We start from the raw sequence: 52,654 nt of genomic DNA, 5'->3' as shown, positions 1-52,654 counted from the left end.
TTTTTTGTGAGGTGAATCCTCATTTTGTTATTTACACAAGATTAAAACCTGTTTCTGGTTTTAATGTTGTGGCCGATCAGTGTAAGCAGACTATTTCTGTACAGCTTGTAAGTTCTGTTCACACTTGGAGGCTTTTCTGTTAAAAGTGACTACACATTATCTTGACTTTCAGTCATTTAAGCGTGATGAAGCTTGTAATCACTTCACAAGTAATATTCATTAGTCTATATTTCCATTTCCACATGTCAGTGAGGCACATCATTGCCATTACTGGTTACTGATTCTATTTGGCCATGAGAAATGTATAGCTGCATTGGAGGATTGAAAACAAAGGAAAACTAGTAATCTGATGCTCTCTTTGCCAATAAAACAGAGAATATTATGTTTTGTGCACTTCTACATTTAGCTTTGATGACATTATAAGCTCTTCTCTCTTTGCTGCAACACGGAGTTGTGCTCCATGTAATGGCTCCTCATGCATAATGTGACTTGTCTCTATTTTCTACATAAAGAATCCACATGTCAAAGAGAGTACAGAAATGGATCTTTGACTGTGTGGTGATGGCGTCTGACAAGGATGCAAATATGACCCAGTCAGTTTATTTTTCAGTTCTTTTTTTCACATCTCAACATGCCAGATTGTGGAAACTCAACAACAGCATGAAAACTAGTGTGACAGCTTCATGTATGCGCTGCACCCATGCCGCCATCCAATTGTTGCATTCACTGTTTGGTATTTGTAGGCATCTTATAAGCAGTGTGTGTTTTTCTGTGTTTATAAAGGTCAGATTTGCATCCCCGCGTGAATCATGAATGACAAAATCACATATAGTACCTGGGAAAATGCCTTAATGCATTAAACATATCACACCTAATCTTTTATGAAGGGGATGATTTCAGTAACTTGTCACACCTGTCACACGGCATTAGATCCTTTGGATCTACTGATATGGATTCTGTGTAAACCTGCAGATATGATCTCGCATGCAGCACCGAGAAACCGCTGCTGTAAGAGCGCTGCATAGAATTCATATTACATTCTGAGTGCACAGCGGATGTGTAAATGTATTTATTGTAGGCTATATGACATTTTGACAGGTGTTCACTGTTAGAGAAATACAAATTTCATCACCACATGTCAAAGATGCTGTATAACTGTCACCTACTCCTGTGCTGTTGTTCCACTGAATGTCAGAATCACATATAGATGCATCTTACTCAGTGAGTGTACAGTATAACCATGAGCTACCAGAGTAAAATACTTTTCAGATCAAATTAAAGAACTGACTATTTACAGTACAATATGAAAGACCTATGTACTATGGGCAATAAACTGGATACCAAAGGCTAGGCTTATTTTAAAATCATTTTGGTGCTATGTCATTGCTTGATCAATATATATTGACCAGATCGTTACTGGAAACAGGTTTCTTCAGTAACCACAGTTATGGATAGTAAAGTAATAATCCTTAAGATTGTAATCAAATGATGATTGATGTAATCAAATCCCAATTTTGCTGCTACTCATCGTCGGCATTTTTGGTGCAATTGCCAATCAATCTATTTACATTCACTAACTACCTACTCATAGCAGTTGAAATTGTGAGTGGCAGGGTTTGCCATTTCCTGATTCATATTGCCTTTACCTGTATGAGGCGACGATGCATGCATGTAAGTCAGTGTCACTGTTTGTAATTTTATCTCAGTTATATCATCCTCACTGTTTGCTCTTCACTCTCTTAACACTGTTACTGCAAACAGAACATTTCCTACAGCTGCTGCTTCAACTTAAAAGTGTAAATGCAATGTTTTTGTCTCTGAGCTTTGCACTAACTACAAGCTACAAACTTCAATCGTCAGAAATTCAACTGCAGAACAAGACAATGGTTATTTTCTGTTTTTTGGAGTTTTTTTTTGTGAAATGAACATGAATAGTTGCAGGCACCAGACTGTTAAATTCCAACTCCTCCAGTTACTGTACCCTGCTGTTGGTGCAGCATGAAAACACACTGTGGTGGCTCAGGACATGATGGGATGGGAACAATTATGGAATGGCTTCTTTATTAATGGCTTTTTTATTGTTTGGCTGCACTTTAAACAGATACACCACTTGCTCTCATGTTTTATTTCTTACTGTTTGAGGAGTGATTGCTGCCCCCAGAATCCTGGGACCTGTCATATTAATTCAACTGGGACTGAAATCCTAAGGATTAAAACTTTAAGTCCTCTGAAATATTACTGTTACTAAGTCATTGTTTGCATCCTAGATCATGTGTTCTTTGATATATGCAGTAGATTTCAACCATTGCAGGGGTTTCCAAAGGAAACCAAACACTTAACAGGAAAGAACAGCTCACTCAATTGGAGAGGTAGGTAGAGACAGCTTTCTGGAAGTCTGCATTATAATACGAAATCTATAGCAGTAGTGTTTTTTTTTCCAACAACACATACTAATTGAATAGTTCAGATTATCAAGAAAATATATAAATTCATTAGATTTCACAAATTACAGTAACAGGTCAAAATGGATAAACAAAGTACAATCAGTTACAACAAAATAATCTCCATCATTAAAGTCATGCATCAGTGGAGTATTTGTATATACATTCTTCAGAAGGTATAGATGACCTATGTGCCATCTGACCAGTGTTGGTAGTTGAAGAAAAGACCCCAAGGCAGTGTAAACATACAGCTTACATACTGTGAGTCTTGTTTTCTGGAAAGCACCCTTTTCTGCCAGTTGAGCTTCCTGTTCCTGTTTTACTGAAATAAGAAAGGACGAATGGGGACACAATGTGTATATTCAAAGACTTGGAGAAGTGTAGCACCCAGTACTGACAGTCTGTCTTTATGCTGAGTTACAATTTGATGGAGCTGACAAATGAAAATAGGACCTGCTTTCTTCCTCTTGCTGTTAACACAACATTAAACAGGATGTGCCCAGAGAATCACAGTATCCCAGCCTGACCCACTGAGGCAGTGGAGAGGAAGAAAAAAAAAAAGAAAAAAAAAAAGAAAAAAGCCTAACACGTTATAGTTCTTCTGAGTCACTGGGCATCTCTGTCTGTCCCCACACGGCATGGATGAATGCACTTGGGAAGACTCTGTTCCCTAATTTTATTTGCTGGATTTCTGCTGAACCCTTACTTGTCTGGAGCCACTCATTTCAGAACCAGCACCACTTCACGCTTTATTTATAATTCAAACAAAGCCACTCTGCCAGGGGGGTGCATAGATATTTGTATATTTGCGCAGATACACAGTAAACACCTCTTTTGAAAGTCTGTGATGTGTCCTAGCATGTAACCAAACCAGACTGATAGAGTTGCAATATGAGAAATAGAGTTGGTTGGACAGTATTACACTGTAGATTGCAGAGAACTGAACTGTTGGTTCATTATTGGGATATCAGTGTGAAATATGCTTTGCGCAACAGTGTGTATGAGTCTTCTTTAAACCCCCACATTCTCATCAGTGCTGGTGGAGCCCTTGTTTGCCATGGGTCCAGGATACCAAAACAGCATAAAATAGTACAGACAAACTCCATCAACAATGAACCAACAACAAATGGATTCCATTCACATTTCAATGGAATAGCAATCAGGGTCACTCTAGTGTGGCAGCTTTCCAGTGCCTGATCAAGACCTGTAAAATAAACAGACAACAAATCACAATTCTGTTAGAATAACTGTAATGCTTCAGACTAACAAACTCCATTTCCCATAAGTCCTAGATGTTTGGAGGCAAAAGCATCATGGTAACCTTAACACAACCTTTTAATCAACAACCTTAACACATGGTTAAGGTTGCTATTTAAAAGATGTCACCTGACTTCCACCTTTGCTTTCATCTTAATTACTGTGGCCACTAGAGGTCGCCTGACAATAAAATGTAACTGTGGGTATAATATAAACACACCAAAGCAGCACCACAACCCCATGCAGGCTTTGTAATGTGGAGAAACTCAAAGCTTAACAGGCCCTGTTGGGGCAGTTTCTGCTGTATTGAGACCTTTAATCAAACCAGTTTTTCATACTTGTGTTGTCATTTTAACAGTAACAGAAAATTACAGCACCTCTTTTTTGTAATCAGCAATAGTACACAAATCTAAGACAAGCTGTTACAAGCAAGACGTACCATCATATGCTATTTTGTTCAAATGAAACCCAGTTAGTGTGGATTTTAACTGGTGTCAATACTTCTAACCATTATAGCCAGCTTTCTGAAACTGCATGATTATGTGTGTTTCTCCAGTGAAACTAAGACAGAACCATACAGCACTCGAACCTATTGATGCTCTGCTTGTGTGTATCAGCTCTCTATGTGAAGTCATTTTAACAGGATATAATAGTAATTCTGAGTGCAATGATACACTTCCTAATAGCACTACTGGAAAGTTCAACACCCCTACATCTCCCTTTGAGGGAAAATATGAAAGTTTCAGAGGCAGTTAATTTTAACTGGAGAACATAATTCATTAAATCATCAGATATTTCAGCCAGGAATCCATTAAGTCCACTGAGTAATTCAGAACACTGTGAGGCTCTTCATAAAACTGCATTTAGCTGCCACCTTGTCATGTGGTTCACTGTAACTCATAGACGGGAAAATGGCACAAACCCTGATTTATGGTTTGCCTTTCAGTTCCCATTCTACAAAAAGAATTCTGAAAATTGCCCAGGGATTAATTATACATACAAGTGGCAGATTTTGAGAACATTACAAATACAATGAACAACCTCCCAGTAAAATCAATTACCGACTATGTCATAAAAAAAAGTACGTTCTGTCTTACTTACTGTGATATCTTGCAGTTGGTTGTGGTAACAAACCGTCCTGTATAGTGTATGTTACACCTGACCACATTGTTGGTAAAGTCTGATTCAAGCACCAAGAATTTGGGATTAACCTGGAGCTGGAGACAAAAGACAACACACAAGTTGCAATTCACCATAATCACTAAATCTCAGCAAACAGCTAATGGCCCCAATAATGATTCAATAAAGAATGTATTTGGGATAAATAACACTGAACACGATCATCAATAGATCATTTGTGTGTACTGTACATCTTGCAGCCATATTGACCAAATAAAATATGCATGAAAAACAGACAATGTGATGGATGGGAAACCAGTGCCACTGAGCCATGAAGTGCTACAACTTTAAGTGGTAACCTAAAAACTTGCCATGTCCTGCACACCAGGTCCTCACTTGACTCTTACCTTTAGTATGTAGTTTCCAGGTTTGATGTCCGTGATATCGATCCACTGGCAGTCAATATCAGCATTGTATGTATCGTAGCAGCCAGGGCTCAGACCCTGAAGAAACAGAGAGACACTAGTGAGGAATACTGATCTGAGTCAAAAACTGTTGGGAAGTCAGTGGTCATAGCAAATATGTAATATGTTCTAGTAAACAGATGCAGGCCAATGAATAAAATCAAGCCCTAGCAACAACTTAGTTATTATTCCTGTGTACCAATAATTATATGCACTAAATTTTTGTAATGTTTTTGGCATTACTGTAGACCATAATGGCATAACTACAGTGGACACTGGCTTTGTGGTTGATAAAGCATGCGGTATAAAGTGTACCAAAAGTATTGTGGGTGACCACCAAATGAACATCTATTGCCACAATGTCCTCTCATGTTTCTGTTTGTTGCATTACCTGCGTGTGAGCGGTGCAAGCATAGCGCTTCAGGTGACCAAAGTCACAGGTGGTGTCCTCAAGACAGAAGCTAGCCTTGTGACCCTCTGCCACTTTACGTCCTGTGCTGACCTCCAGCAAATCATAATGGCTGAACTCGTCCATGCTGTGGTAGTGCCTGTCGCAACGAGCAAAACACTGTGCATGTAGTTAAAAATGAAACAATCAAAGAGTTTAAGCTTACTCTAGTGCTAATCTGTTATTTTGTGTGTAGCTAAGTAACAATATTCAAGCAGAAGTTTATCAAGATTATTAAACTTATATTGTAATGATGCAGCCATTTTGTTTAAGCCATTAAATGCGTTCACTTCCTATATATTCAACCTGCTGACCTCATCTATTAACATTTTTGTAAGTGCTGTTGCACCTTGACTGAACACATCATTAAATATGAAAGGACAATGGATACTAATTAATGGCAACAATAAAGTATTGCTGAAGCACGACATTAACACCCTAATGATGTATGAATGTTGTTAATTAGCTTCTATCAGTCGGCAAGATCAGAGGTGTTTGTGCATGCGATGGTGTGTATGCATTTATGTGTGTGTCCGAGTTCGTGGTTATTTATAAGCGTGCGGGCACATTTGTGTGAGCATGTGTAAATTTGTGTGTGTATCATTGAAAAAGTGTATTTGTGCACCGGTTTCAGCGTGTTGTGTGTGTGTTTGCACAGCTTTAGCAGCTTAGGAAAGCCTGGATGCACATGGCCACTGATCATCTCAACTGAGCCGGAATATGAACCAAGTGACTCTCAGTGAGTGACTCTGTCAATGAGCTGGTCCATTTGACATTATCTGCAATATTAACTGCTATATGGCTTGGACTTGTCCCAGATGTCAAAGTGACCTGGGATGCTATACACTTTTTACAGGCCCACTGTGCGCACAATTGTAGTGCATGCTAACAAGTGCGTACTTGCACTGAGTGCCTTGACAACATAATTTCATGTTGCTGGAAAAAGCTATACTATACCTTTGGTCATTAGTGTCATGGATTAATGCGTGTTTTATGCACATTTATTGAAATACACATACAATGATAATTAGAACACCCTATCCACTTCCACTATCCACATGACTGAAGGGAATGTTGTGTCTATCTATCTATCTATCTATCTAATGCAGCAGCTTCACAATAAAGCCTACTGAAGCTCAGAGAGGTGTTTATCTAACTCTGTGGTCATTTTGGAGAATGTTTTTGTTGTGATATTGTATTGCATTAAGCTGCTGAATTGCACCGGATGTATCATAAAGCTGTTTATAATATTTTGTTCAACCCATATTGACAGAATCTAATTATCTGGTAGTCATTGTAGATAGCAACTAGGAACACACAGTATGTCAGTGATATGAGCAAGGCAAGTTACCAATTGCCAGATTTGAGATATGTGAAAACACTATTACAGCATATTTTTTAAATAAAATTAAGAAAGTAAAGCAGCTGCTAATTAGGAAGCACTAGAGGTCTGTACATGTAAGTTTACTTAGTTGCCTATTTTCAAATAATGTACAGAGGCTGTACCTTCTCTATTTGGAAAAAATCTAGCCATCATGTGCTATAAATAAGTTTCCTATCATGGTACCAAAGTTACTTAAAAAAACACATATTAAGATAATTATTATTCCCAAAGTTATGATGATTCTTAAGAGCTGACGAGGTATGAATGTTATCAATTCACCACATTAATAACTAGATTAGAAATAAAAACCTCTCTAAACTGTTGACCCCAATGGTCTTTTAGATATAAAAACAGCAATCAACAACATGACAATGTTCCTATAGGGGGACATGCAATTGAAATCATAGATCACAGGATTTAAATACAACTACTAGCAGTTATTGAAATTACTTATTTCCATTATTCACTGACTCTTAAATTGCTCCATACAATATACTTAAGTGGTGTTGACTTTAGTTGTTGTAGCAGGTGAGGTAAGCACTCTGGAGCTCTTACAGTCAGACAAACTCAGACTATATAAATATTGCCCTTTCGTCTTACTTCATAGCCCATGTTTCAACATAGCAACAGCTTTTACTGGAACAGTCATTAAAGATTGAAGGATGACTTGGAAGGAAAAGTGGGTACTTTCCACCGATGGAGCAAGTGACCATTCAAGAACTCATTCTTTCCATGGGAGAGGCAACCAATTAGGAGTTACTCTCAGGTAGAAACCTGTGTGTTGTTATCTGCGGCTGTACACGATCTTTAATGTGACTGGAGGGATAAATTACTCTCCTGTTTCTGTTGACATGCAAATGTATGTGTCTGTGTCTGTTTATAGGCTTTTAAATGCCATTATATGCATAGGGGTAAACACGCAATTTGTGCACTGCATATGTGAGTGTATACATTCACATATGTGAATAAACCAGGGCAGGAACTGGAGGGGCCTGGAATTTTGAAGAACAATCTTTGTTTGTCTTCCAGAACCTGGTATTCATTTTGGTGGCAATCTTGAGATGATTATCTACAGTATATGTGCGTATGTGTGTCTGTGAAATAGAAAGGAATAATACGGGAAGCCGGGAAAAAGAATGAGAGTGGGAGGAGCTGCACTACGAGGTGCCTGGAAAGGTCCCCAGCCTCCTTGGATTCCTGGATCCCCGTACTCACTATGTCAGCTAAAGAGAATCTAGTGTTGGAAGGAAACATAAAGGATTTAACAAGAATAGCTTGTAATCATAATGTACAAAACATTCCACGTCTTCTTCATAGTCATGAGTCATTTTCCACTTGTGTTGCAACAAACAAGACTTTGAAGGTTTCTCGGATCACAGCTTGGATTGTAATACACAGAAGCCTGCAGTAGGGTCTTTGACAACTATCCAGCAGTGGCCTGACATTTGCCCTCCTGCAACCAGGATATGAAGACAAATGTCCAAGCACCTGCACAAATAGCAGCCGCGATCTTTGACCACAGAGGTCACGTAGCTTAATAAAGCTGACTGAGACAAATAAAGCATAAGCCGAAGAACTCTTCTGTTAACTTCTGTAATTTCAAAAATAAAAGTTAAACCAAACAAATCAAACACTTGTAATGGGTTCCCATGCCTCTCTCACTGATTGGCATAACAAAATAAGCTCTATGTGGAATTCTGTGTCCTCACTTGGGTCCAAAAGTAAAAAAAACAAAACAAAACACAGAATTCCAACATTTTTCCAGCCCATGATACTCTCGAGGATGCTGTTCCCTTCCCTTCTTCTAATATACAAGTGGGAAAGATAGGAGTGAATGTAATGAAGAGCAAAACTGTCAACTACACAGCTTATTCAACAAAAAGGAAAAGTAGGCAGGAAAGTTTATTGTGAGAATCTGGGTTAGAGATTTTCTTCCCCTAAAGAGATTTCTTTATAACCAAACACTCTGTCCCAGTAACCCACATCCATGCCATCATACTTTAGCAGCCCTGTGATCTGGTGTCACAGATTGACAGAAAAAAAATGGATTGATTCATTCTGATCACACAGTCAGTGGAATGATTGCCTTGGCTTTCTGCCCCTTGGGAACCACTGTGTAAATTCAGACTGATGTCAGACAGCAACAACACTGCCAATCTCCTAACGGCCAGTCAACATTCCTCTAAGATGAGGATAGTAAAAGCAGAGCCTGGCACTCGCGTCAGAGGGCGGACTTGCTGAAGCTGAGATAAGAGCTGGTCTACATGGAATATAATGTCATAAAACAATGACGATACCCTCAGAATCACCTCACCAGCAGTCCCCCAGAGATACTCAATCAAAGCTGCTGCAGCCTTGCTAAACCAAGGAAAATCTGTCCACTGAGGAACATACCATGAGAAAACTGCTTTCTGAATTGATCAAATCCACATAGGCAAATACTATCATTCTTCATGTAATGTGGATTTTAGAGTGAAATGTCCTGTTCTTCTAATGCGGAACAATGCAAATGCAATTGTGCGTCAGTGCATTGTCACTGATGGCCATCAAATCTGAGCTTGTCAGGGACTTGGACTTTGACGAAGCTGTGGCTGCATTTGCCAAGAGGAAAGTGCATTCCACTCTGGAACAGTGTATTAAAGGTTTCGCTTTGTATAGCCTGAGATTGGCTGGTGTGTTCAAATAATAATAATAATTAACAACTTTATTTATACAGCAAAGTTACAAAGTGCTCTATGTGGTTGAGCCAGGATTAAAACATTTCAGGGCTGAGGCGAATACAATCAGGCAATTAAAATAATGCAGAAATAACATGGTGTGCTTGAATTAATATAAGGCTTTTTTGAAAAGATATGTTTTGAGAAGTGATTTAAAAGATGACACTGATGAAATAATTGGTTAAAACGTATATTGAAAATATCTAATCATCACATCACAAAATGTGAGATTGAGCTAGATTTGCCGCTTGCATCTTTATTTTATAACCAGAAAGGGGAGAGAGGAGGAGATCATCAGGCAGACAGACAGACTCAGAGAGAGACAGCCCCTGGAGAGCAAAGGAGAGGAACAGGAGAGAGACAGTCAGACAGGTATTACCATTATGAAAAAAAAAAAAAAAAAAGAAAAAAGCTATGGCTGCTTTATTTTCCATTTAATATCAGATACTTCAAGGCTTTTAGTCAAGTTCTATTGTTAAGGTTACTTTCAGTGTTTACTTTTCATTTTCAAATGAGGCACAGTGCTCTCCATGATGAATTAGAACTATTCTGTATACGTGCTGTATGCTATGTCGGATTTATTAAAGAAGGAAAAGCCTGACCACCAAACCAAGCTGGCTGGGGGCCCGTCAAACATTTGCGCCCAGGGGTTTGTAACTTGATGATTTAGGCCTGGCAAGGGTTTTCTAGTATGGACCAACAACCACACAATGTTCTTCTTCAACAGAGAACTTTCACCACCTCAAAACCCACCATGAACCTAGGCATTTAAAATATTAATGCTAAGGTTGGGGTGGGCCATCACCAGCGAAATGACAACTGCACCCTAATTTTTATAAACATTCAAACTCATTTACTACTTAAGGGCTCTCTTCTTCTGGGTACATTGGGTTTACGTTGGGTTACATCCAGCTCCCAGCGATGAGAGGGTGAGTGCTGCTGCTGCTGTTTTGTACAAGCTAATTTAGGTTTGAACTAGAGGTGTGTCCCAGATACAGACATCTACATATCAATGCTGCCCTTTTGCCTATAAAGATGGTGAGATGGCAATAGTTGTGTAAAAGAACACAGTAGTTATAAACTGTAACCCTCATGCTATGACCAAATCTGAAGCTGTCTTGCTTTGTCATATACATTACTGAAATAATCAATTTCACCATTAACCTATATCAGGAATTTTACAACTCTTAGAACATACATTACAATCAACCAGATCTATTTGTTTTATAATATTTAAAGGTGATTAACACATACCAGCCCATGTGTACATACATTATAAATACACTGTAAGAGTAAAATCAGACTGACATAAAAATGCTTGCTAACCAGCTCCCTGGTTACCACAACAGTTGATACTGTAGTCACTAAAGCCTGACTGGCTGATTCGGTAAAATCTGTTTTGTATTAAGCACTTACTGATGACAGCTATGCCACTCCCAGGTATGACGTGGCCTGTTAGGCATGAAGTCGGCAGTGCCCTTGTTCTTCACCCTCTGTGGGAATCGCAGCAGGACCCTTACATCATAGTCGGTGGTCTCAGGGCTATAGGCAGAGCTGAATGGCAGACACATACAACAAGACAAAAAAAAAAAACTATGAGGGAAACTGCAGAGGAATGTCGGCATGTCTGTTTCTCATAACAAGACAAGGAAAGGAAAAAAAGGAGCAGGACTGTAAAGGCTTGGAGGCAGAAGCATATCTACTAAATAATTCATTCTACAGATTACAACCATCTCTTCAAGTACACAGTTTCAGAACGGGGGAGAGGGAGCAGTCTGTTGCATGATTCACTTTTTTTTGTGTGTGTGAAAAAGGAGGCACAACCTCGAATTCACAGTACCACTGAAGATCTAAGCCATTCGTCTTGTGGCTGTTGTTGACATTGGAGTGTATGGCAAATTACAACAGCCCATCTGTCGGTGATTGCTGCAAACTCAGACAGGATATGAAAGGGCTTTGAGGGATGGCTGTGCTTGTGATGGGAAAAGGGCAAATAGAGCAGCCATGGGGACAGCACACTTCCATCATTTCAGTAGTGTCCCTAGTGCAGAGACGGTCAAAGGGCCCAGGCCTGGGGCTCAGGGGATGCTATCTGCCAACACAAAGAAATGAAACTAACGGCAAACGTGTATCCCCAAAGGTGACCAGGATTTAGTTCACGTATGTTGTGCTGTTGGTCAATGATATTATTTCCTCCAGATATTATTGCACAAAATGGGTATAATTCTGAAGGCTATGTTAAAATTGTGGATGGTGTGCTCACTGGTTACTGCTACCCAAAAGCCGAAAAACAAAAGCAGGATATAAACCAGACATAAAATCAGTCTATCAGAAGGCACACAGGAACACAGTTCATTGTTTCCAATTTACCTAATATGAATGTCTTTGGACTGAGCTTAACACTGAGCCGCGACGCTGCGCTTAAGACACTGCAGAAAGCGTAAAAATGAGAACATTCGTCACTAACATTAAGACAGAAGCCACAGAGGCAAGAACATTTCTGATGCTGCGACATCAGAATGAACCCACTGAAAAAGTAAAGAAATGTATGAATAAATAAATGCAAGCCAGTAAGGGACATCAAGAATTGGGTTTACCTTGACAGACATTTTTCCTCTGCAGCGCAGCGGAGAGAATACATATGGGCTCTCTGGATATATGTGGAAGCCTGGACATAGTTGGGGTCAGGAACCAAGTCAGGCAAACCTGAAATGATAGACAGACTGTTCACCCTGTACTGTCACTGTATGTTGTCTCAACTTTAAAAACAATAACAGTAGGTTGTTCACAAATCACAAACATCTGCTCTGCTCAAAAATTACTTTACAATTACTTTTACATCTTATTAGAAGAATGTTATTCATTGTAGTTCAATCAAACAAAATATATTTATAGGACTATTTTTTAAGATTTCATTAATAACCAAAGTAACTCAAATGTCAATGATTGATCATTTCGTGATAGGTCATCTTTTGATTTCTGAATTCCAAGCCAAAACTGCCAGTGAGCTCCTTCTCATATTTGTCATCAATGTTTTATTACCTGGTTAAATATGGTAGTGCTGATGGAGGATATGATGGGCAACGATCCAGTGACAGGGCCCACAGTTCAAGACTGGGTCACTCTAGAGACAGCCATTGGCCACTAATTACTGTGCATTCCAGATTACTATCATGGTTTTCTAATGAGACGCTTCTGCTCATATTCCTCTCAGACAGGGGTGAGTTTGAGGTGAGGGAGCATGGGGGTTACATTCTGATCTCCCTAAAAATCTAAGAAACATATAACCGTTTTCAGTGTTGAACACATTAGGTTTCCCAGCAAATATATCTTATTTTTAGAGCAAAACAAGTAGACCAAAACCTGCTTGCTTTCTTGGCTAATGTGATTTAATCAACCATGACACTAATCATAATGTGAGTGTGCCACTTCAGCTTAACTTTTAACATAGTAAACATAGGATGACTGGTCATGTCTGTTGGGGATAAAGCTAAACCTGGAAATATCTGAGCTACAATATCACAGGAATACTTGATGCAATGCAGCCTGTGTTTTTCCTTACTTTGGTTTCTGCAAACAAGTGACAGAGATGAAGAGATGTAGAAAGGCATAGGTGCACAGAGATACAACAAGAGAGCTAGACAGAGTCAGGGAGAGGGAGAACATGCGTGCTAGGGTAAAACAACAGTGATCTCACACCACTCCTGTTTTTAAAGCGGGCCACTGACCAAGTCTGTCAGAAAACCTGAGAAGCAAGTAAAACAGAAAAGCAGGCCTGACTTGTCAGAGTGAATGTGTTTCTGTCCCATTCCCAATAAAGGCCATGCCAGCAAGGGTCTCTGGTATAGCTTATCAGCCTCCTCTGTTGAGCTCACAAAGACCAGACATGCTTTAATGTGAGATTGTTCAAGCAACTGAAAGTCAAACCATGTGACCTCTAGGCCTGGAAACATTCATAAAATCCGAAAAATGATGTACAATCTTTAATTTCTGTGGTAGTATGTTTGGAAAAGATGGAAAATGGAAAACAAGATACATGATTAAATAATGTTATCTTTTGATTTTGGCCCATAGCATGAAGGGCTTTGGTTTCTCAGTAGTTATCGTCTGTTTATGTTCATATTTGCCTGCGTTTAACGACCAGGTGAGTCTTCCCTCCTCAGCTGCAAGTTTAAATAAGGCCTTTGCGGGCGTTGTGTAAACATCCCATCTGACAGCACCCTCTGAGGCACACGTATAGGACAGGGGGGAAGCTTCCTGGGGCAGACCATGTAAACACTAAGACCAGTGTGAAACGAAGAGGTTTTCCAACAGCACTCTCAACTCCGTTTTTTCTCCTCACCCTAGGAAGGCTTTGTTCTCTGCCCTCTAATCTCCTGAAATGTGAAATTGGGTCTCTTTCAGAGGGATAAAATGTATTGAGAAGCCAAAGCTGATCAGCTCTCGACAGCATGTGACAAAGCCACACATTACACTCTAAGTGGGGCACGGAGAGTCGAAACTGGATCTTGCCAGGCTTTTTATACCATCTAATAAAGCATAATAAAAGACATGACGGCTCCCTCAGCTATGGGCTGGTTAGCTGCAAAAGACTGACACAGGAATTTAACAGTGAAAAATCTAAAATCTCAATAGCATCAATATGGTAAACTCTACTCTCACAGCTTCCTTCGTCAGGCAGTTTATACTTTGTCTTGTAATAAAAGCTATTGCTTCTTATCAGTTTTTATGATTGTCTGCCACTTTACTTTTGGTGGTCAGTTGAAATATTACAGATTAATTTCAGCAAGGGTGAAGTACTAAAACATTCTCTCTTAATTTGAACATATCAAGGTAAAACTAATGAGAGAAATAACTGTGGTGCTGCCTTGATGAATTAATCTGTACCAATTATGGTCTAATTATTCTAACCTATAACTGCTGGCAGCTTTGTCAGGGAATATGAGAGTAAGGAAGAGTGAGATGAAATGACAGTGTGCTGCAAAGGGCATAGTAAGGATCATATGCAGACTTTATAAACCAATCTTTGCCATGACACTTCATCAAAGACAATTCACTACTCACAAAACCACTGCGACACCGCAGCTTTCAAAACTGGAGCATACTGTCACCAAGGCCGCACAATCTGATTCCTCTCAGCAACAACTTGGTCATAGTACAGGTAACACTGAGTTAAGTGCCCTTGAATTTGTGTGCACATCAGACTCACTGTTGATCACAGTCTGTTCTTTGTTAGTTTGCGTAGTACTAGAAAATAGGGATTTCTCAGGAAAAAAAAATATTGCACAGATGTGATTCAGGAGAACACCTTCGACTTCTTCACTCTTAGCATTAGAACTGATGTTTTGTGTTAATCTGCAACACAGATTAACACAAATATGTTTCGAAAGAAATGTAATGCCAACTGGATAACATTTTCTATTACACAATAAGGAAATATTGATTAAAATATTTGGCAAGTCGTGAAAATGTTGATATTTCACTTGTTTTCCGCCAAAATATCTGAACTAACAACACAACATCTGCTTGTAGAGACTGAATAAGAATTGGTGAACTGCTGAATTCATAGTCCAAACAAATAGGGTGTGGCATATTGCCAGTCCGCCCTATCACAGAGACAGGGAAGATGCAGTGATGGCAGGGGCAGAGGACGAGCCATGAGGGGTTGAGGAACATGAGAGAAAAGTGCATGAATGTCAGAGAGGAATAATGGCTGCAACATAGGTTCATAGCCTACTCACACTTTCTTATCTTCATCCTCTTATCTTGGACAGAGGACAGATTGTGATTCACTATGGCCTCTTGAGGTACAAAGTGGTATTATTAGATGGGCTAGCTCATTAGCATGCTAACTTCAATAGATATCTCTGCAATACAATACATAGACGTCTTTGACACATCAAAAATGTTTTGGATTCACATTCTGTTGATAATCTTAGTTCATTTTTGAAAAAATTCTCATACATTGCCCCTATAAGGTTAGGGAAAGGTCGACGTCCATTATCAGGTTTGATGTGTTTTAAATGTTGTATATGTGACTAGATATTTTGTCTGTAAATAGTTTCCAATAAAAAAGGGTTAGTAAAGTTAAATAAGTATGGAATTGTACAATTCATATCTTTAAAACCCATTTTCTCAAAATGAGTTTTTTCTCATACTGAGCCATAAATCTCAATTTCAGTAGCTTTTACATGCACCAAACTTTCCAGTTTTATTCCTATCTATATTCTGAAGGTTTCAGAGTAGTTTGTTCATATATTATATATTATATCATAGCCTGGTTTATATAACATTTTATTCCTAAAAACATGGTGAAAATGCATTTTTTTTATGGCTGCTGACAGTATTTTCTGATTTGTGGAGTGATAAGAAGAAATATCCAAAATCCCCTCTGTGAAAATCTTTGACTCTAATATGTCAACAAAATGAACCTTTTTTAAAATGAGAACTTTGAACCTGGCTTTATACAATATTCGAGTTTATGTTCTGGACATTTATGCAAATGAGCACATATTTGATTGGGTAATGCCTAAAATTTCAGACAACTATATAAATACAAAAAATAAGTGCTCAACCAGGGAAGTTTTATTGTGATTTCTTTTAGTTAAAACTTTTACCCTATTTGCCTATAGTGCCTTGCCTTAACAGGTTGTCTGTGGAAATATTTGACAACTTAAAGCAATGAATGTGCAGCGGCTGCATGCTGAAACTTGTTTCATGGCCTTAATCTTAATTATTGCAGTTATCTGGTTGGTTGCTAATGGAAATGTTTGCCAGCTTATCCAGCCATGCTAACCTTAAACCCTCACCCTATTTGTGCTCAGTTGTATTATTGTATTGTACGCTGACCTTAATCAGACACACATGATGATATAGACTGACTTCATTTGAATTATTTCATGAGCAGCCTGGACATTGAAATACATGTTTATTTTGATATTTTAAAGGTCTCCTGTGCTTAACTTCCTCCATAACCACACAACATTGTGTTTAAAAACAGCACTATAAAACTTGTTTTAGGTCAATTTTAAACTTGCAGATCACAGTAGTTATTACAGTACTGTGCCACGAAGCAATGCAATAAAAAAAAAATCAAGTTTTTAACAGCTCCCAATGGCTGAATCTTTATCACAATGATTACTGAGATCACTAAGGCATCTGCACATATGCTGGCTTTTTGTGCTGCAGAAATGGCTCCCAACTCTAGAGTGTCTAATGAAGGATGGTTGCAAGGCACACAGCACACTAGAGAGACTGCTGCACAGTGAGGCAGATCACTGAGTGAAACAGAAGGTAAATCTACATTATTAAGTGTCAGAGAATTTTGTTGGAGGTCCTCCTTTCCTCTTAGCTCAGACCAGACACAACCTCCGGCAGTCAGAACATAGAGAAACACCACATGTTGTTTGCATTTAGCATTAGTTGTTTTTTTTCCCTCGCCATAGACAAAACACGAGAAACTTACTTCCTTACTTCCAAATAAAGGTTATTAATTGATAATAGATTTAAAGAAAGTGTCTGCTATGTGACTTTTTTTTTTTTTTTTAAGTCAGGGTACTGCATGATTTGACTCTCCTCATACCCCCACCCCCACCCCCACCCCCCAATAACTGCCTAAATATTTCTTTGATTTCCTGTAGCTGAAGCAATGGACCCCATGTGTTACTGGGGACTTTCCACGTTCTCCCTCCCCCTCAAGGAGTGGTGAGGTACTGTATCCCCCTCCCTTGTTTCCCCTCTCCTGTCCTCAAACACAGCCGACAGCCACAGCTCACCACCACCCCCCTGTCACCAGCCCCCTCTATGAGGTCACCACCACCATTACCAAACTCCACACGCCTCACGAACCAGCTTTCAAGTCAACTTTCTTTCTTGCAGCACAGAACTCCCCTCAGAAAAACACAGTGGTTCTTGTGTGTGCTCTCTGTACATTGGCAGGGCTTGCTCAACACCTGGTTTCAATAACCGTACAAGTGGGAAAAGATGAACCTTGTGTCCACTTTACTTTGTTTGTAAACTGAAAAAGCGGCTGAATTTTAAGCAGCTGTTTCATTCTGATTACTTCAGATATCTGACAAACATGAAAGAAGGATATCGGAGGGGGTTGGTGAGCTCTCTACACCCCTGGGTTTTACATATTTCAAATTCATATGTCCAGCAGTAACAGAGATCACATGGCGAGCTTTTTATTTTCTGCCTCAAAGACAGAAATACCTTGGGTGAATGCCTGCAAGAGAACTCGCTCTATTTTTCCACTGGAAATGTGAAATATTTTAAGTGCCTCATAGCACATTGCTCAAAATCTGCATCTACAGTCACTCTACTCATGTATCACAGCCTCTCCTAATATTATCAAGATTTGCCCAAAACTTCCTGAACAAAATGGGAAATAAAGGATACATTGTGTTAGTTCACAAACACCCAAACAGATGGATTACTGTACCTCTCTGTTCTTGTCGGTACACACTCCCAGCATTCATACTGGGGTTCTCAAGGGCAGAGTTTGGAGAATTCCTGCCTGGAGGAATGGGCTGTAGGAAAGGAGGCCGGGGTCTTCCAAATGGAGGAAACTGCTCATACTGAGGGCTCCTGATTTGTGGTTGACTGGCTGGTCCTGTCCTGTCCACTAACACAGGTGTAGCCTGATTGGCATCAGGGGCAGGGACAGCAGGAGCAGTGTCTTCATTGTAGAGACTGTGGGTGTATCTGTGGTCCAGACCATCTGTAAATGGTGGTTGGGCAGCATGTGCAGGCACAGCAGGATTGGGACCGTAGCTGTAAGACTGGTAGTAATGGTAGCCATCGTCAGTAAAATCAGATGGAGAGCCTGGGAGCACTGGGCCTAGACCACCTCCATACCCTCCTCCAGTGTAAGCCCGGCCAGCACCGTATCCTCCACCGCCATATCCCCCACCGGCAACAGGCTGAAACGGAGGCTCATAGCTCCTAACTGGTCCCTCCAAAACACCAGGGTCATAAGGTATTGGTTGGAAGGGAGGCTGTTGAGGAAATGGATATTGTGGGTAGGACGGTACATTATAGGAGGATGAAGAAAAAGATGATGATGAAAATGACGACGATGAAGAGCCTGTAGATGGCCTAAAGCGGGTGCTAGAGGATCCCTGGAACTGGCTACCACCTGTGCTGCTTGTGGTTTGTCGCCAATTATCAGGCACTTGCCCAAAGCCAAAAGGATGCCTTGCCTGCCCACGAACAGTCTCAGAGGATCCTCTTGATGGAGCCTGTCGGCGTACATTGCCTCCCTGAGGTCTGCCTGAAGAGCGTGGACGAGAGTCTGCCACTACTACCCTAGGACCTCTGTCCTGGGCCCCTGCCCCAGCTGGGACATATTCAGCTCCACTGTTCAGCAGGCTAAACACCCGGCCATTGTTCTCCCACTGAATCACCTGCCTCCATGGAGTGGCAGAGCTGTCCTGTCCCTGGGCCCGTCTCTGGCTCTGCCCCTGAGTCTGTGTGGCAACTTGAGCCTGCCCGAAGCCCAGCAGGATGAATGACAAACATGCCACAACAATAAGCAACATACTGGCTCCAAAGACGCCACAGCTCACCTCACAGGAATAAACCTTCCCAGTCCACCAGAGACTCAAACTCAAACCACCTGTAGCTCTGTCAATAAAACATGTGTATCCTCTTCCCGCGGCTTTGGTGTGAGTGTTGAGACAGACGCAGGGTTGAGAAGTAAGTCTGTGGTTGAGTGCATCTGCAGGTCTTCACTGCCAACAGTAGACGAGGTTGAATGTGCATTCAGGAGCAATCACACCCAGGAGAGCGAAAGTGGGCTTCAGAAGACCCACTGGTGCTGTTACCGTCTGTTAGTGCTATGAGAATATGTCCTGACTTCTTGTCGGTCTGCTGGCTCGCCTGTCAGTAGACTGAGCATTGCTGTCTGCCTTCTGGAAAGAAGTGTGTGTGCACTGCACGACTGCAAGCTTCTATTTGCCTGATTGCTTACAATGGGCTGTGAAAAAAATCTCAAACTTTTTTTTCCTTTTTTTTTAAACAGAGGTCCCACATGGCCCTAGTGCTAGTGATGTTTCCTGGTCTGCAGCAGCCGGGGCTCCAGAGTCAACATTACCATCTGCAAAGGCATTCAGACATACTGTACAACACATCTCACTTTCAGTGGCTTCAACTCTTTTCTCATCTTGAACTGGCATAGATAGGGACACTGTGATCCGGATTTTTCCACAGGTGTTTCAAAGGCTTGTTATGTTGTTGCTTTGCCTTTAACCCTTTAATTACAGTAACCATGTGCAGATGAGAAATGACCTAATTGGTAACAGGTCATACTGTCGCAGAGAGCCACTGATGCGATACACACAATAAACAGCAGTTTCTTTTTAACTGTATTCTACTGTAAAATCTAACATAAAGCACTGTTGAGGCACAGAAAGTCGTGTGTTTGCACAAACAGTGAGCACATAGTCAGAATATACTGTCTGGTAATATGCAATATGACCTCATATGAATGAGATAATGTCACCTTTTAAACACAATTCTCTGTTTATGTGGTGGATATGTTGGGAAATGTGTGTCCTGTACACCCCACCCTGAGAAATATCAAACTGGGGTCAGTTGGGTAAGTGTTCAAAGCCCTCCTCCCACCAAACACACACACACACCACCTCTCTCCACCCCTCATTCCCCTTGCTGCTTGTAGTACACTGAATGCACAAAAGACATGCATACATGCCGAGCTCCCCAGCAAGACAACACTGTGTGTGTTGTTGTCTGTGAATACTATCAAAGCACTGTTGCACTCTGAGACCCTCATTTACACAAATGTTCGGAGAAGACAAGTCATTAGTAAACACAATTCAGGTGGGATTTGAAACAGCTTGGTTACTGTTCGCCTTGATAGAGTGCATGCAGAAAGAATCAGGTTTCACCCTGTTATCAAAGTCAGCAGTTTGAAAGGTGTTTTCCTTGGAGTGACTTGCACAGGCAATGGCCACGATGTGCCACAGACTAAAGAAAGAACAACAGTCCTACAGGGCTGCAGCAGTCAACATGCACTTTGTCACTCTGAAACAGTACCCTGAAAAACAACCTGATTTCAAAATGCACCGTACCTCACAAACAGGCAAATGAACTGCAAAGTGAAGCTTCCCTGAGATCATTTGGGGGGGAATGGTTCACCATGAGAATGCAGCAGAGTGCATCAATATGGATATGATATCACTATAATATATACAGATGGGAAAAAGCTGAAAAATGAGTGGAGAAAAAGGATGATAATGTCCCCATCTGTAGGGCCCGAGGGGTCATTGAGTGGTTTGATGAGTATGAAAATGATGTGAATCACATGTTATGGCCTTCGCAGTCACCAGATCTCAACCCAGATGAACACTTATGGGACTGGGATTTTGGACTAAAGTGTTAGACAGTGCTTTGCTGTCGGCCACCATCATCAAAACACCAGATGAGGGACTATCTTTTGGAAGAATCGTGTTCACCCGTCCAGTAGAGTCCAGACACTTGTGGAATTAATGCCAAGGTGCACTGAAGCTGCTCTGGTGGCACATGGTGGCCCAACACCTTACTAAGACTCTTTATGTTGGTTTTTCCTTTAATTCGTCAGTCATCTGTACATCACATCAGACATGAGCTATTTCTTCATATTTCCAAAAGCATCCTGCTCAATCAAAATGTTAGATAAAACTTTTGCTGTGCAGGATTATTAGATTCATTCATTCATTCATCTACTATACTGCTTGATCCGTCAGGGTCACAGGGGGGCTGGAGCCTATCCCAGCTGACTATGGGCAAGAGGCAGGGTACACCCTGGACTGGTCGCCAGTCAATCACAGGCCTGACACACAAACAACACTCTGACAACCACACACGCGCACACTCACACCTAGGGGCAATTCAGAGTAGCCAATTAACCTAATGTGCATGTTTTTGGGATTGTGGGAGGAAACTGGAGCACCCGGAGAACACCCACGCAGGCACAGGGAGAACATGCAAACTCCGCACAGTAGAGCCCAGACCGGGGTTCAAACCTGGAACCCTCTTGCTGTGAGGTGACAGTGCTAAGCATTGCACCACCGTGCCACCCTGATTATTAGACCAACATAAGAATATTCAGCATTAACTGTACACTAACACTAGCATCCATTCTATTGCCAACTGACAGGTTGGTTTACTGAATCTTGAATTTTTATATTTTATTGATTTATTTTCACTACCAGATCTTTTTGTGATACCTTATGAGGGGAATTTACTTCAAATTGCCACAAAACGATTAAATTCCTTGTGGAAGGACAAATTCTGAGCATACTCAGAAGAATTGCTTTTTAAAGCCAGGAATCTTTTAATTTTTTGGATCAGTCTTGTTGTCAGCTCTTACTCCTCGCATTTGTCTCATTTGTCTTACATGCCCTTCAGACTTTTCTATGTTTATGTTAGGCTTGAGGGTTTTTTACTTAATTACAGATTGATCCCAGGGGGTTTTCTTGAGACAGAAATTGCTGCTTCATAGAGGCAGACCAACAGAGAGCCTCAGAATACCTTGAAATCCTGTCACTGAAACATTCCACTGAGATTAGACCAAGTTGTGAGGCAAGGTTGGTTGTTTTTGTGTGACTGCTGTGTGCGTCTTCTGTCTGCTAGAAACACCATGTACCCTGTGAAGTACGGTGAAAGAACTCATTGATCTGAGTGACTATGCAGCACAGGAGGAAAGCCCAGGGAGTAAGCATCCTGCTGAGAGCAACCTTTAGCTGCACAGAATCAGAGCTAGGGATGCTCTTATATACTTAAAACTACATTCATCCTCTGAGTCAGTGTAGATAGGTGATACAAGCTCTCATATGCGATGTTACAACTAATTTATCAGTGTTTATAGTCCAGAATTCTATTGAATGAACAGCTTTGGTTGATTATAACAACCTACTGTACAGTAAAAGTCACTTCTACTACATACTGCTGATTAATCTTTACCTGAAACCAGAGACTAAACATAGTCTTGTGATCAAACTGACAAAGGTTTCGAATTGATAAATGTTTTTAATCAGGCCAGATACCTGTCAAAAGTGATGCCTGTTCTCCATGGAAACTGGTTTTGCTCAGTTCAGATTTCGTGCTACTTTTGACAGCCGACAACACAAGATCACATGAGGAGAAGAGATGTCATAATTATGAAAAAAAATCTCTCTTTCTTACAAGAAAAAAAAAGCTTGCAACATCTGAAAGCTTTGCAGCTGTCAGATGTTGCAAGAGTTGCGTTTTGCAATATACGTATTTGATCCTTCCTTATTCCAAAAAAGAAATTGTCTGATACACAAATAAAAGATAGATGAAGAACATACAGAAAAACTACAAAATATATGTTGGCTGCAAGTGTAGAACATCTCCTTTCCTGCACATACCTAATGGAACAATGCTGCTACAGTTCAGCAAATATGTTATTAAAAACCAAGACTCCTGTGGTGGCTAAATTTGTGTATTCAATGTCAGACATGACGATAAACCACTTCCTGAGGTCGGTTAAGAATTTGACACATTCAGCATTTTGTTGTCCTACAGCTTCCCTTCCCATCTGTAATCTCCTGGAAAAACATTAAAAGATTGCTGTGGCTGCATTTTCTGTGGAACATTTCCAGCTATTTTGCAAACGATTTTTGGGTCATGGCAAGAATCTTTGTTATTATTATTACATCCAAATATTGAGTGCTGTACCTTTGTTGTTTAGGAGCACTGACTTGATCTGTAATGTAGGTGTTAAAACAGGTCAGTTAAAGTGGTCAAATGCTACTTGTTATGAAAACACAAGACATGGCCACAAAAAGATGCATTAAGAAGAAAATGACGGTAGTGTACGCAAAAATGCTTAACTTCAGATTCAGATAAACATATCGTCATCTGAACCCAAGCTTGAAAGCACCTCAGAGATTGGACCGGTCATAAAGAGAGTCTGATGGCAAAGCTCAACCACAATCTGTATCTCTTTCTCCTTTATCTGTTTTACTCTACACTGTCTCTAATATTAACTAATTACTTCCATTCACAATCCTAACTTTCACTCCTCCATGGCAGAGATACAACAGCTGAGGTTGGTGATTGCAAGCACATTTGGTCATACCGTTGGAGCAGTCAGCCTTTGAAGTACCCACCTGCTTTCCATTAATTTCATTTTCATTCAAGGAGAGTCATCAGGCACCTGCACTCTGTTCTTGGCTCAGAATCAGATACCAGGAGACAGAAACAATAAAACTGCCTTCAATCATATAGGCAATTTTAAGTTTTCCTTCTTAGCACAACATCCAAATGAAGTATGTGATCCACATTTTAAAAAGATTCATATAGTCACAAGTGTATTGTGATGAAGTATAATTTTTTTTTCTAAAAAAAACTTTTTTTTGCCCTTGCATTTTGAGCATATTTGTAAAATGTGATTACACAACTCTGGGACTCATTTATGAGTCCTAAATGTATACTGTGAATATGTGCAATGAGTAAAGTTCAACATTACAAGATACAGTAAAAGCTAATAAGCCTGCAGCTAAGAGGATTAGGATCTTGTTAGACAATACCACCTGTTCATAGTACACACTACAGCAAAATATATCATTTTGCATGTGCCAGGCTTATAACCCCCAGTGTTTTATATGGCATTCTCATGTTTAAGCCAATTAAACCTGGTTTCCAACTCCCTCCCCATGAAGACGTAAGTGCCAAGATTGTCTTGATTGTTCCCAGTGGGATCGTTTTGGACATACTGCTGCTTATGTCATTTCGATTCTTCTGGTAAGCACCTGGACCATCAAGGAGGAGCAAAAGAAGGAGCAACAATAAATGGGGGTATTTATAGCACATTTACACCTTTTGTTGGCCAAAGATGAATAGGAAGTCATGTAAAAAGGTCACATCTCTAAAAATTTTACTTATATAAGCAATGCATTTGCTTGAAGAAAGCCATTTTGCCTGACACAATCTGTAATTAAGGCACCAAGTTCACAAAACCTTCAAAATAATTTGTGCCAAGGGTGTGAGATTATTCAGTCCCTGGATGCCATTGATCTAATGAAGTGTAAATCAGGTGGTAAGGATGGAGGAGGGAGGACACAGAGGGATAATTGCCTAACAGGTAGTGTACATTGCCATGACAATGGCTGCCCTCTCCACAGTGTTGTGACATTAGCGAGGGAGAATGATACGGTTGATGTTAAACTCTGGTTTGGGTTAGCCAAGGGAACCAGGAGCTGTGGGGGAAATCCGTGCTTGTTTGGTGCCAATGAGCATGTTACATTAATGAAAAATCCACCAGAGTGTAACAGGCTGATGAGGAAAAAAACATGTAATTAAGAAAGCACAGATGCACATTAACATGCACATATACCAGGCTCTTGCATCCATACACAAGATAATACAGTTGATAGTATGCACTTGAGAATCCCGAGACTTTATTATTCCTCTCACGCTCCTTCCATAAATAAGCCAGATTTGATGAGTTATGAGCACTTTCACTTCCCTTAAATGTCCAGATGGACCTTTAGATTGTAGCGTTCGCTCCTCACACATTGTGACAGAACCTGGGGGGGGGGGGGGGGGGGGGGGGGGGATATTAATCTGCTCATCTGATCTGTCTGTTTAAGTGTGAGTTCACGACCTGTAACCCTTATCTCAGATGCAAACTTCAGAGGCACGGGCTAATTTGAGCTCGGATCCCGTGCGACGGTGGCCTTTTGCACGCACAGCTCAACCTCGAGGGAAGGACACAGAGGCAACACACAATCTAAATCAGAGATTATAATGCAAACAGCCCTGTGGGGCCCACTAATGACTAAGGTGAGCCTGAGATGCAGCTCCAACTCTGCTTTGGAATATCAATTAGGTCTCTCAGGGACATGGAGATGGAAGGAAGTGACTGGCATAGTAAGCGTCTACCGCTCGTCTGTGGGCACCTCTAGCACACGCTATGCACTACGACGACTGCCAGGAGGTATTGAGCAAAAAGGAAAAGAGGGAAAAACAAAGTCAAGATGGGTAAGGTGGTGTGGGTGGGGGCAAGTGATGCAAGAGGGAGAATTCCATTATCATGTGTTTCCCAAAGAAAGAGGAGCCTGTAAATTTGTTGGAGCAGCCTTTTCAATTAGCTCCAGAAATCCACAGCTGGTCCCCAGAGAGTCATCTCCACAGATGTGTTGTGTGCTGTTGTCTCCACACCCCAGAGAACTACCCTTCCTCTGTTCTCCCCCCTCTCTTTCTCTCAACTCTCTCCTCCCCTCTTTGTTACATTCTCTAGACAACACAACAAGGTCCTGGTAATCAGATGCTGACTGAGCCGGGATACAGAGCATAGAGACAGACAACAGGCTGAATCTGAAATCATCTCACACCTCCGCTTGATATTGTTCAAGGAGAAAGAGTCATCCAAGGCCCTCCTCTGTGCAGACACAAAGGCAGGCACACTCAAACACACCCACAATCAGAAAAATGTACAGAAATAATGGAAAAGACGGCGTTTCACTGGATCCACGATGGTGTGGAGTGAATTATCTCTTAGAGGGCAGCATAATGTTATTACGCCATTAGTGTGATGATCAACCTGATAGCAGATTAACCACTGTAACTCCTTTGTGTTTTTTAAAACAATGGTGCTCAGTTTCAGACAAAGGAAGACAAACTCAAGCTTCTCATGTCGAGCCAGAAAGGATGTCTCCAGCTGACTCTTTAATGTTTCCAGCTGACTTATTTTGTTCCAATATAACCCTCCTTTCACTTTTAATGGTACAATAATGAGGACTATCCAGTATGTCTGGCAAACATGACGCTATCTCGGGTAACATTAACTTGCTGATACAAAATAAAGCTCTCTAAATCCAGGAACATCAGAACAGAGCTGCTAATGTTACCCCACAAATGGCTGTTGTTAATTAATGGGATGCTAACTCTCATTAGGTACAAGCTAAATCACTAGATTGTGTTATGTGAAATGGCAATAGGGAGAAGGAAAATGTCGATCTTGATATAAAATTTCAGATTATTCCTTTCTGTTCAGCAAAGTCTCTCCACCTCACTTCCCTATCCCCCCTCCCTCCTCACCCAGACAGAGTGATTGATCTGATACGCCATTGAGTCAGATTACATTATGCAGTTCTCAATGATAAGAGAATAGCGAAACAACTATTTTCTTTCCCCTTATCTCCTCCAAGAGGCTGTGTTTCTAAAAGGAGAACTAGCCTCCCTGGCCAGATATCATTATTCATTTTGATCCGAGGCCTTCAGCACTGATTACATTTTACAGGCTTAGAAATTTCACACCAATGGTCAGCACTAAGACTATTGCTCTCTTTTTTTTCCTGAAGGATAAAATCCAAAATATCACATGAAAAGCGGGTTACACAAGAAGAGAATTCCACTCAGAAATTTGAAGCATCTAAATCATTTTGGTCAGGTGTTGAATGTGGAACTCCTTCCTGAAATTCCACCTTTAAACCCTTGTCTTGTTTAAAGTCAGGGGTTGGGACGATGAGGGTGGGAATTTATGCTTCATCACGCCCTCTCGTCCTTTGGGACGCACACAAATGATTACGCTGCCACTCCCCGGATGGGTTGAGGGCATCTCATGTTTATTATTTTTAATGATTACAGCAAAGAAATAAACTTCACCACAAATACAAGCCACAACTGAGACTTGAGATCTACTGCATGCAGTGAAATTACCACGATATAAAAATCAAATTTCACATTGATTTAAGACCCAAAATAAGAACATGTGGAATCAATCTTAAACTAATAGATGCTGGATAGTCCCAACAGGATGACAGAATATCTCTGTTACATATACTGCAGTCAGAGGCCAATGCTTAAGTGTGTTTTTTCAAACCTTTATTTATCCTGGGAGGGTTGTGCTGAGAACATGTGTTCTTTTGCAATAACGCCCTGCTTCACAGTGAAATGCAGTCATACCTAAAGACTGCCCAGTCCAAACACAGTCCTCTACTGTTGACCTCTGAGCAGCTTGATTGAAGGGTTTGGTGCTTTGCTCAAGAGCACTAAAGCTGAAGCAGGGGTGTGTTTCTCATTGTAGAACGTATGTGATAAATATTTCACAAACACATGCCTCCTTGGCCCAGTGGAACAGCAGAATATTTCTGTAATGTATGCTGCTATGCGGGGTCAATGCCAAAGTGCTTCAGAGAGAAGAAAGAGAGTGAAAGTGCTGTGCAAACCCACTGCAGAGGCCAAGCCAAAAAACGACTGGAATATTTGCTCTGAGCTGCCTGATTTAGTGTTCTGGCATTTTGGATTAAGATGGGCAGGTTAAAACACTTCCCAGGCATTTCCTGATGATTACATTGTTGGCTTACAAACATTGGCTGCCAGACAGAGCTATGCACATGACCTGATAGAGACGAAGACATGAGGTCATGCTCTCTCTTTTCATGTCTTCCACTCTGTAGGATCCTAAGGAGGATCCCCTCTGTTCATTTTCTGTATCTGAAATTGTAACTGTATCATACACAAGTCATTTTCAGTGGTTGCCTAACATGCTTGCAAGTACAAGTGGTGACTTGCAGTTAAGTATAAATTTGACTTTATTAATGTGCACATGTTGTATGTGACAAGACAAATGGAAACAGCTCTTTTCCATAAGTTTCCAAAACCTTCTTTATGAAACATGGAGCTTTAGATAAAAGCTTATTGATACAGAGAGAGGATGTCAATAACATGCCTGTCCTAATGCTCACAGTGTTTAATGGTCTTACGCGGTTTCGTGTTTCCACCCATTACTGGTGCACTGGAATGCACCTCAGCATCAGCTTTCCCTTACAGCCACATCTAAACTGACATGGACATCAACAAATTACTGCCCCCTTGTGGGTCTCTTTATGGGTAAATGTATACAGCACCGAGACACTAATACTCCCCTCACATCTTCTACAAATGTTTGACAAGGCAAAGCTGTCTGTATTTTATTGATTTCAAGCATTTTGAGGGGCAGAATGGGGTCTAGCAGCTTTTACTGGTACCCAGAATTGCCACCTTACACCTGTCAACACATACGCCCTCATAATCCTTGCACACATTTATTTATCTTGTTTGTGTCTGCTGTCGTCATGGATAGGGATAGAAAAACTAGTGTTGTTCTCACTTGAAAACCCTGATAATGCAGCAGCGTTATCTGTTGATGTATTTTATAAATTGCACTGAATTTTTTTGAGGACAATAACTTCACGTTTTGCTTTTGTTGGCGAAAGATAAGCACAAAGCTATGACGAGGTGATAAAATGCTGTGTAATGCGGCTCCTCTGGAGGTGAGGGTACGTACTGAGGCTTTTTAGTGTCACTGAACCCTCTGTTTTTTATGTTATAGCTACTAAATGTAGTTTACAGTATATTACTGTATGTAAACACCTCAGCATGGAGATGGTTGACTACTTTTGCACTTCTAAACACCTTTAACTTTTATTGTGCGTGAGCTTCCCTTGGCAGGCAGAATAGACTTCGAATGCTGACTTGGGATCTGCTTTGCCAGAACTTTCTTCTTGTGTTAACTATTTTGAGTCCAGGCCTGAATGAAAAAGCAGTTTCAGTACTTTTTCTTGTAAAGCAATTCTGTCAACATAACACTAAGAGCTCCTGTAATTCACATCAGGGTAAATTAATTGGTGTTTTTGCAATTTGCATTTTAGAACTTTTATCAAAGCACAACATGCACAGGAACAACTAGACAAGGCCTAATGGTTTAACAGTGGATTTGATGATCCGTGATCTCAAAGACAGAAAGATATTAAAACTTCAGTTTGAAAATTTCAAGTAAGTAGGACTAAATGCCAGCGTTTGGCACAAGATCAGGATTCTTTGTGCATCTTCAGTGTGCCCTTTGCAGGAGGTGGAAATCCTTAAACAAATAATAAATATACATACAAAGGAATCAATGACAGGAGCAACTTATTATTCCTGCCATGGTGCACTTCTCGGGTCTTTATCAAGCTGCAACCTCCCACCCCTATTTTCCAATACCGTATCTCTCACCCCTTTCAGCCCAAGCGGCTGGATTCTCCTCTTTTTGTGAGATAAGCAGACTGCCCTTTCTTCACTGGGGAAATGCGAGAGCAAGAATGCAGGATTTGTCCTCTGTGTAAAAAAAAAAAGAAAAGGAAGAAAAACAAAAACAAAAAAAAAACAGGACTCCGGCTCCTTGTCCCACAGCTGAAAATGTCATCCTGGCCCTGCAATAAATCACGTGGGGTTGTGATGTGTTTACTTATTACAGTGAGGTGCATCGCTGTCATCCACGCTCTTATTTACTGCCCTGGCCCTCTGCACTCCCCCCAAAACACACTTCCATTTCTGCTCTTCTACCTCACCTTTCATTTCTTTCTGTCCCTCTCATTCAGTGCAGGTTCAGGTTACTCTATTTGTCCCCCGTAGGTTGATTTGGTTTGCAGCAGACAAGGCATTCATTTTGACCCACATTTTGCAAACAACACAGACAATAGATGAACATAATAAAAGTACTTAAGGTTCCAATCATCACTAAACCACTAAAAAGAAAACAAACAAACGCTGCTTTTATAGCATCTGTGCAATGTTGGTACGACTTGTTCATCAGAGTGATGGCTGCAGGAACAAACTATTTTTTTTACTGCTTTGTTCTGCACTTTGGGATGGCAGGTACCTGTGTATCAATCCTTGCATACAAATCATCCCAAGCATTTGTTTAAAATCTCTCATGCACATACACACACATACACACACAAAACATTCTGTCCGAAAAGATCTAATCTAGGAAACACCAGACACTAAATCTGAAAGCCTTTACCTACAATGCCCCAATGAGAATTTGCTGCCATTAAGAATGGAGCAGTCGCTGTGTAAGTGTCTTAATAAATTGGCACAAGACACCAAAACCTATTCACTGTAGAGAGAGAGAATAAGGAAGACTCTCTTTATCTGGAGATTGAAGCCCTTGTCAGAGGAACACAAAAGAAAATTGCTAGTAATAAGCACAAAGCCACATTTCCTGAACAGAAAAAATTACTGAAACTCACAAATCATTGTTAGTTAGAGGTGATGTCAGTGAATATTAACGACTTACATTACACCATCCATAGCAAACGCAGTCCCATTCTCAGTCTCTCATTAGTCTAACTGCACTGGTTAACCTGCACTGCACAAGAATGAAATAATAACAATAAAAATAATAAATAAGCTCTTTTCTATTAAGCTGTCTTTAAATGAGGGACCTATTCTCTTCTTGCATCTCTGAAGGTTGTCAGTGGTCAACTCTAACAACTGCCTTTAAACTAAACTGTAGGATATGGCGACACTTCGCAAATTCTTTCCCAGAGTAAGAGAAGACAAAGAGGCCGCATTGGTCATGTAATTTCTGTTTACTCTGAAGAGGTTCCCGGGGGTAAGAGTAGGGCAGCAAAAGGAAGCTCGACATGAAAGTGGCAGTAGTTTGATAAGAGCAACAGCAGGCAATTACACTTCAGCAGCTCACCAGAGAATTGGAGGCTGTAACCTGTTGTTGGGGCAGAGCCATCATGAAATCTGTGACAACGGACAATGTTGCCTCTTCTATGATTTGCAGTTTCTTGCTTTTAAGTTGGAATTTTTTTCTCCATTTCTCTCCGAGCACCACTCAAGTTTAGCGAGGACATACTTTCTGTCCTGTGAAGAGTTCTAGCTTTGTACTTTATCTGTAATTTATTTAATTAAAATATGCATAGATAAATCTGGAAGTGCAATCAGCACACTTTTTTTTTTTTTTTTTACTGCAACAGCAGGTAATTTAATGGAATTTAATCTCCCACACTCTGAGCCTCATGGAGGGATTTCTGTGTAAACGCTAGTGAATATTTGTGTGTGTGTGCGTGTGTGTGTGTGTGTGTGTGAACACTATCTTCTTTCTCCATTTAAAGCTACTGTAGCCCTCGTGCCCCCCCTCCAGCTCATTTCATCTTGGATTAGTCATGGCTGCTGTTGCTGAAAGATGCTGCAATACTGGGAGAACAGAACATGTGATTCTTTTTTTTTCCTATGTTTTTTTTCTTCTTGTGAGTTAATATTGCAAACTAACTACATCCACTACTTTACATATTGTCAGTTACTCACAAAGAAGGCAGTCTTTCTGTTCCAATATGTAGAAAAAGGTATAACAAAAAGCTCATATCCATGACAACTGTTTCTTTCTTCATAAAGGTGCGATTGTAACCATAAAAAAACACTGTTCATTGGTGACAGGGCCATCTGCAAAGCTTCTATTGATGTCAAATCAAGGGAGAAGGAAGGCGAGCCAAATCTAAGAGCAACTCAGATTCTGAGTTGCCAAATCTGACAGCAACTTCTGCCAACAGCTGAATTTTTCATTCACTAGAGTGATACAAATTCTGATTGCTGATTTTTTTTTATTGCAAATGTATTTTTAGTATTCATGTCTGTGGTCAGAAATGGACTGTGCGACAAAGTGGCTGATGGCTCCTGGGTATCTGAAGAGCAGCAATAACCCTGTGTGACTCTGTGGGGTCAATATGGATTAATTGGCAGCCTGCTGAATAACTTGCATTAGCATCTAGGCTCCATAGACCCTGGAGGGTGAGGTGAGAGTGAGGGGGCATGAGAATGTAGGGGTGGGGAATGCTATGCTCTCTCTAATTACTGAAACAGTCTCCTTTTGGGACTTTTGTTCTGTCTGATAAGCTGAAAGACTGAAATAAGGTGATAGTTGTACACAGAGCCCTACAAGAAATTAAAACAAACCACTATTTTACAGAATGATTTATGCTCTTCAGGGCATTGCAGTAAAGCTTAAATCTAATTCCCTTGATGATAAACCATGAGAAAACAAAAAGAATACTATTTAGGTACTGCTAATTTACTCCATTTGTTGACAAAGGTACAATACTGCAGTGGTACCTGATGAGCTGCACTTATGGATGGATTGATGAATAGGCCTACTGGGCACTTAAGCTCTTTTGGGGCCATGTGCCTAAGTTTCTGTTTGAAGTGACTGTTAACATTTTTTTCTGGGGGAAGTCAATCAAAGAACTACAAAGAGATGCAAAATGATCACAAAGAGAATCTGAATCTGTGGTTCTTGGTGTTATGTAGAAGAAGTGTGGGTCCTTTTACATGTCTCTGCCTAGGGGCCCATTGTCTCATTAATCTGCCCATAATGTATGCGGACTACGTGGCTTGCCAGCGTGAGTTATATGAATTAATACATGGTTACTGTAGTCATTTAGGTCATTTACTGAGTGCTTTGTATTTGGCCGCCGACTGTAGTCTCTCTATTTGCAGGAGGTTTAGGTTTAAGCAGGTTGTACAGAGTGAGTGAACTCATTAAATAATAAGATACTTAACTCACTGAGGCGCAAAAACTTCAATATGTGCAATTAAAGCAAGGCAACACTCATTTTTCAATCCAGTCATGCTTATCAAATTGATCAAGCCTTTTTCAATTTGGTATATATTTCATAATTTTTGCCCTTTTACACATAAGTAAAACACTTGAGTCAGCGGTTTCTATTTGTGTACCTTTCCTGTCCTGAGCTTGGTGTTTCCAGATGATGATGTAGTGCTGCCGGCAGGTGAGAGATTGGAGAAGTGGAGCAGGGATTTCAGAACTGCTCGATGGTTACATTGCGTGTGTCAGCAAGATACCACAAATGCCCGGCACACACAAACCTGTCTTTTAGACGATGCCTTGTCAAGAAGAAGGTCAGATGAATGCGGAAGGTAGACAAATTACACATCACCACTGACAAAGGAGCAGGAGAGCAGGAGAACAGCATTGTGGGTCCCAGAGCCTGGATTTGTCTCACATGACTAATGATACCGACCGATGGTGGATCATACATGCCATCAGTGTTCAAAAGCCTCAAATCCAGTCCCTGAAAGGACTGTTAGTTTTCCTCTGCCTCTGGCCCTCTCCCCTGGGTGGCCATTAGTGGTGGTTAAGGTCCGTCCATCTATCCACCAGTAGATGGCGTGGGCGATCTGACTGCTCTGCTAAAGATGGAGGCTCTCTGCCTTCTCTGACTGTCTTCATAATGATGTTGCTGAGTTACATAAGAGTGCAGTATCTCTCAGCAGGCTCTCCATAAGAAATTATGCGTTAGATCTCAACCCAAACTCCCTGCTTTTATTTCTTTTTGTTACTGCGCAGAGCTGTAGCAGAGAGTCACCAAAATGTGTTTTTTTTCCTCCCCTCCCGAGTGATAGAGAAATCCTGCTTTGATCACTGACCTAATTAATGAAGCAATTGATGAATGTAAATACCAGATTAGTTATGCAAATGATCACACCACGGAAAAAAAGGGGGTGAAAAAAAAATACATTGCCCCCGTTAGGAAGTTCTGAGGGCGTAGAAATTATCAATGCATGAGACAAGATCTTGTTCATGATAAATTTTAAAAAATACAGATAAACAAAAATAAAGCTGTGGATTAGAGACTGTGGCGGGGAGGGTTTAGGTTAAGAGTGATCTGAATGAGGCTGCAGGACGGGGGGCTTTTGCCCTTGCTCTCCCTTCCTTTTTTGAGCTGTGTAATGAATCTACTTTGTTCAGACAATCTCTGACATTTGTATTAGGCAAAGGAGTTTCTACTGTAGATGAGCTCTCACGATAGCCAGGACATAGCTATTTAGTATTTACTACTGATGATATGAGTCCAGCTGTGCATACAGTACACTACACAGTGCTTTATGTATATACATACAAGTGTCATTAAATCAACTGTATGACAGACAAGATAATGTGATCTACTCTACATGAGATAGCATAGGACACAGAAGACATGGCGTGGCTTCAGTCTCAGTGTGTTAATAATATTATGAGTAAGCTGAGAATGCCCTGAAGTTGTGTTGGGTATGCTGTTTGTGCAGACAGTTTCAGAGACTCAAACTCAGAAGTGCATCTGCGTATGGATGTATATTGGAAAATATAATATCTTTTGTGTCTGGAATATGAGGCCAATTTCTTATTGAACAGTTCTGGAATTTTAAAACAAGTAATTTGTTTTGCAGCTGTCTTTCAGTTCAAGCGGTGTTCAGCAGTGACTGACTGAGTCCAGAAAGGTTAATAGCTAACAGCTAACAGCGGCTCAAGTCAAAGTTCAATAAATTTGGAATTTTGCAGGTGCCTGCAAAATCTGTTTTTCTGTGATAATTAGAATACACAGGCTAGCAGCTACTGAACATAAAGTTTAGTTGAGGCTGGTGGAATGTTATGTATGCTTTTTTTTTTTTTTTTTTTTTTTGAGTGGAGCTAGATGAAAAGTCATTAGGCTTTATCCTTAGGGGGGCAGGAATGTGCATAGCAAATTTCATCACAATTCATCCCGTTCACAACTGTTGAGATAAACCTGAGTAATATGAACCTCATGGTGGCGCTAAAGGAAACATCAGGGTCAGACCAATAATTTTTTTTTTCTTTACAAAATTTCATGGCAATCCCTTCAAGAGTTGTTGAGCTATTTCACCATTTCACCCAGAAAAAAAACTGCTGGTGCAGCATGTTCTGAGGCTGCATTTTTTGTTTATTAATGAGTGAATGAACAAAGTGCTACATGAATTAAGGGCAGTGGAGTCACCAGGAGGTGCTTGGGGTGAATGGTGGACTTTCACACCAGAAACTGGGGCTGGCACCCACAGTTCCATCTGTGGTTAGGTTTAGGCAACAAAAGCAATTTGGTTAAAGTTTGGGAAAGATCATGTCTTCTGTTAAATGTAAATAAACATGGTATATCAGAGGACACTGAACTTTTTCTGCATTAAACCAGACCACAATCTTTCCCTGAACTTAATCAAGTGCTGTGAGTGCCTAAATATAACCATAAAATGTTTAATAATGCTGTAGTCACTATAAGTGTTTTTGTGACTACAATTTTATCTATCTATAATATTTGAGTGATTATCACCCCCCCCCCCCCTCTCCATGACCACGGGCTTTTCACCACACCTTCACCTGTTGCCTTTCTGAACTTTTGTCTTCAGATGTGCTCAAATGACATGTACAAACAATCTTTTATCAGTACACTTTTCCTGAGCATGTTAACTGACCATACCCTGCAAGCTGTCAGGATCAGGCTGCTGCTATTTCACCACCAAATGAAAGAATGAAACCAGGGTGTTTAAGATGTTTTGTGGTATTTGCACTAAACTGTCAGTGTTAATATAACTCTGAGATGTTTGCATTTGAGGATTTGAATAAACACATTTATAGTAAATACATTTATAGTTTGCTTTTGGGGATCTTGTGGTCTAGTTGTAGATATTCTTTCTATTATTATGAGAGGTGCATTCATCTATCATGGCAAATCATGGTTCATTGCTTTGAGCAGTAGGGTTAAGTTAAGGTTGAACCACTCTGACATTTTGGGACAAATGTTAGCTAAATATGCGATGTTGCCGGTACATAAAGAGATAGGTGGTATTTGGACTGCTGCATCCTACTCAGACAGAGTGGAAGGATTTATTCCAGACGATGGAGTAATTTGTGATTTGGGAGAATGCCTCACTAAGCTGGATGGTCTCTTGTTACAGATTTTTTTTTACAGCTACATCATTATGTGCCCGAGGAAGTCAAATTGTGCACCAAACTGAAAAAGGATGGAAGCAAGTGTGTGACTGGGAGGTTGCTGGGTCAAAAATCTGTACCAGGACTAAAATCCTTGGCTTTGGAAGTGAATGAATAATCCCCTCATCCTAACCCCAACAGCTTAAGTAGAGCTATTTAGAGACCTGCAGTCAAAGACTGTGGTCTTAGTGGGCAGCTCTAACACATGAATGAGCAGTGAGTGTGAAGTAGGGCATTTCTGCAGAGGAGAACGCATACACATACACAGAGAAATGCTATGAACAAAGTGAGAGTTAAATTGTCACTGTTTAAAATTAAACATTATTAAACATTGGGGAAAATATTAGATAAATATATATTTTATCTTCCCTTTAACCCTCTTGTTACACTGAAGGAAGTTTTTACAAAAGAAGGAAAGGAAGCTTCACAGTTCTGCTGATGGGCTATGATGTGAGAAGAAATAATGATAAAACTAGAGAGGCTTAAAAGAAGTTCAGCTTTCTAAAATTACCTGAATTTTTCCAGCTGTCTGTGCCATGCACTAATAAGGATCAGAAGCCCTCCATATGCTCCTCATGTCCCTTTCTACACTGGAGACTCCAGGGATTAAGAGGCTTGTGCTGCAAATGAAGCCAAAATGGCCTCAGCTTTACGGGGGCATACAGACAGTGAGAGACTGAGAGTGCATGAGAGAGGCACAATGATGTTCATTCTCATCACTGTACTTTCTTGTTTGAACTCACACAGACTCATGGCTGCCAGATCACTTCCTTCCTCACATACATGTGTACATCACACAATTTTCAGTTACTGAAGAGGCCACAGTATTTGTATACTCTTAGCTCCGGGGTATAAAATCATGCCTTCTTCTTGTGTGAGGGTTGTTTATTAACCCATAAATGACTAACAACTAATTTACTATGTTAAGGAAAAGCCCCACAGAAATTCTTCCATTGAAGATGGACACACAAACTCACGTGGCTACACATAACAAAATCCACATTTTTGATTTCACATATTCATCATGAATTAATTGGTAGACAAATTAGACGTTCTTTTAAAAATGCAGTAAATTACAACATTTAACATTCATTTGGCATATTATTCAATGTGAAGTTGTTTTGAATCCAATGGTAACACGCATTTGATATCATACTATATTTAGTTGCTAGTCACATGGGTTTACTCATTTTATCATTTAGAACAAAAACACTGGTGGAAATACAGGTTCTTATGATCACATTCAAAAGATTTATGCACTTAATGCCCAGGTAGACTCAAGTAAGAATTAATTACAAAAAAGATTTTCCAATGCACTTTTAGGGAGAAATGTAGATCCATTTCCATTAGTGTTTATTTGTATGGCTGTATTGTGATTAACTACTGACCTCTGCTCCCCTGCGAGGTGCCTCAACCCACAAACACACACACACAAACTGGGAGAGAATAAAGCCAAAAGCCAAACGCTTGTTTAGGAACATCTTTGGTTTTTTAAATGCAGGTGCAGGTGTATTTTTATTCACTGGTTTATCTGTTTTGTTGCAGTTGGCCACTGTCAGTCTTGCTGTCAGGCACAAGGGAAAAGGTGCTGTAAGTGAGATATGGCTAATTCTCGAAAAAGATTCACTGTTCAGGGGGTGATTGAATTGGTATCAACAATTGGCAGTGAGAGGGCAGACATTTTTCTTGAGCCTCCAGATTGTGAGGGTGGTGATAGTGCAGAGGACAGTGGAGATGTGGAGATGGGTGGAAGTCTGGACAACTTGTCAGGCCATCAGTTAGATGTTGTAGCAGATGTGATCCTCAACAAAAATGGAGAGAAGGACAAGATCAATAAAGATGAGTGCTGAAAATGAAGAGCCACCGCAAGTGGCTGGCACCACTGCCAACACTGAAAATGCACCAAATGAGGAAGGCCTACCCATGGATACACCTGTGAGTGCTGACAACAGGATTGAACAATCTAGAGCTTACTTCTACAAAGTGCTGACAAAGGTCAAAGAAAAAGAAAGAAAGATTTTCGAGAGAGAGAGAGAGAGAAATTTGCATGGAATGCAGTGATATACAGTGACAGAATACAGCGACCAAGACAGAGTGGGAACCATATATATGGTTTGAGGAGTTCTTTGGCAAAGAGCTGATTGTTTACATGTGTGACCACAGCAACCTGTTTCCATTGTGTAAGAGGAAACATGATCACAACGTCTCAGTGTAATGAGAGCCTTCTTGGCAGTGCTGCTGATATATGGCTACAGCACAGTTAGCTCACCTAGTACTTTAAGTGCTATAAAGGATATTCTAAAATTCCACTGTGGAGGTTAATGGGTTAAGTAGTATGTGTCCTAATCCCTCTAACCACTGTATAAGCATGTTCATCTTAAAGCTTCCACTAAAGATTTCCTCACTCCCCACCACTTTTTTTTTTTATAAGTTTTCAGGCTTATCAAGGTAGTACAGAAACTGTTTTGCCTGCAGGTACCGCCAGTAATGCCATTATCAGAGCAGATTAGCATGGGTAAGTTGTAGCTTTCTTGTGTAGCTGAGGTGCTGTGCAGGAGGACCTGACCTGAGGTCAAGAAACTCAAGTGACACAAGTGATCTAGCTAGCCTGCTAAGCCAGGGCCCAAAGGCTTACTCTGCTTCTGGTACTTGACTGTACACTGCCCAGCACCAAACAGCAGACAAAATTAGTAACTGGCTGGTGGAACATCTAGTAGCTAGAAAGAGATATTTACTTCAGGAGCTGGTGGAGACCAAAACAGAACTGGAAGAGAATGAATACTGGAGTTACAGTCATCAGATGACCATAATCGAGACTCCAGACGAATTGGAATGGTGTTTTGTGTCTGCTTGATGTCTAAATAGTCAACTTTTTGCTAACATGTTTGGCATGGGGAGACATTTGGCTGATGGCCATTGCTAAGGTAGCACTACTGCCAGCAAGCCAGTCTGCTTAGCTGTTTACTGCTGTGGAGTTTTGGTAACTTTGCAGGGGAAGCTGTATTATGTGCTTGCTATGTGGGTGCAAGATGACCGAAAACTATTCTACTGACACTACTGGTTGTCTTCGTTGCTTATGAGACCCTCAACTTGCAGGTTGTAACAGCCCCTCCCGTTCATCATAACAGTTTTACACAGTGATAATATGTTCAAGGTTTAATGTTTCACAGAGGAAAGATTTGTTGAACTTGAGCTTGTGTTCGGTTTACTTATCAACACCTTCCACAGTAATCAATTTTTTCAAGGCTAAGATGCTATTATGTCTTCTCTTTGATCAGAATGACAAAAATGTGGGAATGCCGAGGTGTCTAAGACAGTGTCAGGGACAGTTACCAGACAGTTAGATAATGCTATAATCATGTTTGCCGGTAACGGTAAAATTGAATTACATAATGGCCACCATCCTGTTTATTGACAGGATAAGTCTGATTGTTAATGTACTCATAAACTTAAAAACTTTTAACAGATTCTAAAAACTCACAAATCCTATCATAAACACAATTTTCTCTTTTGATGCACATCACGCTTACAGTGGTTGGATATTAACACCATACAGGTTCAAATTTTGAAATATGGTTTAGGATCCAGCTTTGAGTAATCCAAAGGATTTATTCAAACTTCCAGTTGTTTTTTCTGTCGGCAGTGGAATTGGTTGTACCCTTTCCCTAACTTCTCCAGGGTCTCGATCCTCTAATGACTAAAAACAATCAAAGCAACGGCACAAATGTGCTTCACTCAGCCATTCCAAAGTCAACAGGGGCTCATGACTTAAACTAACTCCATCAAGAGTGGCTGTGACTTAATTAAACCTCCCAAACAATGTCACGGACCACAGGGGCTGGCACTGCTGCCTTGCCAGAACTCAAAATGTGAGGGAAATGTCATTACCTCAAGTTGCTTTACAAAGAAAATAATTTGCTCCAAGGAACTCACACTGCTTCAGGCTACAATCCTTCAGCAGACAATCATCAGTATTTATTGGCCACTGATTAGGTGCTGTGTATTTATTTAGCATCCTACACTTTTGAAAATGTAATGCAATACAGATCAAACTCATTCATACTTATTTCCCTCATGTATTATAGCAGCAGCACAACAATGTATAGTTTATTGGCTTTATCATTACAACTTTTCAAGTCATACAATAATGCTTGGCAGTAGAACTTGGATTAAGCCTGTTGGGTGCAGGCTTCACCACCGCAGGACTTAGCTATTTGGTTATAGGCCATTATCAACTGATCATTAGAACCAGTTCAGCAACGTGGAAAATGGGATGTTCAGCATTTCTAGTTACAGGTTTGTGAAGCAGATTGCATTAGCACTTGCCGAGAAGTAACAAAACTCAGAGGTTGCTTAATTAAAAGAACCCAGCATCTGTTCAGTGAGCGATAAAATATGAGGCATTAACATGTGGTATTTAAACAGAATTTTGGCACTATGGTTTCTTTAACAGATGATTTAGCAAACAGCTGTTGGTTTTGTGAAACGAGCAAGAGTTTCCATTACTCTGCCAAGCCACTTTGTTAGGATGCTATTTTCTACGCTTCAGGTGTTTGTAGCCCATAAGTCTTGGCTAGCAGTGATGAGTAGTTAAATCGTTGCTTCTCTGGTCAGGTTGGCCGACCTGAGAAGAAATTTCGGGCTCTGGACTGTAACATAACTTCATAATCCTTCTCTATCTCATACTGCTGTGCACTGCACATCTGTTTTACTGTTTGCCAAGTTTTTAGCACACAAAAAAAGATTAAGTAGCCCACATACACTAGAGAGCATCCTCAAAAAAGTAGGGTAAAAATTAAAAAAAAGAAATCGTAATTCAATTGACCTGTTTAGTTAATGAAAGGCTTGGCTTTATAGTGGGATATCAATTAGTTTACTTTTACTGCTTATTCTTTATCAGATACACTAGCCAAATTCTATCAACACACAGCACGACAACAGACAGCAAGAGAACCAACCTATTCAAGTAACAAGCAAGACGGAATCAGAGATGGAAAAGTTGTGGAGGAAAAACAAAAGCTGTGTTGATGTGAGGCAGGAGAGACAGTCACAGATAAAGAAAAACAAAGGGCAAGAGCACATGTTTTCCAAGGCCTCACAAGAGTGCACCATTATGAGTGTCCTGACTTATTTACTAGCCTGCACAGGTATTGGTCGTTGTTAAAATGCTCACGTAGCGTTTTGGTTCTTGAACTTGATTATGGTGTTTACCTGAGAATTACACCAACAAATTAATACTCGAGTCAAAGTGAGCCAAAAAGCCTTGAGTCTATTTTACATCCACAAGTGAAACACAATAATGGGTCAAATACTCAGCACTTCATAAATCAATTTCATTGTTTGCACAACCTGTGTGTGCACTGCTGTGCTTGTTTGCATCATGATGTGGAAAAAACAGAAAAGTCAAACCAACTATAATGCTTATTCCACCTGTAAACCCCTCGTTTTTGATGGATGAACCACCAACAGTGGTCACAGTAATTTAAGCAGGTCATTTATTCAGCAGTCTATTTTACATTGTCCAATAAGTGTATGCAAATGGCATTTGCCTTCTTTTATCCTCAACTGGACCCCAGGGTATGAGAGTGGCTCATCTTTTCCTGATGTACCATGCTTTTCTTAAGACCAGAGTAAAGGACAGTCATCACAGAGCCTGCTGGCTACGCTCCAAAAAGGCCAGGGGGAAACAGAGAAGAGAAGGAATAGGTGGACTGCTGTGACAGATGGGGACTGGGGGGTCACAAGCAGGACAGCGGTGGTGTGCTTCACTGAGTCTCACAGATATCATACATCGATTCACAACACCACACATGGAGAAAGCAAGCGTTGTGACATGACAAGGAATGAAATTAGAGACTACACTCAAAAGCATTTCTCTGTTCTTGTTGTAAAAAATGTTTAAAGGAACAGGAGCAGCTTTAAAAATTCTGAATATCGTTTAGTAGTAGATTTACAAGGTTGCAATCTCCAACCTTACTATTTGCCACTAAATCCTAATATAAACACCGGCCCTTTAAATGGTCCTACTAAGCAGCATAAAAGTGGGAGTATAAAGTAAAAGGCAACAAGTTTGTGTGGATTGTGTGAGCGTGTATGGATATGTGCATAAAACATCCACCTGCACTGAAGCACCTCTCAGTAAGAGCCTGTCTTCTGTGGCATCCAAACTCCTGCTTTGAGTGATTTTTATTAATTCTCTCTGTCAGTCTGCGTCATCACCGCTTCCCATCCAACAATGTAGAGAGGCTTGTCACCTGCCCCTTGCCAGGGACTGAGCCGTCTAGTGGTTATACAAGATTGCCCTTGACTGCGTCAACAATGCTGCAGTCCTATTTACTTTAAAACAAACCATACAATATTCTCATTTTATTTGCTTCACCAGAAGGAAAGAAGACAGAGAAGACAGATTCATTTCGCATCCTAAGGCAGAGGTTGATGGAACTGTCTTAGGATGCGAAATGAATTTCAGTGTTAGCTGGCAATAAAGTGGTATTGAATCATGTCGTATGAATCATTCAACAAAAACACTTTAGTTGGCCCCACTTCCTAAATTCCAGCCTTACTTACTCTGGTCTTCATCACGTGAAGCCACCCAACATGAAGCCCTGACCAACCAGTCTGTCCCTTTGTTTCTTGCTTTTTCTCACCATTCTGATAGAAATAACCAGTACTACTTCCTGCAGTACAGTATTGCTCTAATAATGTATCAGAGGGTGTAGTAGCACATTTTGTTCCAACACTGCCTTTGTACAGACAGAGGGTTTGTAAGTCATCAACAAAAGTTGGGGCACCCGTAGGAATTCTTTTCATCAACTTTCAAAGCTTCATTTCCCTCCATCGCTGCAAGAAAGCTGTAAGTTTAATAATTTCTTAAATGAAAAAGGCCTGTTTGCTAGGAGATTTACACTTTTTTCCACTTTTTAGTAACCTAAACTTTATTTTTACCTCAGGCAGTTTACTGCTTACCTTTGTACCATTTAAGGACTTCAGCTGCTGAAATTTCAATAAACACTGGAAAGAAGGGGTTGTTCTAAAACTTTAGACTGGTAGTATACTCCAAACATAAAATATTAAAACACTTGTCCACACTGTAATAAAGGTAACCACCTGCTAAAGCAGAGAAAAAGGATCTAAATCCCACAGACCAGTGGCACTTTGCATGCTGTGAAACACTGCACACACACTGAAACACATATATTGTCATAATCACCTTTTGCCTGAGGAGGTGTGTCCACTGGTTTGTGCACAGGCTCATACTGTCTGTCTCTGTGTGTGCCTGTGTGTGTATTTATGAATGCATGTGTTTGCTTGTGCCTATGTGTCTAACTGTATCAAGCAGCAACCACTATTTCTGAGAAGTGAAGCTAATGCTTAAGTGCCTAGAGGTGCACTGAGACTGAATGCAAAGCAAAGTTTTGCCTCAATTAATTCATGTGAATTTGGCTGCTGTGTTTTTTAGCTACCAACAAATTTCACTGTGGATGTTTTCTACATTTAATTTATTTGCACCCTTAATAAGCCCAGCCACAGAAGTCAAGATAACTACCAACATACACATTGTATACACTTCTAGGATGAACCATTGTCAGTTTGAATCAATTATGTGTATTTCCATCGCTTGGCAGTTTTCTTGGGCTGTTCCAATCATCTGAGGATGTCGCACTTTATTTGTCCCACATCCATCGTTCTCCCTCTTGACCAATATCGGACTGTCTTGACGCAAGAAGGCAGTAAATGGCAAAACCAAACTCCAAAATGCCTTCAGTATTTCCAATCTGCATTGATAAAAACCAGCAAAGGGATCCACCTTCAGACATTAATGCACTGTAATAAAAAGGCTCCAGCAAGCAGAAATTCTCACACTGTGCATCAGTCTGTCTGCTGTAGTAGTATCACCAACACAAATCAATTTGTCATCATCACCCTGCAACGTACCAGCTGTGATCCTACAGTGAGTCACCGGACTCCCATTTGATGACTGATCCTGCATCAGTTACTGAGGCCCATTAGCCATCAACCTCAATGGCCTGGATACATCGTTTAGTGTAATATGATAAATAGGAAACAGATTAAGGAGCACAATTTCCCTTTTCTAATATGACTAGAGGTCTCATTTGGAGATATGGCTAATCTTTACACAGCTCTCCATCTCCATCATGGCACCTCTTCTGATGCCCAGTGAGACGGTTCCTCTCCTCCCCCAACGACATCCCCATTAGAGCAATCCTGCTGATAAATGCCAGGCAGATTACAAAAAGGGTGGTTTCATTTCAACATGCTCCTTAGGCTGCACTCCAAGACAGGCCAAGCCTCTATTCCCCGCCTTTTAAATTATAGCCTGTTTCTTCACACAGTCAACCAAGACCCACTGACTATGAATAATGCATCAGGGTAATCAGGGGCCTCTCAATGGATGTGCAGAACATGGAGGGGGTTGATAAATATAGCACCGATTTGGCTACCACATACTGTATGTTTGAGACATGACAAATCATTTAAACACCATTGTAAAGTATGAAACCATTCACCTATTCAAGTGTATTAAACTGGTTTTAAGTAAGGCAAGCTGGTTAATAAGAGCATCCTGAATGCAGCGCAGGTCTCAAGTATTGATAAGGACACTTACAGACTTCCCTCAGATCAATAGCATAGAGTTTTCTGACTTTGAATTATCTACTACCCCGCAGGATGCAGATTGTCAAGAAAATGGCTGAGCTTTCAATGTACACTAAATCTACACCCCACCAAGTCTACTGGATGTTACAGTGCTGAAGAAAATGTATTGTTATCACTGGGGAGTGATCAATCAGGAGCATTTAAGGGGTGCTAATGTCACGTCGGAGGTCTCCATACCGTGAAGATCAATCAGAGACAAAGCTCCTGCCAGTGGTGCCAGTGGTAGTGGGACAGTCTGTTCAGAGCACCCAGCACTTCAATTATAACAGTAGCAGCTTTCAGTGTAAATGTAATTCCAGAACCAAGAAAATCCACAGAGCTACAGCTTCTCTCAGATTCTGTAAGAAAATAAAGCCACTGATATCTGCTCTCCATCACATGAAGTAGCTCGGGCACCATACCTGTACATGCTGAAACATACCGTAAAGAGCACCTCCTATATTAGTTTCTGCAACTTTGCCGCTTGGCAAGAACTTTCCTATTTACACTTCGGCCAGGTGGTTCTATAATGATGCGAGGGAGTTTCTGTTGTTGTTGTTGTTGTTGTTGTTGTTTTTAGAGCAGTGACCAGCTTCAATTTGAGTTGAAGGAAAATGACAATTTTAAATTTTCTTCTTTTTACATATTACCTTTTCATTTTGTTGACAGTGTCATCATTCATAGCTTATACTTAAGTAGTACAATAGATCAATCTTCTGTCAAATAGTGCACCCTCAGTGGGTGCAGTGAGCTCACATCACACATCTTGTTTACAAGCCGTGACAGTCTGTCTCCATGGCTACGGACATTACTTCCTCGTTGGCAGTGATGGCTTGTGTCAGAAATTGACACACCACTGCAACGGGCTCTTAGCCCTCACAAAACAACAATATATGACTGATGTAACAACTGTTAAATTGTTCCTAGCACAAAGAATGTATGGAGCACTGGAAAACCGCTGCAAAAACAACTGTGCTTGTGTGAGAAATAGCAAATGGGTTACATGCAATTTTACCATGTATATATTATTTAGTGTTTTTACTTACTTTGTTTTGTGTAAATTCATAGCCACAATGTGCTTCACTTTAGCTAGAGGTGAAAAAACACCAAGAGTTGCACATCTTTTATTACTACCGTCTAATTTATAAGTTTGAAAAAAAGCATGAAGTTCTTCAACCAGCAAAGAATTTCATAGTATAATAAGGCAAAGAGTAAATTATGATTACTGGTTATCATTCTTTCCATAATAACGCCTGTATACCAAAATAGACACATAATAAACAATAATCATATATATTTATATATAATTATAGAGAACGGATGCCTTCTTGGAAGAATCCAGGGACAAAAAAGTCTGAAAATAAAAGCACATCAGACACAAGCAAAGATGAGCATTTTGACATGCTGATCAACCCACCTGATTTTGTCAGTTGAACAGTGACACAGTTCAGGGGGGTCTAGCTGAAACTGTAAAGATGGGGGCAAAAAAAAAAAAAAAAAAAAAGGGATTTTGGAAAGTGAGGGAAACATTATGTCCTTGATAATCTGTCTACAGGACTTATGTCCTGGGTTTGTTACACCTAATTATAACAAAGATGAAACCATCTTCCTTAAACTACTAAAACGCTCACTTCAACATCATTATGGGATGTTGTGTCTAGACAGTGCAGTGTCAGTCCCAGTGAGAGAAGCTGACTTTGCTGACATCTTCAAATTCACTGCTGTGGGGGAATCAACCAGCCAGCCCAGATGTTGTTGAGCTGGCCCCTCTTCCCAGCAGTCAGCATTTGCTTCTAACCCTAAGGAAATCATAGAGGCTCAGTGTTGCTTGCAGTGTGAGGAATTATTGGGTTTGACTGGACTTTTTAGTCACCGAGGGAACTCAGCTGGGCAGGTACGGAGGTCTACAAGGATATATTTTTCCCCGTCTTTGGTTACCAAACAATGTTGATGTAGCTCACTCGCTGTTTCTAGGGCTTGTTAGTTTTTTTTCTTTTTTCAATTCAGCCACAGAAAGTGGATGATATACTGTACCTTCTAACACAAAACACATGGTGCAAAGTGACTGGTGGAAGGAGAACACATTTACCATTTTTTACTTTACAGATTTCAAACAAATATTCTATTGAAATTATGACCCTTCTCTAATGTTCAGTTATTATAAAATTATATAACATGGCATGATGATAAAGAAAGTCTATGCAAACTCTCTTTTCTTCTGCAAGTAACAGCATTTGATTGTTCACTGCCTGGGACTGTTTTTACAACGTGTGCTTGGTAAAACTTGAATGGGCAGAAAGGGCAGATCACATCCAGAATCTAGTGCTTGATTCTCTGCAGTGGTGAGATTACAAAGGTGATAATAGACCTCAACCCACCCACCTGCCAAAGGCACACACACCCAGACACACACACACACACACACACCCAGACACACACACACACACACACACACACACACACACACACACACACACACACACACACACACACACACACACACACACACGCACGCACACACACACAAACACAAAAGAGCATGGGACCAAAATGCAATTTCCATGCAAATTTTGAGCATACTTACAAAAAGATTTCCATATTCAGTGTGATTGTGACTCAAACCCTCTGTTTTCTCTGCTTAACCTTTTGATTTATTTATACATTTATACTTATTTCGTTTCCCCCTCGCTCCATCTCTCTGTCTTTTTCTAATGTGTTGGCTTAATGCAGGTTTTGTGCACTGACCAGAATGTACGGGCACAGGGCTGTTTTACCCTCCTGTTCTTGTCGCTTTATTTATTCATGTGACATCTTGTCCTTTTGCCTCATCCAGCTCAGTGCTTCACAGGGATACAGATGCTTTAGATAGCAGACACATTTGGGTTGCTCAAGCACTGATCGTATGCCAGCCTCTCAGACAACACCATTAATCTCTCTTATCAGCATCTCAGTGGGTGCTCTGGCCCCAGAATGGTATGTTCTGCATTGGGCTACCATTACTCAATGGATGCTAAATAAACCACACTGCTCCCTCTGATTTAGCCTCAGTACTGAGTTACAGCCCTTAGCTGAGAGACGAAAAGGGCCATTGCTCTCCCAGTGGCACTGACCACTTTGTTATTGTTGCTTCGTTCAAACTGTTCCTGGCCTCTTACCCCTACAGCTTGACAAATTTGTAATTGCATTGTGTGATAAAAAGCTAATTAAGTTATGGAAGATCTCTTATCTGTTTTATTTTCCTCAGCGCTATTCAGGGGATGACCTTGATAAGATCAGTTAGAGGCTGCTGGCTTTTTTCACTGGTGCTCTGTGTTAATAGGGACAGTGATAACTACTGTGGATGGAGATGAGAAAGGGCTCCTTGATGACAGTAAGCTTAACACAAGATACAGAGATACAGGCCCCGATAAAAGGCAGTGACTGCCTGAGGGAATCACCCACCAATAAAGTTCTGGTTCTTGTGATCCCATAAACAACTGATAAGACTTGGAAGGCTAATGAGTTGAATTATTTTACTGACACATGGAAAATGCAGGTTGACTGGTGAATTATGAAGCAAGACAATATGCTCACATGCAAATTTGTACCATAAGCGACAGAAAATGACTTTGTGAAGCCCCTGGTGTTTTACTGCATGTGTTGAAACTGTGGTTACATTGAAAGTAAACATTAAGCGGAGACAACGCTGTGCACACACTGGGTAGCACTGCGCTTCCACATGAAAGGCAGAGACGCAACACACGTCTCACGCAAACTCATCTCCGCTGGGCAACAGCGCCTGCCACCACTCAAAAACCAACACTCATGCTGACCCGTGCACATCAAAACGATTAGCCATTTCATTCAGACTCACTCTCTTTCCTTCATACTGTCCCAGGAATCGCACAGAGCCGATATCCCATGATTGTGTATTAGGACTGATTAGGATTGTGCTGTCTGTGCAGGAAATACATCTTAGTCTGGGATTTATTGCGTCTGGTGGCTTGTTTACGGTGCCGAGCGTGGCTAGCTGAGCAAGCGTAGCTCCACACATAAAACATCATTTATTTTAGTTAGGGATGCCCTGCTGGACATATATGGCACAGGAATGGTACTAAATAGACTTTTCAGGCTGTAACACACACGTCAGGGATCCTGTACTCCACCTGATGCTGTATGCAAGGCAGAACATGTCACAAATGGCCCTCTCTTTCATCTAGACAGTAAAAGAAATATAAGCTGTATATTCTTTGATGAATGCATGATGATTCAATTATTCATATTAAAACCAGACTAATAAACACAAATGTCCATCAAGAAAGAAGGATCCGAAATCGCTATATTTAAATAAATAAATAAATAAAGACACCTAATTTTTTTCAAAGGCAAGGAATGAAGATGTCAGTGGAGAAAGAAGTGGCTAAACTGCTTGAACATAAATGGTTTTCTACATTAACTGTGATAAGATGGTCATTTCTTTTGTCTGTTGTATACTGTGTTTTAGTTTTGATGGCTGCTGTTTCTTACCTTGGTAAAGTAAAACAACAACTTATTTTTTACAAATGGACCCTGCCAGGGATCCTGTATATAGCTCAAGCTTATTTTCAAGGACTTCAGGGCCTGTGGCAACCCCTCATCATTAATGATTTTGGCAATATCTATCTAAGAGTAGACAATGTGGCTTTATATTTCTATTCTTTTGGATGTGTTAAGAATGTATCTGGGGGAAAATTTGACAGTGCTCTCACCATGCATTACCTAAATGAACTGTTATCCTCAGCGCTCACCCAGACCTTGTTTGGTATTAAATAATTCAGGACATTCTCTGTTGCAAACTTCATCTGCATGCACATCACGTCTCTGCTTGTCTCCCCTGTGTTTCAGAGGCGTAATATATTACATCGGCCCATGATGCAGTGGAGACTGTTGCACATACTCTATGTAATATGTCAGCCTCGCTCTCACCTGCCCAAGGGTGTGGTTAGGGTGATGGTGGAGAAACAACTACACTGTTATACATCATTCTATACGCTGTTTTACAATGATTTTTTCATTGTATAGAATAGCAGTAGATGATAAAGGCAGTAATTTGGCTAAAAGAACAGCTGTAAACAGAAGTAGATACTTAACACAAAGGGTAAAAAATAAAGAGAGAAAATAAAGAGAGATGAGTAAGAGAGAGAGAATTGTTCTGTCAAGATCAATTAGCTGGAAGTGACCTCAAGATTTTTCTTGATGACTGACTCCATGGTCTTCTTGTCTTTGTGTGGCAGGAGGTTTGCACTCTAACAAAGCCTCCATCAGCAGGACTTGTCTTGAACACCTTCTCTTGCAGAAATTTAACTGTCCAACTGACTAATTAGTTCTCTGACATGTGGCCTTTCCACTGCAGAAAGAAAAAAATCAGAGCTGTGTTATCACTGCTACAAGATGACCTGCTGACAGACAGTGTCAGGGACCTTGCTGGGATTGGTGTATTGATCAGATGGGGTAAAATGGACAGTTTACATGTGAGTAGGCCTGGTGGGGTCAATTAAAAATGTATACTGTGTAACTAAAATGGATGAGAAAGACAGCAGCAAGACGACGGGGAAAAAATACAGTTCATAACACCGATACACTTCACAACACATAGTGTACTAACAAATACAATAAAGACTTTCTCACACACACACACACACACACCAATGCACATATCATGCCAATTTCTTAATTTCAGGTAATATTCTTGTGGGAAACTGATATTGGATTTTTCTTTTTTTTTTTTTTTTAAGTATTGGGTGAGCAGAACAGCATATTGACACCGCATGGATAATGTGCCTTTGAATGACTGCCCTCAGCACCCTGGCATTTGTACTTGACAAACAGGCTCATTATTGGATGACTTAATGAAAGCCTTCCATTCAGAATAGATTTCGGTCCAAGACAAATGATGTATACGTGGCACCAAGAAATTAGAAGTCTGGAAAGGCAGAACGTGGCTCTGTCAACACCCACTCAATTGGACAAATTCCTGCATCCAGAAAGGGTAATGAGCCCAGATCACAGCAATGACTGTAATTATGATATTGTTTTGACCAGTTAGTCCTGCATATTAGACTAGTTTCAATGTGATGGATATCACAGTCTTTTTGATTGAACAAACCCCAAAGTCAGAGAGTTAAACATAACTCTATGGACCGCTCCTAAAAACACTGATTCCAATTTATCTGTAGCAAAGAAGGGCCTGAATACACAGAGAAGTCTTGACAAATTAAGTCAAGAAATAAGTCACACATCTGAAAACTCTTAGACGCTCTTTAATCAGTCTTTATTTGGTAATTTCATAGAATAAAACCACTTATCTATTACATTTCATTCCCAGTACTCTAGAGTGAGTCAAATATTGTATATGAGTAAGTGAACACTAATTTATTACACTGCCTTCACCCAGAAGAAACACAAGGTGTTTTGACCATCCCACCCAAGGAAAACAAGACTCTCTTTCTTCACAGTTAGCCGAGCTAACCATTGATTGCCAGACTCTCATTGCTGAGAACAGGTTGAACAACAAGGTGTTCCAAAGTGTATTTGAGACCTCCCTTAGTGGCAACATTTAGGATGAATTAGTCTCCCAGGAGGAACCCTCCGACTTTGATCAGTCTACACGGTTGCCATCCGACAACCATTGTTGTGAGCACTGTAGGGAGAAGTCCTTCAAACCACAGGTGCCATTCCCTTTCCCTTTGGCTAGTCACTGTTGTAATCTTGGGACCAACCCCATGAGCATCCAGAGCTGTACTGCAGTCTAGCTGGTCACTTTTTCTGGCCCATTAAGCCCGGCAAAAGAGCCGGCTCATCAGTATTAGGAAAAATACCAATGAGCACAGCAGCCAGCATTTATCCCACTCGGCCACAACTCGATGCCACCCTCATGTGGCACCCCCGGTCATTACCTCGCATTACCTTTGCACTTACTGATTCTGGAGTTGATCACAGTTTCATTGAGAGAAAAGTGGCTTCACAATTGGAAATTGAAATTGAGCCTCTCGATTCACTCTGGGAAGCCAAAGCCCTCAATGGATTGTTGCTGGTCCGGGTGGACCATAAGATTGTTCTGGTAACTCCTCAGTTTTTTCAGGTGTTGGAAAATCATTGAGAGGTAATCAGGTTTCATATCACTGACAGTCCTCACACTCCACTGGTGCTTGGGTATCCATAGCTGCTTTTGCCCCACTCCGTGGAACCAATGTCTTTTTCAAGCTGGACCTGAGTAATGCATACAACTTTGTCTGTATCCTATAAGGAGATTAATGGAAGACAACATTCACATTCATTCACCAATCCCCTTGGACACTTCAAATACCTGGGTTATGCCCTTTAGTTTGACCAGCCCTCCTGCAGAGTTCCAGGCTCTCATCACTGACATCCTTTGAGACATGATCATGTTTGCTTATCTGGACGGCATCCTGGTGTTCCACCAGTGCCCCTCCGAGCACGAGCAACATGTACACCAGGTATTCCAACACCTCCTAGAAAATAACCTGTACGTTAAAGCTTAAAAGTGTCAGATCAGGTGTAAATTTGCACAAATAAGTTGTTGTTTTACTTTACCAAGGTAAGAAACAGCAGCTATCAAAACTAAAACACA

General features: G+C 40.6%; 1 protein-coding gene across 2 annotated transcripts; it reads right to left on the bottom strand.

Annotated features, from left to right (window-relative positions):
- Positions 1-2,370: 2,370 nt before the first annotated feature.
- On the bottom strand, positions 2,371-19,769 carry loxl1 (lysyl oxidase-like 1). Of its 2 annotated transcripts, XM_041036104.1 has the most exons (7): positions 18,274-19,769; positions 12,428-12,536; positions 11,247-11,384; positions 5,673-5,829; positions 5,225-5,320; positions 4,800-4,915; positions 2,371-3,645 (listed from the first exon to the last, which is right to left on the bottom strand). In XM_041036104.1, exons 1-7 carry the CDS (start codon positions 19,370-19,372, stop codon positions 3,639-3,641), a joined length of 1,722 nt encoding a protein of 573 aa, XP_040892038.1. In that variant the 5' UTR covers positions 19,373-19,769; the 3' UTR covers positions 2,371-3,638. The 2 variants fall into 2 exon arrangements, with proteins under 2 accessions (XP_040892038.1, XP_040892048.1); XM_041036114.1 differs by lacking the exons at positions 2,371-3,645; positions 4,800-4,915; positions 5,225-5,320; positions 5,673-5,829 and adding an exon at positions 9,797-10,159.
- Between the last annotated feature and the right edge of the window lie 32,885 nt (positions 19,770-52,654).

This window comes from Toxotes jaculatrix, chromosome 1, assembly GCF_017976425.1.
Source record: "Toxotes jaculatrix isolate fToxJac2 chromosome 1, fToxJac2.pri, whole genome shotgun sequence".
In the NCBI taxonomy this organism is placed as follows: Eukaryota; Metazoa; Chordata; class Actinopteri; family Toxotidae; genus Toxotes; species Toxotes jaculatrix.
Note: the sequence above shows the minus strand (reverse complement) of the source record. Positions and strands in the feature narration are given on the sequence as shown.

What these genes read in the sequence shown, in the direction of transcription:
- loxl1 (XM_041036104.1), bottom strand. Translation starts at nt 19,372, where the DNA reads ATGTTGCTTATTGTTGTGGCATGTTTGTCATTCATCCTGCTGGGCTTC. An exon ending in CTTGCACCGCTCACACGCAG is followed by an intron (nt 5,321 to 5,672) that starts GTAATGCAACAA and finishes CTGTTTCTTCAG; the next exon opens with GGTCTGAGCCCTGGCTGCTA. An exon ending in CTGGAAACTACATACTAAAG is followed by an intron (nt 4,916 to 5,224) that starts GTAAGAGTCAAG and finishes TTTTGTCTCCAG; the next exon opens with CTCCAGGTTAATCCCAAATT.